At 40.6% G+C, this 72,089-nt stretch overlaps 1 protein-coding gene across 1 annotated transcript; it reads left to right on the forward strand.

The window, feature by feature from the left end:
* The first annotated feature begins 27,554 nt into the window (after positions 1–27,554).
* LOC128743710 (ichor) lies at positions 27,555–29,141 on the forward strand. The gene has a single exon (XM_053840336.1). It carries the CDS (start codon positions 27,555–27,557, stop codon positions 29,139–29,141), a length of 1,587 nt encoding a protein of 528 aa, XP_053696311.1.
* Positions 29,142–72,089: the final 42,948 nt, after the last annotated feature.

Raw genomic sequence — 72,089 nt, forward strand, 5'->3', positions numbered from 1 at the left:
TCTGTCTGTCTGTCTGTCTGTCTGTCTGTCTGTCTGTCTGTCTGTCTGTCTGTCTGTCTGTCTGTCTGTCTGTCTGTCTGTCTGTCTGTCTGTCTGTCTGTCTGTCTGTCTGTCTGTCTGTCTGTCTGTCTGTCTGTCTGTCTGTCTGTCTGTCTGTCTGTCTGTCTGTCTGTCTGTCTGTCTGTCTGTCTGTCTGTCTGTCTGTCTGTCTGTCTGTCTGTCTGTCTGTCTGTCTGTCTGTCTGTCTGTCTGTCTGTCTGTCTGTCTGTCTGTCTGTCTGTCTGTCTGTCTGTCTGTCTGTCTGTCTGTCTGTCTGTCTGTCTGTCTGTCTGTCTGTCTGTCTGTCTGTCTGTCTGTCTGTCTGTCTGTCTGTCTGTCTGTCTGTCTGTCTGTCTGTCTGTCTGTCTGTCTGTCTGTCTGTCTGTCTGTCTGTCTGTCTGTCTGTCTGTCTGTCTGTCTGTCTGTCTGTCTGTCTGTCTGTCTGTCTGTCTGTCTGTCTGTCTGTCTGTCTGTCTGTCTGTCTGTCTGTCTGTCTGTCTGTCTGTCTGTCTGTCTGTCTGTCTGTCTGTCTGTCTGTCTGTCTGTCTGTCTGTCTGTCTGTCTGTCTGTCTGTCTGTCTGTCTGTCTGTCTGTCTGTCTGTCTGTCTGTCTGTCTGTCTGTCTGTCTGTCTGTCTGTCTGTCTGTCTGTCTGTCTGTCTGTCTGTCTGTCTGTCTGTCTGTCTGTCTGTCTGTCTGTCTGTCTGTCTGTCTGTCTGTCCGTATGTTCCTTATAGAATCGAAAACTACTGAACCAATCGGCATGAAAATATGCATGTAGAGGTTTTTTGGGGCCAGGAAAGGTTTTAGTGATGGTTAGAAACTCCTGCCCCCACTATTAGGGGGGGCTCCCATACAAATGAAACACAAATTTCTGCATAACTCGACAACTAATCAAGCAAATAGAACAAAATTTGGCATGTGGGTGTTTTCGGTGACAAGAATTTATTCTATGGTAAATTGAGACCCCTCCCCTCTTTATAAGGGGAATTATAACTTCTCTCCTCTTTAAAAGGGGGGGCTTCCATACAAATTTCCTTATAACTCGAGAACTAATCAAGCAAATGGAACCAAATTTGGCATGTGAACGTTTTCGAGGGCAAGAATATTTTCTATATTAAATTAGGACCCCTCCCCACTTTAAGAGGGGGGGCTCCTGTACCAAAGAAACACAATTTTCCTCATAACTCGAGAAGTAATTAAGCAAATGGAACCAAATTTGGCATGGGGATGTTTTTGGAGACAAAAATTTTTTCTATGATGAATTGGGACCCCTCCCCGTTTTAGGAGGGGGGGATCCTATACATATGAAATACAAATTTCCTCATAACTGAAGAACTAATCAAGCAAATGGAACAAAATTTGGCATGTGAAAGTTTTCGAGGGCAAGAATATTTTCTATGGTAAAAAAGGACCCCTCCCCGGTTTAAGAGGGGGGGCTCCTATACAAATGAAATACAAATTTCCTCATAACTCGAGAATTAATCAAGCAAATGGAACCAAATTTGGCATGTGAAAGTTTTCGAGGGCAAGAATATTTTCTATGGTGAATTAGGACCCCTCCCAACTTTAAGAGGGGGGGCTCCTATACAAATGAAATACAAATTTCCTCATAACTCGAGAACTAATCAAGCAAATGGAACCAAATTTGGCACGTGGGTGTTTTTGGAGACAAAATTTTTTTCTATGATGAATTGGGACCCCTACCCACTTTAGGAGGGGGGCTACTATACAAATGAAATTCAAATTTCCTCATAACTCGAGAACTAATCAAACAAATAGAACTAAATTTGGCATGTGGAGGTTTCTGGAGGCAAAAATAATTTCTATGGTGAATTAGGACCCCTCCCAACTTTAAGAGGGGGTGCTTCTACACAAATGAAATACAAATTTCCTCATAATTCGAGAACTAATCAAGCAAATGGAACCATATTTGGCATGTGGGTGTTTTTGGAGGCAACCATTTTTTCTATGATGAATTAGGACCCTTTACCTTTTTAAGAGGGGGGGCTCCTATACAAATGAAAAACAAATTTCCTCATAACTCGAGAACTAATCAAGCAAATGGAACCAAATTTGACATGTAAGTGGTTTTGGACGCAAGATTTTTTTCTATGGTGAATTGAGACCCCTTTCTTCTTTAGAAAGCGAGTTATGGCCCATCTCCCCTTTAAGAGGGTGGGCTTCCATACAAATGAAATGCAAATCTCCTCTTATCTCGAGAACTAATCAATCAAATGGAACCAAATTGGGCATGTGGGAGTTTTAGATGGCAGAAATTTTTTCTATGGTGAATTACGACCCCATCCCCTTTTAAGAGGGGAGCTCCCATACAAATGAAATTCAAATTTCCTTATAACTTGAGAACTATTCAAGCAAATGGAACCAAATTTGGCATGTGGGAGATTTTGGAGTCTTGAATTTATTTTACGATAGTTAGAGACCTCTCACCCCTGTGGAAGGGGAAATGGACTCTCATACAAATAAAACAGAAATTTTTGCAAAACTCAAAAACTAATCGAACTCGAGAAATTCGAAACTCTTCCATAAAACATTAGTCAATACAAGACCACAGAAACTATCTATAGTAACACTAGATCATTCAGGACGAGACGGTCGCGAGTGTTGCCGGTGACCCGCCGTCGGAAGCGCCGCCCACTGGGGGGCTTGCAAAACTCGAGATTGTGACAAAGATCATCCGAGATTCGAGTTTGCCTGAATCTACATCTCTCGCATTAAGCATTTATTCTTCTCCAACAGAAAAGTAAAGCCGACTGCTATACGTCGTTGAAAAGAAAAGAAAAAAAAAATAATGTTTTGATTTTAGAAGAACAATAAGAAACATATTCAAAGAGTCATATTTGTTCAAAGAGCCAAATTTGTCCAACATTAAAGTTTGTCATTTGATAACCAGGTTCGCAAGGATTGAGTATTTGATTATACAATCTTCCAGCATCATTTTTTCAACGGTTATATTGCATCTCCTTTTTCCTATTTCACTTTGAGAATGGCTTTTTCTGAAATTAATCCACATGCACCTTAAGATGATCATTTTGACGTCCAGCATTCGGCTAGAACGTAACAGTTAATGGTGTCCGCCGCACGACTAAAATCGGTGTTTTTTTTGGCACGGTAATTGAGTGCCGTTAATGTGGAGCAACTAGCGTTGCCTGTTGACCTTTGCGGCGCCATTCTAAAGTGTGTATTGTTGTGGCAGGAATTACGTGAATGCAGTGGTGCCTAGAGGAACTCCAATTGGCTTTCCGCGGATTCTTGAATTGTCCTCACTTTAACGTTGTCGTTGTTGCTCGTGAACTGTCCGTTGCCAGCTTGGAACTGAGGAGTAAATTTACTACACAGGGTGTTCTAGTACCATCAACATTGGGAAATTCAATCAAACCCCCCAAATATAAACCAGTCTGCAGCCTCTTGATAGGGCAGATGTGGCGTCGTTAAAGAATAAATGAACAAAAATGGTCCTATTCTACTGCCTTGTGGCACCCCAGATTGGTTCGAGAACGGGGACGATTCAAACTGGTAATGCCACGGTAGTTTCTGACACCTTGACGATCTCCGGGAACATGAACGAATGCTTTCAAATGTCCAGAAGTTTTCCTTACGCGAAAGATTTGTTAAAAATGCAACAGAACATTTCGCTCAGAATGTAGCCTGCTGCAAAACTGCTTACTATATTTTAAGAGTAAAAAATTTTTTACAAGATCTGCCGCGGAAGAGACTTGATTTGCAGCTCCGGATGGCTCTACCACAAATTTGCCATCCAGAGCGGCACGCCGAAGGACAAATCTCAATACTCCTCCTTTAACGTGGCTTGTGATAGAGAGCTCGGGTCCCGGACCGACTTCTTTATCACTTGTTCACTCTTTTTTTATGGTGCCGGACGTATCGGTTCATCAATACAGTTCCGTCACTGGCGGAACTCAAATAAAAATTAAAATTAAAATGAAAATGGAACAAACGGAAATAAACAAGTAAGCTTTTTAATTGTAAAAACATATTTGCACAATAACATAAAAATCGGATTACCTATGCATGACCGAAACACAAACGGCTTAAAGACAAATGGTCGAAATAACAAATTACATAATAGATCTAATGGCCGCATCCGTATTAAATCAGGCAATATTTAGGCAAATATAGTAGCTTAGTAGGATGGTGTAGTAGGTCTCTCAAGGAAGTGGCCTAGGACCATTGCTGTTTCCCGCATTTTTTAATGATGTCTGGGTTTCTGAAATTAAATAAAAAGAACACTTTCGAAATAAATTCTGCTATGTATATTTCTTCACGACAAATACGATTGCGCCTACGACTCGCAGGCTTCATCAGTGTCTGTTTTCGGCACTTTTCAGACATTATCGACGTCGAAACCTATCCGGGCGCTAACATTGATTCAGATCACTACCTAGTGATAATAAGGATACGTCAAAAACTACCTGTTGTGAACAACATACGATACTCGCGGCGCCCGCCACGGTATAATCTAGCGCAACTGAAGCAACCAGATGGCGCCAAAAACTACGCGTTATCTCTCGAAACCACACTACCGGAAGAGGGTGAACTGGATAAAGCCCCTCTCGAGGACTGTTGGAATGCCGTGAAAAAAGCCATTAACAGCGTAGCGGAGAACGTCCTAGGCCGTGTGGCACCGAATCGACGTAATGAATGGTTTGATGAGAAATGCCAGCAGATATTGGCAGAGAAGAATGCAGCGCGAGTACAAATGCTGCACAGAGCCACACGTCAGAATGTGAGGCGATTTTTTTCTTTTTTTTATGTGGATATTATCACTACGACCAGCATTTTGATCTATTGTGATCTTAGCCAGGTGTTGTTCCGCACTTCGTTCTTATTGCAGTATCGCTATTGAGTGAGCGAACTGCTTATTATCCGTGCTTAAAGTGTCAGTGCGTTTTCACCCCTTTTACCCCTACGCTTCTGACTTTTTAAGCCAATCTAGCTCTAGAGCCAGGAAGTGTGGAGACTAGTTATAATTTGTCCTTGGACAAGAGGCTTTATTCGCACCTCGAGCAAGTATCATTCTTATAACCAGCCCCGGCTAAAGGTTTCATGGTCGGTAAAGCTTAGTTCAGCACAGAGTGAGGGTGTGTATGTGTGTATGTATGTGTTCCTTACAATCTCGTTCCAGTCCCAATCTAGAACCAGGAAGCGGAACAAGCTATAATTTGTCCTTGAACAAGAGGCTTCATTCGCACCTCAAGCAAGTACCACTCTTACAACTTACCCTGGCAAGAGGCTTTCATTGTTAGTAAATGCAGAATGCAGTAGAAGGAATGTGGAGGGGTCTGAGAATAAACCAATGCTAAAGTCACTTAACATCGAATGGCCTGATTCTACTAAGATTCGAACCCACGAACACTCGCTTGTCACGGCAAACTCGGTAACCTTGCGGCTACAGGGCCCCCAATGTGAGGCGATACAAACAGAAGCGGAGACAGCAAACCCGACTCTTCCAGGAGAAGAAGCGCCACCAGGAGGAGAAGGTATGCGAAGAATTCGAGCAACGGTACCGCTTTCACGATACACGGAAGTTCTATTAGAGACTCAACGAATCTCGCAAAGGTTTTGTGCCGCGGGCCGAAATGTGCAGAGATAAACATGGAGGTGTTTTGACCGACGACCGTGCGGTGTTCGAAAGCTGGAAGCAACACTACGATAAATACCATGATAGCGGAGGAAGTGGGTTTTATAACACTAGCCCGAATACCAAAAGTCCGAATACCACATGCCCGAATGTCACAAGCCCGAATGTAACACTAGAAAACGGGGGCCCCCGCACAAATCACATCTGTCTAGGGCTATTCTTTTTCCTAGATCTAGTAGACCTCTAGTTATTTTTCCCTAGTCCTCGCATCAAGTTACCTTTATAAAATAAAGCCGCCCAGTTAGTTTCGAGGTACGATGCTGGTCTAACAAGCCAGTTGTCGTATGTTCTAATCTCGCCTAGTCGGTGCTTGCTAGATAGAGTCAGTAGGATCGTTGCACTGGCCCCGTAATTTTCTTGTATTCTAATAGCAGGCTGCGAAGTCTGTCGATAAAGAAGGATAATGTCTAAAGACGGTATAAATCCAAGGCTTTGCTACGAATTATTTCTGCTTTGTCGTTATTACACTGTAAGATTTCAATCACTTGACTAGAGTTAGCTGATTTTCGAGCTCAGCAATTTTTAAATCTATGATTTTAGTTAAACGAGATATGCGTTAGGCTTATCATAAGATATGGGACCTTTTTACCAGATTAGTAGCAAGCGTTTCCTAGATGATTCAGGGCGAGCCGGCCGTAGGCAACGGCGAGTGTTCGCCGGTGACCCGCCGTCGGAAGCGCCGGCCACTGTGGGGGGGCAGCCCCCCCTCAGAAATCACATCTGTTTAAGTCTATTCGTTTTCCTAGGTCTACTGACCACTAGTTAGTTTTCCCTAGTCCTCGCATCGATTTAACTTTTGTAAAATATAAAGCGGCGAAGCCGCTTTTTGCGACTTTCAAACTGAATAAGCGGCGGTCTTTTGTTTCAGTATTTATAGGCTAGGTTAGAGCGAGGCTAGTTTTCAAATAAAGTTTACATAACAATTAATAACAGCAGTTAAATTACTATTGTTGTGTGTCTTATTCTTGAGTATTCTTGGGATTTAATAAAACCAAAAGCAATGTTGCGAATCGAACGAAAAGTCAACGATGCCTACTCACACGCGAGAGAGTATGAGAAGCATAGTAGTCAACGGTTACATCGCTCACGCAGTCGTAAAAGAAACAGCCGCCGTTGCTGTGTGCAGACATTCGGCTTCCTACACACTGGCAAATGCACAGTCTCACACCGTCTTTCTGCGTAGCTTATTCGCGAGTCGAAAACTCACGAGCAATCAGTTGCCTGTGAAGCTAATGAAGAACTGTGATACAAATTTTGCATTACTTTTTCTTTTCTTCGTCATCTTCGCCCTCAATTCTATTCATGGGCGGGAGTGCGAACCCTCGCGAGTAATTTGTATCAGCAGCTCGGGTTACAACGACGAACGAGAGCGACGACCATAGCTGTTAGCTAAACACACACTCGCAAAAATTCGTTGCAGTGCATGAATAAATAAGAGCGAGGGACCGAAAGAATGAGTACGCGTCTGTGAGGAAATTAGACCACACGAGTGTGGACTTCGCAACACCGATCCGAAAGCAAATCTTGGGTGTTACACTCCGTAAACCTTCTGTTTTTATACAACAGACTTCGCAGCCAGCCGATTATGCAACCTTGCGGTTATGGAGCTCCAAATGTTACATTCGGGCTTGTGTTACATTCGTACTGGTATTACCTTTGGGCTCGTGCTGCATTCGGGCTTGTGTTACTTTCGGGCTTATGTTGCATTCGGGCTACTGTTACATTCGGGCTTGTGTTACATTCGGGCTACTGTTACATTCGGGCTACTGTTACATTCGGGCTAGTGTTGCATTCGGGCATGTGTTACATTCGGGCTTGTGTTGTTCGGGCTAGTTGCTTTCGGGCTAGTGGTTTTCGGGCTAGTGGTATTCGGGCTAATGTTATAGAATCGAGGAAGTGACCACATTGGTGTAGCAAGCAACGAAGATGTGCCACCCCATCGATAAGGGAAGTTAACGCTATCTAGCGGGAAAGAATGGCATTGGAGCGGAACTTATAAAAATGGGCCCAGACAAGTTGGCCAGCTATCTGCATCAATTGATTGTCAAGATTTGGGATACGGAACTACAGTCGGAGGAGTGGAAATACGGGGCTATCTGCCCTATCTACAAGAAAGACGATAAGCTGAATTGTGAGAAGCACCGAGCGATCACTATCCTGAATGTCCCAAGTCATCTTCCATCGACTATAGCCAATAGTCAAAAGATTTGTGGGAAGTTACCAGGCCGGTTTCATGAAGGATCGGTCTGCAATGGACCAAATCTTCACCCTGCGGCAGATCCTCCAGAAGTGCCGCGAACTCCGAGTCCCCACGCATCACCTGTTCATCGATTTCAAAGCCGCATATGATAGTGCAAATCGACAAAAGCTATTGAAAATTATGGAAGAAAACGGCTTTCCGGGTAAGCTTACTAGCTTTATCATGGCTGCGATGGATGGGATCCAGTGCTGTTGGAGAATCTCGGGTGGATTGTCGGACCAATTCGAATCTCGCAGGGGACTTCGACAAGGGGATGGTCTTTCCTGCCTGCTATTCAACACTGCGCTTGAAGGTGTTATAAGACGACCGGCGATCGAAATGCGGGACACGATTTTCAATAAATCCAGTCAATTTATCTGCTTCGCTGCCGACGTGGATGCTGGCGGCAGAACATTTGAGACGGTGGAAGATCAGTGCACCAGACTAAAACGCGAAGCAGAGAAGATTGGGTTGAAGATAAATACGTCTAAAACGAAGTATATGTTAGCCGGCGGTGAGCGCGACAGGGCCCACCTGGGCAGTACCATGGTAATCGACGAGGATGAGTTTGAGGTAATCGACGAGTTCGTATACCTTGGCTCACTGGAAACAATGGACAACAATACCAGCCGTGAGATTATCAGCGGAAGTCGGGCCTACTACGGACTCCACAAACACTTGTAGCCGAACAACCTGAGCCGCCGTACAAAGTGCAACCTGTACAAAACGCTAATTAGACCGGTTGTCCTTTACGGGCACGAAACGTGGACACTACTAAAAGAGGAGCTACGAGCACTCGGAGTTTTCGAGCTGCGGGTGCTGAGAACCATCTTTGGCGGAGTGCAAGAGAACGGTGTATGCAGGCGAAGAATGCACCACAAGCTCGCGCGGCTCTACTGCGAATCAAGTATTCAGAAAGTGGTTAAAACTGGACGGATGCGTTGGGCAGGACATGTTGCTAGAATGCCGGACAACTGTCCTGCAAAAATGGTTTTCGCATCGAATCCGGTAGGAACAAGACGAAAAGGGGCACACCGAGCGAGGTGGCAAGCCGAAGTGGAGTAAGATCAATTCAAATCTTTCTCCGTTTGCTTTAATTACCAGTCGCAATCGTTGTTGAGAAGCGTTACGGCTGACACGCACGATATCCTGAAGCGTTACATCCCTAATCTTCTTCATACGCTGCTTGAAAGTATCGACAGTCAATCCTTTGGTACTCCCTAGTTTGCCTAGCATGTAACCCCATGCATAGAAGTCGAGAGGATTTAAATTAGGCAAGCGAAGGGGTTATCCATTCTTTCGTAGAAATCAAATCCGGAAAATTGTCTTCACACTCAGCTTGTGTAGCTTTTGCCTAGTGAGAAGGTGCAGAATGTTGTTGGAAGCAGTATGGTGCATTCTTGTAGTGTTTTTTGCCGATGGAAAACAAATGGTTTTTCAAAACATTATCGATGTAATATTTAGTGTTGATTTTAACATCTGGTTGAATGGACAGTAATGAAACCGTCAAATTTTTGGAGAAACATCTCCATACCATCACCCTGTAAACATTCTGGAGCCTTTGAATAGCCGAATTCGCTCTCTTACACGTTTAATGGCTTCCGGTGATGATAAATCTTTCGTTTATTTATTTAGCTTCTTTGAAATATCACACGGTCAAAAAAATTTCAAAAACATGTTTATTACAAGTTCCTTTTTTGTGTCCATGATTACCACGACTCTTAAACGAATGAAAATTCAAAACAAACTTGCAAACTGTGTTGACGTTTGACTACACTCTAAACGAAAAATATGCAAACACATCTGTGATTAACCCATGTTTAATCAAACACGTCCAAAAAACACTTATTACTCACACTTTTTGAATGTCCAGTGCTAGTAAATTTTATTGTATTCTCTGCAGATTTAAGTTAGTTAAATGATACATTCAATTCAATGAAATGTCGTGTTTAGCTGAGACCCTCATTGATTTATTTTATAATGAATTTATCATACTTTTAACGTTCTTTAAACAATAGACCGGATCAATTGGATATTCACTTAAAAACGCAATAAATGAACTTAAGAATTTCATTTGTGCAGCACCAGCATGTTTTAAATGGTCAAATCGTCGTGTCGTCCATAAACCTGAAATAACTATCTATCCCTTTGTAAGGCAAATATAAGGCAATGAAATTATATTAACTAACCAAAGCGGAAAGTAATTGTGATTCATCTGAAAGCAGCGAACAACCATTCGGAGGGAACTGTTAAACTTACCCAAGACAATAACAACAAGATGACCCAGTCAGAATGTGCTCGATTCTCAGCCCTGCTAGTTCAATTCAAAAGATTTACAAAGGAATAAAAAGAAAACACTACGCCCTATAGAAAGTGGATGAAAAACAGAAGTAAAAGAACTATAGCACAAAAAATGGTTTTTATACCGAAAATTTTTTTCAACCCTACGTCGACCGAACCGCGTAAATTCTTCACCATTTGGAGGAGTCTTGCTGACACCTTTGGTGAACGCTCCAGGTACACAACTAGGACGGTTTTAACGACTAAAAGCTGTCATTAATAGTGCAATAAAACTTAAATTGCTACGGGCAATGTAACTTGGAGACGTTGACAGACTGACGGCTTGAAGCAAAAGTTGCATTCAAAAACCAAATCTAATCAAAAAATTGATGAACTAAAATTGTATTTCTTTTCAATTTTATTTATTATTCTTACACTTAATACATTTTGACTAACATCATTTTTTTTTTATTTCATACGTTTTTGGGATATTTAGCATCAAAAACCAAGTTTCAAATCTTTCACTGTTATCAAGAATCGATTGTGCGATTTGGAGTTGCCCGAAACTTCGTTCGGGTCCACTAAGTAATGACCAATTGAGACAGCAATTCATAAACTAAATGACTCTTGTAAAAAAAACCCTGACAATTTCCCGCTTACGCCGCCGTTTAAATCTTTTGATTACAATCGCTCGCAGGCTGCACCGCAATCTGGCCATCCAATCAGTTTTCCTGCCTCCCCCCAAACTCGATCCTGCTCGACACGAAACGAACATTGCGACGCAATGGCGAAGAAGATAATTACTTGTCGGCACAAAAAAAACACTCTTACCGCAAACACACCTCCCCTTTCCACCCACTTCCACCGACGGGGATTTAAGAATTTCCTTTTGTTTCACTCACTCGTCCCGGCGGGCTTCGATTATCTCATGCTTTCCCCTTCATTCTAGCTCGATTCCCGACGACGACGCGATAGGCCTGCCGCTCGGTCGCTGCACCATACCCTTCCCCCCATTGGAGTCCCGTGTGTGCTCACGGGATCGGGTTGAAAGCGAATTTTTCCCTGTTTTGTTTTGCTTCTTCACTCAACGACTTCATACAATGAATCGCGGCGTCGGTAATTTTCGCAGCGTTGCCAGGGTCGGCGACCAATTTTCGATCCGTCATTACATACTTAGCGCTTAGTTGCTGTTGCACGAACCATTCGCCTCGAAATAGCACCCATTACCCTTGCATGGCTCTCGCGAAAGAAGAACGAAAAAGGGAGCGCCAAAGTGGGTCAATAGTTTTTTTATGACTCTGAGCTCTCGACCGCTGGGAAAAGCCATCACCGCTGCTGGTTGCCTGTGCGAGCGAAAATATGTGTGTTCGCGGTGAAAAGCGTAATGAGCACAGGGGAACTAGGAACGAGAAGCGGCGGAGTGCCCATTTCTAATCGGCTTTTTCCCTGCGGGCTCCACTGCGCTGGCGCTGGTTGGTTGGTCGTTTCGCTTGCCGCTGTTATTACGATGCCAACCGATAGGAAGAGTATGTCTGATTTGCGCGTAATGTTTTCGCCTCGCGCTGGCTGGTGCTGCGCTGGTGTTGAATGCTGAATGGTGGAGCACTGGGTGTGCCAAGGGGAAACCACCAGAGGAGGCTCGTCAGTCAGTGAATCTACCCCAGCGGAGCAGCAGCACTACGCAGGCAGGCAGCCACAGGTATGCCTGTTAGAATGAAAGCGCAGTCATGAATATGATGATTACATTTTACCGGCAGATTTTTCCTTCATTTCCGTCCCGCCCGTGAGCGCCCGCCCGACCGCCCGCCTCAGTGGGGCATTCACTTTCATGTCTGCAAGTATGACGATAATTGATTGGTGTTATGATTTCGGTTTCGGGACTGCTTTGCTGGTCCCGGTCCGGTGGAAAGGAAAAGTTGTTCTCGTGGAATACTTTGTTGAACAGTATAATTTATTCATTGTGTCATACGGGAAAATCATGAAGAAGTAATGAGAAATAGCCGGTTATAGAATCATAACTTTTGTACGAAATGAGTGAGTCAGCATGTTTAATAATAAGTTCCGCAAAACCAAGAAGCATGTGAGATTTCGTGATGATAGTCCCGTTCCTTTCCACGTTTGCACTTCGTATTGCACCTTCCAAGGCATTGCTGAATAGCAGTTTAGAGCGTGCATCCCCGTGCATTGCTTCAGTTCATCCAATGTCATGAAAGCGACTGAGGTCTTACCCGCTATTCTGACCCGCATGATTTTGACCCATCCAGCGTCGTACGAATCAGCGTAATTAATTTCGTCGGAAAACCATGTTCTAGCATTATCTGCCACAGCTCATTTCATTTGACTGAATCGTACGCCGCCTTGAAGCCCAAAAAACAGACGATGCGTATACAAGTTGTAGTCCCGGAACTTATCTAGTAATTGACGCAGGGTAATCATCCGATCCGTCGTGGAGCGACCCTCACGAAAACCAGCATGATACTCGCCGACAAAGTCTCTGTCTTCAGAACAGGATACGGAAAAGTATCTTATAGGCAGAAATGTGCAATATAATGCCTCGATAGTTTTTACATTCGAGTCGATGTCCTTTTTGGAAAATTTATTGTATTTCAATTCATCTAAAATGTCTTACATTGTGTGATCAACATCTTTGGTATCCTGGACTTTAGATGAATTAGTAGCGGAAAAATCACTATCTTTTATATTTGACCAGGCTGCCCGAGCAGAACTTATAAATGATTCTCTCTCTCTCTCTTCTCTCAGCATTAAAATTTTCAACAGTCGTTCCAAAACGGATTTTTTTAGCGTTGCCTCTTGGTGGATGACTTTTACCTTAGTCAATGCATCCATAATTTTCTAGATGTCAGCTTGATAACCATTGTTAACATTGTGAACAACACTCATGACGAATTCAATGAATATGTTCACCTTCACTAAATGAAAACAAATCTAAGCAGCTAGCAGGAGAAGTCGCATAATTCCTTAACGACACATACCTATGGTTTTACACTCAAGTTTTTTATACTCAAATTTTTTACGGTATTTCGGGTCCAAGGGACCCAACTCTTTTGCCAACTCTCGAGCGTACTCAGTAGTCTCAGTACCTCTTCAATTTCTTAGAACTGTATCGTTCAATGTTTTTCCCACTTTCTTCGATATGGCCTTCGAGTTGACTGTCAGTAAGTATTTTTTGAGCAATAATTCTACGGATGATTTAGTTCGCCAGTTTTGCAAAATTTTTATGTTAGTTTATCCGCAGTAATCCACCGTTATCATAGAACAAGTCAAAATGAAGTAAATCTGATTCGTCATTGTTTTGTTTACTTCGTGCTCCAGGTGTAGGTTAGCTCCAGGGGTAACGTTACCTTCATCATCACAAACAGCTAAATACAACGTGTCGTATTAGATGTTATCCTCGTCAATGGAATAGCTATCATCTTGAATCATTCCATTCCCAAAAAAATCCGAGAAAAAATCTATAAAATAATTAATGAGAACAGACGCAGCTTAAAACTTGCAAGCGGTGAAAATAACTTACCAATCTGTTTCAATTGACAAGAATTCCAAAGATTTCTACTTCATTCCTTACTTATCCCGGAATCCTGGTGCGACGTTCCCTAGGATTGGTCTGCATAACAATGTTCCGCCAACAAACTTCGTCTCTAATTTCTCGAGCGTCCCACACTGTCCAGGTCACGCTCCACCTGGTCAAACCATCGAGCACGCAGCGCACCTCTGCGTCTGGTAGCAACTGGATTCGACGCGAAAACTATTTTTGCAGGATTTTTTAAGGGTATTCTCAAAACATGTCCCGCCCATTGTACCCTTCTAGCTTTAGCAACCTTCTAGATACTGTGTTCGCCTGAAAGCTGCACCAGCTCGTGGTTCATCCTTCTTCTCCTTACACCGTTCGCACATACACCACCAAAGATGGTCCTAAGTTAAGCACACGACGTTTCGTGCCCATGGTACATGGTACATGTACATTTGCTACATTTGGTCTGGGTGAAGCTAACCAGATTTGAGGGTCTTGTGAAGTCCGCAATATGCACGACTTCCGACAAGAATAGGGGAATGTCGTCGTGGTTGGGCCAGCTTTTGGCGTTTGTCCATAACTTCTGTTTCAAACTGAATTTCGAAAATCTAAATACATCGTTGCACAGGTCTAAGACTAAAGTACATTTTTGGAAAATTCTGAACTGATTGCTTGAAAAATAATAAAGTTATAGGCATTATCGTCAAGTCAAGTCAAAGTCAAACGAGAAATCAGGCTGCTGAAGACCAATACAGCGGCTGGGAAGGACCGCCTACCGGCAGAGCTTTATAAACATGGCGGAGAAACGCTAGCAAAGGCTCTACACTGGGTTATTTCGAGGATTTGGGAGGAGGAAAAGCTACCGGAGGAATGGATGAAAGGAGTGGTTTGTCCCATCTACAAAAAGGGTGATCGGCTAGACTGCTGCAACTATCGTGGTATAACGCTGGTAAACGCCGCCTACAAGGTACTCTCCCAGATCCTGTTACGCCGGCTGTCACCGATAGCACAAGGTTTCGTAGGGAATTATCAGGCGGGTTTCATGGGGGCTCGCGCAACTACGGACCAAATTTTTACTATCCGACAGATCTTGCAGAAATGTCGGGAGTACAACGTGCCCACGCATCACATCTTTATTGATTCCAAAGCAGCATACGATACAGTCGATCGAGACAAGCTATGGCAGATAATGCACGAATACGGTTTTCCGGACAAACTGACGCGACTGATCAGAGCTACATTGGATCGAGTGATGTGTTTCGTACGCATCTCTGGGACACTCGAGTCCCTTCGAGACGCGACGAGGGTTGAGACAAGGTGACGGTCTATCCTGCATGCTGTTCAACATCGCTCTTGAGGGGGTGATCCGACGAGCGGGCATCGAAACGAGAGGCACGATTTTTACCAAGAGTAGCCAACTTCTAGGCTTTGCAGATGACTTCGATATCATTGCCAGGAACTTTGCGACGGCGGAGGCAATCTACGCCAGACTGAAAGTGGAGTCTAGGAGAATTGGGCTAAAAATAAATGCGTCGAAGACCAAATACATGAAAGGAAGAGGCTCAAAGGAAACAAATGCGTGCCTCCCATGGACGGTAACCGTTGACGGCGACGAACTAGAAGTGGTAGAGGAGTTCGTGTATTTGGGATCGCTGGTGACCGCGGACAACAACACTAGTAAGGAGATCCAGCGGCGCATCCAAGCGGGAAATCGGGCCTACTTTGCCCTTCGTAGAACGCTACGATCAGGAAGCATACGCCGCCGCACGAAGCTAACAATGTACAAAACCATTATTAGACCGGTAGTTCTTTATGGACTTGAAGCCGTGACGCTGCTTACGGAGGACATACGCGCCCTTGCCGTGTTTGAGCGGAAAGTGCTGCGGACGATATTTGGCGGAGTACAAACTGAAAGCGGAGAGTGGCGGAGGCGTATGAATCACGAGCTACAGGCACTGCTTGGGGAGACTCCCATCGTACATCTACAAAAGTTAGCAGGCTACGGTGGGCCGGACACGTCGTAAGGATGCCGGACGACAGTGCGACGAAAATAGTCCTCTTCAACAACCCCACCGGCACCAGGAACAGGGGGGCCCAACGTGCACGATGGCTCGACCAGGTCGAAAGCGATTTGCGACTTCTGAGACGACTAGGAAATTGGCGACGAGTGGCCCAAGACCGAGTTGAATGGAGACGAGTGCTTGAAACAGCACGAGCCACCCCGGCTCTATGCTGCTGAGGAGGAAGGAATAGACATTTTCGTGAAGGCAAAAAATGTTGTCATAGTCGGGCCATGTTGTACAGATTGAGCCACCGCTGAAAATCCAAGAAATACGTATTGAAATTCTATATAGAGACACGAAAAAAATGAATTCCGTGTAAAACAGCCCACATAAGTACAAACACCTTATTTCCCAAGTAGCACACTTTAAGTCCATTTAGTTGAAGCAACCGGATTACGACTGTAATTAGTCATAATTCGGTTACCACAACTACTTTGTAACAACCGTGCTAGTAGGGTTGTAATTGCATTTTTGCAAAATTCTGGCGATCTCATAAAATCAATATTACTACAATAGCCTTTCCCCAAGTGTGCTACTACAATGACAAAACAACAACAATCTAGGTTTTTATCATATTAATTTTGCTTTATTTCATCACATTTCACGTGACCGACGTTCTCTAGTGAATATTGTGCTTTTGCGTTTAAAATCATGGTGGCCCAACCTTGACTACACAACTGACCCGACCTTCACAATAAGCGCTTTTGGAGCATCTTGCGTTACCCTTACCCCAATAACCTTACTGGACGGGATTTTTGTATAGTCTTCGTATGGAACACAACATACTCGATACATTTTCGATGTATCCCGATAATTGTATTTCATGAATCATTTCTTGAAGTAAAGTTCACTGCGCCTGGAAAACTTTTTTTGTAAGATTCAATCACTAAATTCAATAGGCGTGTTTTGAATAGACGAATAAAACTTACAATATTATGAAAAGTTACTTATCACAGTAAGAAGTTTTACAATGCTTGATATAGATATTACGAGTTACTAAAAGTGAAAAAATCGTAGTGGCCCGACCATAACAGTAGCCCGACGCTAACGACATTACCCTACGTCTGCGTACCTATTTCTCTGCTGCAAATGTTATCCGACGTCATCAATGACCCGAAATATAGAAATTCGTCCACCACCGTTGTGGTATTCGGGCTTTTGGTATTCGGGCTAGTGTTACTGTACTGTTTAGTGCCCAACACCGACACGAGGACGAATACTTGTTCACATTGTTACCGAAATATCACCCGGCTGATTGGCCGGGCGGCGTTTAAAACAGTCTTTACATACATTCAAAATTCCTAGTAGGGGAACTGTGGGTAAGACGAACAGGTTAACAAGAACATCTAATATAATACAGAGAACTTTTGATTTATAAAACCTAAATACAGTTTACTTCAGTTCAATATATTGTTTTCAAACGCAGCTAGTGAAATATTTAACAAAGAATGTTTTTCAATGTGTATTTTGAGTATTAAAAATGGTTCGGAAAAGTGAACTTTTTTAGTGCTGCGGGTAAAACGGACAATGTGTGGGGGTAAGATGGACAGGTATTGTAAATCGCCCCAACTGAGAGCATATAACACTATTTTTGACCATTAACAGATCTAATACGTAAAATATGGTGGTGTAGCGTGCAGGAAGTGAAGGGGCAACCCCCCCATCCTCCGGGGGCTACCAATCGAAAATTGTTTAGCAGCGGTAGTATGAACAAGTATTCCAAAATCTATTTCATGGCTGACCGCTGCTAATTTAGTTGACGTTTGCCGGTTAAATTTCCGTTTATATGCATGAGATATTATTAAGAAGGTAAATCAACAATTTTATTGTAACATATTCACTGACCATCTTAACCGCACTAGCAATTGTCCATTTCACCCCATCATTATACATTTTTTTAAAGCGTTCACAATCTTTTAATGCAGAGAAAATTATCCATTATTTCAATGCAGACGTTACTTGAAAAGGTATTAAATCGAAATACTTGGTGTCATGGGTAACACTTTAGAATTAAGGTACTCAAAAAGCTCATTTTCGATGATATAAAAGTTACATCCGCACGCAGAATTACTTCCAATTTTCAGTACGTTATCAAAATTTGAAAGCCCTAAATAATGATGGGAACGTTCAGCAATCATAAGATAGCAAGAAGATAGGATGCTCGTCAAAACAATTACGAATTTTAGTGCCTAACTGCTAGAATCAACCACCTGTCCGTCTTACCCACCCTGTTCGTCTTACCCACAGTTCCCCTACCAGAGGCTCTGTGATTGGATTTGGATTTAGATGGATTTGTGCTGAATTGGATTTGGATTGGATTTGAATTGGATTTGGATGGGATTTGGTTTGGATTTGGATGAGATTTGGAATAGATTTGGATTGGATTTGGATTGGATTTGGATTGGATTTGGATTGGATTTGGATTGGATTTGGATTTGGATTGGATTGGATTGAATTGAATTGGATTGGATTGGATTTGGATTGGATTTGGATTGTATTTGGATTGGATTGGGATTGGATTTGGATTGGATTTAGATTGGATTTGGATTGCATTTGGATTGGATTTGGATTGGATTTGGATTTGGATTGGATTTGGATTGGATTTGGATTGGATTTGGATTGGATTTGGATTGGATTTGGATTGGATTTGGATTGGATTTGGATTGGATTTGGATTGGATTTGGATTGGATTTGGATTGGATTTGGATTTGGATTTGGATTTGGATTTGGATTGGATTTGGAATTGGATTTGGATTTGGATTTGGATTTGGATTTGGATTTGGATTTGGATTTGGATTTGGATTTGGATTTGGATTTGGATTTGGATTTGGATTTGGATTTGGATTTGGATTTGGATTTGAATTTGGATTGGATTTGGATTGGATTTGAATTGGATTTGGATTGGATTTGGATTGGATTTGGATTGGATTTGGATTGGATTTGGAATGGATTTGGATTGGATTTGGATTGGATTTGGATTGGATTTGGATTGGATTTGGATTGGATTTGGATTGGATTTGGATTGGATTTGGATTGGATTTGGATTGGATTTGGATTGGATTTGGATTGGATTTGGATTGGATTTGGATTGGATTTGGATTGGGTTTAGATTGGATTTGGATTGGATTTGGATTGGATTTGGATTGGATTTGGATTGGATTTGGATTGGATTTGGATTGGATTTGGATGGGATTTGAATTGGATTTGGATTGGATTTGGATTGGATTTGGATTGGATTTGGATTGGATTTGGATTGGATTTGGATTGGATTTGGATTGGATTTGGATTGGATTTGGATTGGATTTGGATTGAATTTGGATTGGATTTGGACTGGATTTGGATTTGGATTGGATTTGGATTGGATTTGGATTGGATTTGGATTGGATTTGGATTGGATTTGGATTGGATTTGGATTGGATTTGGATTGGATTTGGATTGGATTTGGACTGGATTTGGATTGGATTTGGATTGGATTTGGATTGGATTTGGATTGGATTTGGATTGGATTTGGATTGGATTTGGATTGGATTTGGACTGGATTTGGATTGGATTTGGATTGGATTTGGATTGGATTTGGATTGGATTTGGATTGGATTTGGATTGGATTTGGATTGGATTTGGATTGGATTTGGATTGGATTTGGATTGGATTTGGATTGGATTTGGACTGGATTTGGATTGGATTTGGATTGGATTTGGATTGGATTTGGATTGGATTTGGATTGGATTTGGACTGGATTTGGATTGGATTTGGATTGGATTTGGATTGGATTTGGATTGGATTTGGATTGGATTTGGATTGGATTTGGATTGGATTTGGATTGGATTTGGATTGGATTTGGATGGGATTTGAATTGGATTTGGATTGGATTTGGATTGGATTTGGATTGGATTTGGATTGGATTTGGATTGGATTTGGATTGGATTTGGATTGGATTTGGATTGGATTTGGATTGGATTTGGATTGGATTTGGATTGGATTTGGATTGGATTTGGATTGGATTTGGATTGGATTTGGATTGGATTTGGATTGGATTTGGATTGGATTTGGATTGGATTTGGATTGGATTTGGATTGGATTTGGATTGGATTTGGATTGGATTTGGATTGGATTTGGATTGGATTTGGATTGGATTTGGATTGGATTTGGATTGGATTTGGATTGGATTTGGATTGGATTTGGATTGGATTTGGATTGGATTTGGATTGGATTTGGATTGGATTTGGATTGGATTTGGATTGGATTTGGATTGGATTTGGATTGGATTTGGATTGGATTTGGATTGGATTTGGATTGGATTTGGATTGGATTTGGATTGGATTTGGATTGGATTTGGATTGGATTTGGATTGGATTTGAATTGGATTTGGATTGGATTTGGATTGGATTTGGATTGGATTTGGATTGGATTTGGATTGGATTTGGATTGGATTTGGATTGGATTTGGATTGGATTTGAATTGGATTTGGATTGGATTTGGATTGGATTTGGATTGGATTTGGATTGGATTTGGATTGGATTTGGATTGGATTTGGATTGGATTTGGATTGGATTTGGATTGGATTTGGATTGGATTTGGATTGGATTTGGATTGGATTTGGATTGGATTTGGATTGGATTTGGATTGGATTTGGATTGGATTTGGATTGGATTTGGATTGGGTTTAGATTGGATTTGGATTGGATTTGGATTGGATTTGGATTGGATTTGGATTGGATTTGGATTGGATTTGGATTGGATTTGGATGGGATTTGAATTGGATTTGGATTGGATTTGGATTGGATTTGGATTGGATTTGGATTGGATTTGGATTGGATTTGGATTGGATTTGGATTGGATTTGGATTGGATTTGGATTGGATTTGGATTGGATTTGGATTGGATTTGGATTGGATTTGGATTGGATTTGGATTGGATTTGGATTGGATTTGGATTGGATTTGGATTGGATTTGGATTGGATTTGGATTGGATTTGGATTGGATTTGGATTGGATTTGGATTGGATTTGGATTGGATTTGGATTGGATTTGGATTGGATTTGGATTGGATTTGGCTGGATTTGGATTGGATTTGGATTGGATTTGGATTGGATTTGGATTGGATTTGGATTGGATTTGGATTGGATTTGGATTGGATTTGGATTGGATTTGGATTGGATTTGGATTGGATTTGGATTGGATTTGGATTGGATTTGGATTGGGTTTAGATTGGATTTGGATTGGATTTGGATTGGATTTGGATTGGATTTGGATTGGATTTGGATTGGATTTGGATTGGATTTGGATTGGATTTGGATTGGATTTGGATTGGGTTTAGATTGGATTTGGATTGGATTTGGATTGGATTTGGATTGGATTTGGATTTGGATTTGGATTTGGATTTGGATTTGGATTTGGATTTGGATTTGGATTTGGATTTGGATTTGGATTTGGATTTGGATTTGAATTTGGATTGGATTTGGATTGGATTTGAATTGGATTTGGATTGGATTTGGATTGGATTTGGATTGGATTTGGATTGGATTTGGAATGGATTTGGATTGGATTTGGATTGGATTTGGATTGGATTTGGATTGGATTTGGATTGGATTTGGATTGGATTTGGATTGGATTTGGATTGGATTTGGATTGGATTTGGATTGGATTTGGATTGGATTTGGATTGGATTTGGATTGGATTTGGATTGGATTTGGATTGGATTTGGATTGGATTTGGATTGGATTTGGATTGGATTTGGATTGGATTTGGATTGGATTTGGATTGGATTTGGATTGGATTTGGATTGGATTTGGATTGGATTTGGATTGGATTTGGATTGGATTTGGATTGGATTTGGATTGGATTTGGATTGGATTTGGATTGGATTTGGATTGGATTTGGATTGGATTTGGATTGGATTTGGATTGGATTTGGATTGGATTTGGATTGGATTTGGATTGGATTTGGATTGGATTTGGATTGGATTTGGATTGGATTTGGATTGGGTTTAGATTGGATTTGGATTGGATTTGGATTGGATTTGGATTGGATTTGGATTGGATTTGGATTGGATTTGGATTGGATTTGGATTGGATTTGGATTGGATTTGGATTGGATTTGGATTGGATTTGGATTGGATTTGGACTGGATTTGGATTGGATTTGGATTGGATTTGGATTGGATTTGGATTGGATTTGGATTGGATTTGGATTGGATTTGGATTGGATTTGATTTGGATTGGATTTGGATTGGATTTGGATTGAATTTGGATTGGATTTGGACTGGATTTGGATTGGATTTGGATTGGATTTGGATTGGATTTGGATTGGATTTGGACTGGAATTGGATTGGATTTGGATTGAATTTGAATTGGATTTGAATTGGGTTTGTATTGTATTAGATCAGATTAGATTCAACTGGATTGGATTCTTTAGATTAGTTGGATTTCGATTTGAATTTTAACTTGGGAGAGATTTGTTTTTCATCAAATTTTTTGGGAAGCATTTAGATTTAAAAATTTTACATAGAAGTTGAAATTACCTTAGCTCTATTCAAATAAGAAGGGACACAGTCAAATTTCACAAATTGTGGAATATCTTCCTCAATGCGAGACACATAGCATGCGAGTTAAATAAATTTTTTCACCATATCTGCGAAGGAGAAAAACATAAAAGAAAAATATGATATGTAGTATGCAAATCTGAATCGCATTTACCCAATTTACTTAAATTACAGTATTGACGGCAATGAACTGAGCAAAGGTTGGTGATCTTGGTGTCTTATTGGACGCAAAATTAACACGTAATTTTCATCGTAAGTTAGCGGGACATAAACGACTAAAATTTTTGAAAAAAACGCAATTTTTTATTACAAATTTCGAATCAACCGACTATTTTGTGTATTTTGATATTAATTTTGTTATGATTCGACCACCGGAAGTGGTTGAAAATCGATCATACACATAAGTATTTCAGTGCTGAGAGGAACAAACTCGTCATAATAAAATGCCGGTCCAGTAAAAACGCGATTTTCAAACTTTATGTACCTTTTTCTCGGAACAAACTTTTTTGTGTTGTTGGTAGAAGTTTAAAGAAGACTTTTATAACTTTCGAGATGTAGGGATAAAGGACCGTAAACAAAAAATAAAACAATTTTTAAAGCCGTAGTTTGATCTGTGAAACGGAATTGCAAATAACGGGGAGGATTATGAAGCCATCGAGGAGGTACATTCCATCGCGTTTGAATCAGGAGCTCAGAGCACGTTGCAAGCTTCTTGTTATGAAGCCAAATATAAATAACCGCTGCTGTTTGACTTGCCTCGCTGAGAGTGTCTCCAGGTTAATGGTCTGGATAACTTGGAAATGGAAGATTAACTGGATCATTCCAAGGCACCTGGCGCAAGGCGAATCACAAGAATTTCTACTGGATTCGTTCAATCGCAAAAGTTTGTGTAATAGAGCTGAGACGTTCCAAAAAATCCGATCCCATTTTATACGGAAAGAGAGGAACAGTATTGCAGCGTCTGTAGGAAATGACCTTGCATTTATTGCTGTTAACACGCATACCGTTGTACCGCGCCAAATAAGAATTAGATTGATAACTGATTGTAATGCGACGTAGTCGAAAAATGTGGCAATCACACGAAACATTTTTGGATCGTCGACAAAAGAAAGTTTAGATGTTGAAAGTAGCTCCAAAAAGTGATTATTATAGATAATCAACATGAAAGGACCAAGCACACTGCCTCGGGGTACGCCAGACAATATGCAGAATATTTAGAGAACCATGATGATGTGAGAAACATGTGATTCAATTTGCCGTTGACAAAATTGTGTAGATTGAGTGGGATTTGAAGCTAAGCTTTATATTTAGTTGCGTGTTCATAATACTTGGACGGCATTTTTGACATTTGTATTTACATCTAGTATGTATTTTTCTTTCCGCACGTTCTCATTGCAAAACTAAAGGAACGCATAGAAATGTAATGATTGATGTACAAAGAAATGTCAAAAATGCTGTTCAAATATCACGAACAAGGATTATTCCACCGTTGAGCAAAACAATGCCTAGGTCCCAAGCAGCAATGTGAGTTTTATTGTACTCTTATGGTAGTCTTCAAGACCAATTTTGGTCTTAAATTCCATGATAAGAGTGTAATAAAACTCAAATTGTTACTTAGGGTGCTACATTCCGTTTTCAAAACTTGGCCTTCTGGTTTTGTTCAACAGACTTGGCAGCCACCTGTTAGAGTACAGGACAATTGCGGGGCTACGGGAAAATGCTACCATCGTATTGACTCTAGCAGCCCCTCCCAACCGAGATTCGAACATACGATGACTGGCTTCTTGAAATAATAAATCAATTGTTTGATAATCAGAACATATGACTGTTCTGATAAAAGATTTATTTTAAAACGAATAATAATTTATTTTGAGGTACGACAATTCGTCAAGTGACAACTGGCCAATCAGTACACAATTATGGGTTTTACACTATTATGGATCATTTAGACATGGAATGCATCAAGAGACATTTATAGCTAAACTTCTCCGGAGAACTCCTATCTTATGCCAAATGAATACCCATGTCGCATAGCAAATGGATCAACTCATCTTCATTACTTTTTTTGAACCATTAACACCATTCAACTTGTAAAAGAGAACTTGCTATTTGTGAGCAAAAACAAAACTATATTTTTTTAAGTAATGAATAAATAGCGATATCGTCAGTAAAGAGACTCGTGAAGTGTGCTGCCGGATGAAAATATTTATTAGTTTTTATTACACAAAATTGCTATGAATAGTTATACCTACATATTCCGTTCTGACAATGAATAAAAACAAACTGTGGCAGTAGGTACTTCCGGAAGGTTACGCTCTAAAAGCTGATGGTCTCTGATTTAAATAACAGACCTTTTAATGGATGGGCAGCGCTTCTCGACCCAAAACTACAGCACCCCACCGTCGTCGCTTGGAAATGGGTAATAAGTTCGACTAATGAGCCGAAATTTTAACATTTTAATCTTAACCAGTAGGCATTCCCTTATTACACCGCAAGAAGGGTAATAACAACGCAAAAGCGATAAATATTTATGGTTTGCGGGGTAATTACCGGACCGGACTCTCGGGAAAACGGGAATTATCGCTCGTAATCGCTGCCGCTGTTTAAGCTGCACCGAACCTAGCTGGAATGCGAAAGCCCATTTATAAAGCAAACAAACGGATCACCATCGTCGGGCCGATCGTCACTTAACGGCTATCGGTGTCACACAGTTGACCTGGCCTAAACCGCTAAACGAACGACAGGTATATGTCGGTTGCTGTCGTTCTAACTGAATCAATATATTCATATATTTATTTAGGTTTTACGGACATTTGACCGATTGAGTGCGGTGCGATGCGCGTTCGCCGGTTTGTCTGGCCCCGTTCTTTCGAGCCGAGCCGTTAGACTCCGTCGTCTGTCGTGCGTCCATCCAGTTGCTACCGTTCAGACGACTGTTTGCACTTATCATTAGAATTCCCTAAATATTTCGTGTGTGCCATTTTTATTTCTTGCTTCCACCCCAAAATATTTAAGCTTCGTTGTCATCTCACGCAATCGGTGTCAGCCAGGAACGGTAACGGCTTTTGCGTGCCGTTGAGCGTCAGGAATGCGAAGAAAGAAGTGACAGACTGCTGCCTTGCGTCATCGTTATTCGCCCCAGAAATGCTTGCTTATTAGCTGTGTTATTAAGGTTTTGCTGGTGTTGCAGGAGATGCGGTTTTTTCGGAAACTTTTTCTCGTCTACCATCACGTATTTTAACCGGTTCTCTGTAGTTATGTTCACATTATTTCCATCTCATGGTTATTTGGTTTGAATGCTTAGAAAAATATATTCCCTACAACTCTAAGTTAGTACAGTATTAACAAAAATCAATTGACTTTTTAGTCTTGTAGGTTTGTCTATGCCGAATATTTAAAGTCAAATTTCCGTGATTATTCGTAGTAAAAATGGGTTTAGGTGGTTGCCTTACTAGGTACCACGCTATCAAGTCTCGTGATAGGGCTGCCATTTTGGCTGTAGTGCCCAGACAACACATTTCCTAATTCAGCCGCCCGCTCCGGATCAGACGCTGTCGTGAGCCGTTCTTAACTTGGAGCACAAACGTGCACTTAAAAAAAAGCAAAGCCATGGGTTTATACCGTCTTTAGACATTACCCTTCTTTATCGACAGACTTCGCAGCCGGCTGTTAGAGTACAGGAAAATTACGGGGCCAGTGCAACAATCCTACTGACTCTAACTAGCAAGCACCGCCTAGCCGAGATTCGAACATACGACGACTGGCTTTGTTAGACCAGCATCGTACCTCGAAGCTAGTGCACTTGGTTGAGGAATTATCAAGCCATCAAGGGCCGCGCCTGACATGGGAACAAATGCTCAAGGCTGCCAAGACTATTCCTCATTGTTACACTCAGCATTCACTCGAGTGCCTCCTTCCTTGGTACCACGAGGAGGTAGGAAAACGGAAATAAAATCCTAAACTTCAAAATATGTCAGAAAATCAAAACTTAAAAACCCGAGAATACTTCAGAAGACGAGAGGTCATCTGATGCTACCTTTTCGAAAACATATCAATTTTGGAAGCGGGCAATTTTTTTCATGTTATTAAAAGAAATGGTGTTTGTATACTTTTATGATAAGGTTAAATACCTGTGACTTACTAAGTATACGAATATACAAACAAAATATAATTGATGAATGTTTATAGACTCTAATGAACCAAAATTTATATTTGTTTTTTAAAGAACTGTTGCAAGTAAACTTGGTATCAATCTAGTTAACTAGAAATGTCTTCAAAATATTTTTAATTTTGTTTCGTATCTGTTTTCAAAATTTTATAGTTTTCCTTAGGCCCCGTTGCAATAAATTAACCTTCCTGATGATAATACCATCTATTTTTTATTGCGTGCTGCCAAATCGGAAAGTTTATAAAGTTATTTCGTCGTTGGACAAAAAAAATTAACGAAACTAGGTTAACCTATAATCTCTTTCTCTACCTTTCACTTCTAACATAAAATCTATTCCGTATGTATGTTAATTGAAAATTTATTTGGTTTGCATTTTCCGAAACGCTTCTCCACTTATCAATATTAATGGTGCATGTATGCAAAAAATTTACAAAAAGAGGCCCCGGAGCATAGCTAAAATGCGCCTATTAAAAGCATACTAATAGGGGCTCTTTTATTATTAGTTGCTATCAATATTCGATAAAAAAAATAATTCGATTCAAAATACTCCGCGACACCTGTCGTCTAACCTAAACCTAACCAATGAAATGCATGTTTATTAACAGTTATATTCTACATTTTGCAGCCAAAAATTTGCATTCTTTTCAGCTTAAATACCCCACACGTTAGTGACCGGTTTATGAATAAAATCTAAAATAGAAACGTAAATCCCCCTGGTAGAGCTAGCTAAACCACTTATTTATCGATGCATGAAACATTAGTGATTCAGCTGCACCAGCACACACACACACACATGTCTAACCCAATTTAGTTTTGCTCTTCTCCCTGTTTGTCTAATGGCTTTATTGCTAATCTATGCTTTTTTACGTTCCCTGTCCCCTTACAGGTTCAACCATGCATCGTCAGACACCTCGCCGGACATCGGACGTCTTCATTAGTGCTCCTTAGTTCACTGAATCGAAGGTGAATCGAAGCTGCGAACTGCGGGGATCGGTTTTCTTCCCTCCCGAACACACCGATGGTGAACTGCACCATGAGTGCTCAGAACGATTCCGAGGTGGAGAGCCTGCTTATGAGCCCATGCTGGAACCAATCGACGAACGTGCAAGAACAATACATACTAGATGGTCACAAGCTGCTGCTGGATGCCGATCTGGAATCCCTACCGAGTGATTCCGAAACGCAGAAAAGCTCGATGGATGTGCTGGAGAACCTGCTGCTGAATTCGACCTCCATCAACAGTAGCAACTCGAGCAATGATGGCGATGTTAAGCCACTACCCTCATTTACGTCCTTCAATACAGGACATTTATCTATTAACGGAATATCCGGGTATCATTATACGGCGATTGCACAGCGGTTGCCAGAGGAAAACAACAATTACCCGCAGAATTCGTTCCAGAACGGAACGAGCAACGGTAGCAATGGGGATAACAATATCGTTTCCTCATCGACTTGCCTGCCGGATTCGGTACTCAATCCGGACGGGAATGGAGCCGATGGTTGCCTACAGGATGTGAAACTATTTTCCGACAGTTCGATCGATGGCAAGATCTATTCAGCTAGTGCCGACAGTTGCGTGATAGGTGGGCCAGACTCCGTCTCCGGAGCAAGAATCTTCGTTGACTCCAAAGAACTGTCCGAGTATGATATGAGCTCGATCGAAGATATTGCCGCAATAATAGGGTCCGCTATTGCGGACACGACCGTTCCGAACAACAAAGTGGAAAAAGAAGACGGAAATGACACGAGAGATTCGTGGATGGACTTGGACGCGTGGATCGAAGGGACCTGCACGACACCGGAGAGCAAACTTATCGTATCACAGCAGGACTCACTTAGTGAGCTAATCCTACCTCATTCCCCGGTGCATACGGCCGGTTCTACGCTACAGAGTCTACTAACGCACGGGTATATGCCACTGCTCCAGAATCGGTTACAAAATGGGCCGCCTATCAAAATTGAGACCCCCACCTCTACGTCCTACTGCGGCGAACTGATATCGACTTCAACTAGTCCACCAGGCTCGGTCGTATCGACAACCGACAATCTAATACTAAACGGAAGGTACCTGCAGAATCATCAAAACTTTGCCCTCAGCATGGGCATCAAACCGGACGGACTGTGCAGTCCGGAACTCATGGGCAACTACCCGCATACCACTAGCACAACTCCAACGACACCAAAAAATAAACGACGGCCTCACAAGCAGTCCAAAACCAACGGCCACGGGCATCCTCAGGTGCAGCAGGCTCAATCCCAGCAGTCTCAGCAGCAGCAGCAATGTTCCGTGCAACAATCCGCAGCCCAGCAATCCCACCAGCAGCAACTATCCGCAGCGGCAGCGGCGGCGGCAGCACAGACGCAAGCAGCGCTTAGCTTTCAAGCGGCCAGTGAACTCAGTGGACTTCTCGGTAAAGATAAACCCGTACACCGGTGTAACATCTGCAACCGGGGGTTCCTCAACAAGAGCAACATCAAGGTCCACCTGCGAACCCACACAGGCGAAAAGCCGTTCCGCTGTGAAGTCTGCGCCAAAGCCTTCCGCCAAAAGGCCCATCTCATCAAGCACCAGCAGATACACAAACGAATCGGGAGGGATTGACCATTAGCAGCAGTAGTGGTGTCGACGACCTCCTCCTCCGCCGCCGGAACCGGCCCTGGACGGAAGCGGTCGTCCGCCAGCTACTGCGCCCAAAATAGCAACTCCCTAAATGGACATCTCAGCCACCAGCATTCCTCCCAGCACCATCATCACCAGCAGCAGCAACAGCAACAACAACAACAGCAACATAACCTCCACCAGTCGCACCACCACCAACAACTATCCGCGCTGGTGGCTTCCGGTGCTGCTGCGGTCAACAATGGTGTTGGTCTGTCGCCGGAGGATGACTCCGTTAGTAAAAAGTTCCGCTTCGCATCGTTTACGTGACAAACTGACGACGACTAATCGAAGACGAGAACTAAGAGAGGAAGGCAACCTCCCTCCCCCGGCTACCGTCGGTTGGTCCACGGTCCAAGCGACGAAAAGAAAAAACCAGTACCTCACATCTGGCGTTCGCACTGTTCGCACTCCTTGCTCCTTGTCCTTTCGCGTTGGCTTTCGGATTGGGTTGGATTTTGGTTTTTGCCAATTGTCCATATTTTGTATGTACACTAACGCCATCTGTGATCGATATTCCCAAACATTTATTGACAACCGGAGTATCGTACAATGTTCGCAGTAGGTTTGAGATTTAAACAGTTTTCTTACCATGGAATATCAGGGTAGCAAGAACGGCGGAGAGTGTCAGCGTGTGGTCAGCCAATTTTCAGCTGCGTAAAATGTCGAAATCGACTGACAGCATACTGCCATTCTCGCTCCTGGAAAACTCTATAATCCTAAGGATCGTAGCTTGCAAAATCAAAGTGAAAACCCTCTACCTCAAGCTTATTAAAATTCAGCATGAGATTCTTCGTCAAGTTTAATATGTCGTAGAAAGTGAATATTGATAGAGAATTATAAATCCATTAATGTCTGCTTTTTTGTATTGGTATGAGTTACATGTATTTTGCAACCTGTTTGAATCACTAAAACAACATCAACTATTTTAAATTACTGACCAACTAAAATTATCTTGCAGAAAAATGGCATTTTGAATTAATATTGTGGTGCTAAACAATATTGACGATTTTATCTTCAAGCTTCAACTCAAAATTAAAACAACCATATCGGGTTTTCCATGAACGATGATAGTGGACAGTACCAGTATGCTGACAGCAGATCCCTGTCGCGATAGCTGTCAGCTGAAGCCGCCTCCGATAGTGGTGGTAATAGAGGTTGACAACAAGTTTTGAAGCAAACTTTTTATGGGACACCGCTTGTATTTGATGCTGTGCAGTATGACGAATGCAGCGCGTTGTTTCCCCTCTTTTGTTTATCGTAAAAAATAAGAGTAGGGTTTATTTCTAATTCCCGTCGTAGTAAGTAAAGTAATTCTAATTTTCATCATTTGTTGGATGGATTTAATGAATACCCCAAAAGTTCTTGTGCTGATTTGACTAAAACTCACTTACCTTCAGATCCGTGAACTTTGAAATCACTGAAAAGCGATTATTAAAGCATTTTATTGAAATTACGCAACTGACTTGTTCTTAAATTCGACGTACCGTTTTAAAATTCGTCCATCAAAATTTTTCATCGTCCGAACTAAAAATCATAACGCTGTTTACGAAGCTAACGCGCATGTATTTGTCTAGGACGGCATGACAAGTGTTATTCTGTAAAGTTTCTGCAGGTCAGGCAAGATTTCCTGGCTGTAGAATAACGATAATGCCTTGCGCGAGCTATTTTCATTTATGAATGACGGAAATTAAAACGATTAGTCGACAAATAATTTGTGTTGGATAGAACGGGAATAGGCAATTACGACGAAGAAGCAACATACTCTATCAAAAGTCAATTTTTTTCCTATCTTCCGTTGCCAATAACAGAAAAAACGAACGTCTTTCACTATGTACATCCCACATGCAACAAATTTAGTCGAGTATGCAACCGTATGATTACGTAATTCTTACAGCTGTTGTCAAATTTGATATAAAATTGAGCCCGAAAGCCTGGCTCAAACGGCTTCAAGAAAAATATGAGAATGACATGCGTGCCAGGGATGTGACTGACAGCCCACCTTCATGAAATGTCAAACTTGAATGAATTCCACCTGCATAAATATTAAAATCGACTTACAGCATACTGACATTGTCCGCCATGTCTGATCATAAAAAGCTCGATTGCTCGGTTGACAAGCAGCAACATTAATGTAAATATTGCTGGAATGCTGGAAGTGATCATTATAAACTTATTCGGTTTTAATGAAAAAATGATAAATTTATAATCACCGCTTCGCTCTTTCCCAGTAAGAATTTGTCTCACGACGTCGAAAAAACACCCGCAAAAAGTTGGCAAGTATCGGACGTTGTCCTTCCAGTAATCGCCAGGTAACTAATAAGCATTTATATAAGCTGTAAATCAGTCATTTATTAGCATTTTATACAGCCCGTTGCTGTATATCAGCCTTTTGACTGCATAGCTGCTGCAAAAAGGGATCCACAATTCTATTCAAATTCTCTTCTTGTCGGTAACCAGCTGCGAATAAGCATTGTCAGCACTACAAGAGTGTTAGTATTAGCACTAAAGTAGCCGCATATTTTGTCAAAATAGCTTTTAAGTAGCACGCGAGGTGACTTGAAGGCTTATTGGCTTGCATTTAAATTGCATTGGTAATGTTTATTGGTTACCTGGCTCCTTACCAGGTGGCCAGTGATTATATTGCAAATTGCGTCAAAAACGCGAAATGCAGGTAAAATCCCAGCAGCGTGGTGTCATTGATTCATGTTAAATTACGGCGAACTGTGAAATTTCTGATTGACATACAGTAGATGCAGAAGAAAAGTGAGATATAAAGTACGATTCGAGGTCGTTTTTATGGATGTTTTGAAGTAATCAACTACAAATAAATCAGCATATAATGCACTGTGCACTGTGTTTGTTTAGCAAAAATTATTAGAACTGCTGTGCTTATATGCAGTGATGCCAAAGTTTCGAAAAAATTTGAAATAAAAAATTGCATCAATGTTACAAACAGATTACCTCCGTAATAATTCATGTTTTATGGATTTCATCACACAATGTCTATTAAAAATATTCTGATAAAATATTTGACATTTGACAATGTGCTTGAGTAGCACTGCAAATAAACTAAAAGGCAGCCAAAACGTATTTGCATGTAGTTTCATGAAGCTAACCCAGATTTGTTTCAATTTTCCATCAATTATTTCACTCCAGACCAGTTTTTACTTGCATTTATGGAAGATCTTTGACTGATTGCATCACGCATCCCGAGTATTAAGGTCAGACAGGCTTGGTAGTGACTTTTCTTGTACACTGTTGCCAAATCATTGGCTTTCCGTGTATTTCTGGTACTTGAAGTATTTCTAATCTGGACTACTCCAATAATAATCACCCATTCTGCAAAAATCAAATGACATGACAAATGAGCAAAACGCCAACCCAATCCAAGAAATGATTGCCTCTTAATCATAACCTAATTCCATTCTTCCTTTGGCCGCACTCCCAACTAACTTTCCTATCCAAACTAAATGTAAATAGCAGTAATTTATTTGTAAAATCCCCGATGAACCTGACACTTCCCACACTCCCCCGTTCACCCTTTCCAGTGAGTGCGCAGTGGAAACGACACCGAAACATAAAGAAAAAATACAGTGCTTAGTTTGTAGTTAATTTATTAAAAAACGAAAACGAAACAACACTTCTTACTTCTAATCACCGGATCAGTCCGTCCCAAAAGTTAGCGAAATCTGTGTTTACCCCGTGCGTGTGTTTCTGTGTGTACTTTCCTCCTTTCCGATGATAGTAAGATTTAAAAAAAACCAACGCTAAAACTAAAACAACAAAAAAACATTCCGCTCAGTCAGTCAGACCGGTCTCGGCTCCACGCGTTCATCCTGCCGCTGGAGTAGAGAAGAAAGGAAACAAAAGGAATCAATTACCTTGTGCGCCATAAAAATTCTCACGTAGGAAGCAAAATGAATCGTGTATAATGTACAGAAGAAGTAAACTAAAAGCAAAAATCAATTTACTAAATAAAATCAAATGGAAACAAGTAAAACACAAGTGCAATTTTTAACATTAATGTCGTTTATTCATAGGATCGATTTGCTTTAGGCTTTAGCTTGTACGTTTATCTAGTTTTTCGCACACACAATAACGAGACGAGTGTTGGTATAGTTTATTTTGACTAAATGAGTATTTTGTAAATAGTGAAATTTTTAGTTCCGTAAGCATTGAAAAAAAAACTCTATACATTCTATATGTGTCTGCATATTTTTTTAATTATCTGAAAAATTACTCACTTAGCTTATTTTGTAAGTAAAAAAATTAATTATCAACTTGGCTCATCTTGCTGCCGAACTTAAATTTTTTTTCTCGAACCGATCAGATTGCGCTCTGATCGTCGTCCTGTTTCGCTGATAGTGTTTAATTTTCGCAACTCGCGTGTGTGTAACATTCGAACAAAACCAACCGCAAACTAAGTTAACAGTACCTATAGGTAAAATGTAAATGTACTACTCTCCATTGACTGGTCTCAGCAAATATTGATTTTAATTTATTTACAACGCGGTCTTTTGTGAACGTAAAACAAAAAAGCAGTTTAACGAAAACGAAAACAGTCTATCGATGTTAGCAAATAAAGTTTACCCTAAAATGTTGAAAAATAATCAAGCCTATTTGAACCGATAGTGTAAGCCTATTTTTTGAAGAATCACTGTCCGTTCGATCTGTTGCTGCATTTCCACCTAGTATGGGTCTGTTCGAAAGTTAGGTAAGTACCAATGCACATGTTTTCGCATATTCCAGGTTGAAGAAGAATCAAGAACAAGGATATATTAGCCTTTTAGTACCCGCGCCAATATTAATTTAGTCGTTAACTAAAACAAGAATTTGTTCGCATCCCAATGCCATTTTACTTATGAAATTATACACCTTGGTACTGTTGTCAGGAGATACTTTATACAATTACTCGTATTGCACTATCTTTACTATCACTATCACTATCGGCCAATTCCAAAATCTTGCAGGTACTTCATAGGCAGACTGGTATCGCTGACTAAAGTATCAATTTCTCCTAGTTGTGCAGGAATGATGATAGTTTTATCGGAAAACCATGTTTTGGCATTATCTGCCATAACTAATTTTGTTTGACCCAATCGTAGGTCGCCTTAAGGTCCACAAACAGTTGATGAGTCTGCAAGTTGTACTCCCGAAAGTTAGGGTTAATTAACCAATTTATGTTGCAAATGTATTTTACATATTTTTCAAAACAGTTTGGAATGTACGTTTTCCTTTTATGGACCCTAGTAGTTTACAACAGGATAACGAACGGGTCCATCATAGGAATTCTAGTGTATTTTGCATAGAGAGCGTCCACTAATGACAACACTTTTTGCATTAAGAACCGTATAATGGACTGAAGAGGATTCTCAATACTCATGTAAAATCTTCGCCGGATAATTCAGTGCTTTTGGTTTCCCAACAATACGAAACCAACCAACCAAAAATAAAAACTATTACGAAACCAACTTCACGTTCCACCTTTTACTAGACCACCACTGTAGTAGATATGGTACTTGAATGAAGTGTCTGCAATGAGTTTGTCACGGAACACCCTTTCTTCGGAATTTGGACAAGTATTCTAAATTTACTTTGACTTAAAAATTAATTTTAAAATATGAAATTTTACTTAAAATTGCTCTTTGCACACACAATATTTTTCTTAATATTGGACGTGAAATAGGACTTGACATCCTAAGCAACAATTTAAATTTTATTATGTTCCTCTAGTAGTTGCCACGACCAATTTCCTAAAACCGCAAATAAAACTGTAAGCTCCACTAGAACCTTCTGATGACCATTCAGACCACTCTTAAAAAAGCTTTTACCACTCTTAAAAAAGCTTTTATAGCATCTTGGAGAATCAAGCCATGAATTTAAGATAGGTTTATAACGCTCTGCAGAAAGCAGTCAGTAATAAAACCGATTGTGCTTTCCAATGCTTGACGGCCGCCGCCATAATTTAATGAAGCTTTCGACTAAGCATTGAAACGTAAAGCTTGATGGGTAAAAAACTAAATCACCAGACAGTTTCATTAACTTGAAAAGCAAAAAAAGTGAAACTTTTACTGTCAGATCGTCCTGATAGATTGGATTTAGAGCGCTCATAATAAAATATCCGAAAAAATAAATAATAAATTTTCAGCAGTTTCCGCAGTTGTGCAGCACATGCGCATCAAATTTTATCGTGCATATTGAAATGATAAGTAGGTAAAATTAAAATTCATCCCCCATCAAAATTCTGTAATTTCTGTAATATTCTTCACTCTAATATTCTTCATAATGTCAGCAACAAATCTGTTTGGTCAAAGTGTCACAAACAGACAGATTTATTGTGCTTGGACAAGCAACCGCAATAAGGTCAACTTATACTAAGTTTATAAGACATGTTTAGCAGCCAACTAGTTTTATCGTGGTAATATAAGAAACTATAATAAATTTGCTTTATAAATAGTTTTACTATGGTTTTATAGCCAGCTATAAGTAGTTATTGACTTATATCACTTGATACTGCGCAACACCATGATAAACCCAGAGGAAATGATTATTACCGGAATAAAACCTTTATAAAATTCAAATAAAACTAAGCGACTTTAGAATTGTTACTTTGGATTGGATTCACATTGGACGTGATGCGGGAATTGAAATTGGGCTTAGAATTAAAATCAAAATTATACCTCAAATCATTACACAGCTAGCATTTTTATATTATAAATATAAATGTTATTAATCAGCATTAGAGTAATTATCGTTGAAACGGGGCCACTACTGACACGAGGTCTACAAATATTAAAACTTTTGCACTTAATTGGTTGAAAATGGTTAAAAAATGAGAATTACATGTTTAATACTTCGAAATAATGGACCCCCGTTCGCCAAGGGGCGACAGTTTCAAAAAAAGTCGAATTTTCTGCAAACGTTTAGATCTATATCATGTGATATTTTATAAATTTGCAATTAAATAACTAACAAATTGCCCAGTTATGTAGAGAAGAAGATAATAAAAACAACCTTCATGGCGTATGCATACGTTCTGTCCTGAGGAATACCCTTCGAAACGTCGACATTTAACGAAATATAAATATTTTCGCACGAAACCCGTGACCAAAAGCCAGTATCATATCTGTAGAGAAGAAGAATAGGGCTTTCAATTCGAGTAAAAAAATTTTGGCGGCCATCTTGGATTCGGTCGCCATATTAGATTTTATCAATAAATCTCCGTATTCGCCGTGAGTCCCCCAACCGATTTTCGTTTTAAGACCACCACTGGAAAGCTAAGAAAAAATTCTGATAAACTTTCATACAATTAGGTGTGCAATATCATTAACTGAATAAAACAACCAGTTATCTGTGGCAAGGTTCACAATTGTCATATAATTATTAATATTTTTTTAAGTCCAGTGCCTCTATGGTTCAAAGGTACAGGTACCTGCGAGCCACATGCCCAAGTGTGGATGTTGTGGGTTCAAATCCGGTAAATAAAATCAGATTGTAGCTTGGTTCGACCCAAGCACCTTCCAGCATTGGAAAAAAGGTAGAAGTCACAACGATTGCTTGTTAAGCGTAGCTACCAATAACCCCCCCCCCCCCCTCACCTCACGAAACATTCATCAAATCAGATGTGTAGTGGCACTAACTAAACGAAACAATTAATTATCTGTATCAAGGTTTACAATTCTCATATAGTGGTATATCTTGCTTCAACGAGAATTACTCATTACGTACATATATGAAGGCTTGATGCGCAAAATTGGCTTATCCGTACTATTTTGGAGGCGATATACGTGGTGAGGAATAAATATACGCATTTCATCTAATTAAGTAATTATATACGATTTAGTTACGATTACGAATTTGTTACGAGTTATTTACGATAATTTTCGTACATCGATGCACGATTTGATGCTAGCTGGGTAGCGTGATGCGTAAAAAATCTCTGAAATTCCGAAACTATCCGTAAAAATAGATTCGTAATAGATTCGTGCGTAATTTCCGAAAATAACATAAGAACTATGGAAATTCAGAAATGCGTACAAAAATTGTCACGTAAAAATCCGCTTAAGCGACAAGATCAACCAGATTGCCAATTTTAAATGCAATTTAGTGTAATATTTTATGTCCAATTTTCTGTTTAAATTCATTCTGATTTCTACTCCGGTTTCAAGCCCAATTCAAGCCTTTTAAAGTCCAATATCTAAGTTTCAAAATAAATTTCAAACTTTACCTCCGATCTCAAGTTCAGTTGAGATGTGTGTTATAAATGTAATAGCAAAACTTGCGACACAGCAAATGTTTTACAAAAAATCTATGTCGTTTTGCTACTTAAAATATGGTTTGTTACATTTTGGTTAAAAAGCAGGGCCGAATAATACCGATTTTTGTAACTCATCTTGAAATAAACTTGATGAAATTATATCATAATTTGATTTAATTGTGATATGCCTAGAGCGGATTTGGTTACAATTTTTGTTATTTTAACTACTAACGAGACCAAGTTTATTACAAAACGCAAAGGAAAATTTTTTATAAAAAACTTGTTATTTAGAACTCATCCTGTTACAAATTTGTTATTTCCATTTGATTGGGTTATTTGCAATTTTAACGCCTATGCGAAGTCCAATTTAATGTTCGAATCCCAATCTAATACAGTCATTGGCGGAACTAGCGCTCATTTCTAGGGGGGGCTATAGCCCCGGAATTTTTTTCGACCGTTTTATTGGTCGGCCAAGTCAATTTTTCTAGGGGGGGGCTAAGTTTCCCCTAGGGGGGGCTTAGCCCCCCCTGGCCCCCCCTAGTTCCGCTAATGAATACAGTTTCAATTTAATTTGACTTTCAACTCTGATTTGAAATTCAATTTCATAACCGATTTGAAGTGCACTTTCAAACCTAATTTCAAGTCCAATTTACTGTCTTATGTCAATGTCAATTTCAAGTCCTATTTAATTCCATCTCCGATCTTATGCCCAGTCTGAAGTCAAATTTAATGCCCAACTTTAAATAGTACTTTAAATTTAATTTTAAGTCTAATTCAAAGTCCAATTCCATGTCTGATTTCAAATCCAATTTCAAGTTAAATTTCCTTTTTTTATTGTCAAGTTTAATTTCTAGTCCAATTTCAAGCACAATATCAACTCTAATTTCGAGTGTAATTTCAATCCCAATTCAAATTCAATGTCAAGTTAAATTCCATGTCTCATTGTTGGCCAATTTCTAGTTTAATTTATTTCCAATCGAAGTCCGATTTAAAGTTTAATTTCAAATCCAATTTAATGTCCCATTTTAAATTCGGTTTGCAGCCCATTTTTTCTCAATTTCGAGTTCAATTTTAAAGAAAACGTCAAGTTCAAGTTCAAGTTCGAATCCAATCCAATTCGAAGTCCACGAGTGGACTCAGGCTGGAGCGCATTTTTCGCCTTCTCAATAAAAAGTTATTGTAAAAAAGTGTTCATGGAGGAACTCAGAGGTGCACAGTTTTGACCCTAATTGGTCAGAATTTTCGCGATGAATAATTAAATTGCGTAACAAAGATCTGCAATCTTACAGTTATTTAATAAACATTGAATAAGACTTGAAATGTGACAAAAAATTGAACGTGAAATTAAAAATACATTCGACATGAAATTGAACTTTTGCTTGGAGTTGAAGCTGAAATTGGACATGGAATTGAACTTTAAATTGGCATAATTTTTGACATGAAATTGAACTACAGTGTTGGAAATAAACAAGTAAACAGAACAACCTGAAAGAATGTTTCATAAAACTCACGAATTTATATGCTAGTTTATTTTTAGTGTAAACTTTGAAAAGTGAAGAATTAATAAAAGTCTCGTTTCACAGTCATTGCTTGTTTATTTCATACTAAATCGATTTTGTGTGAGTCAACAATGATTTACTCAGGAAATAAAAAAGTAAACAATATTAAAAATGAACCATTGCAAGCGGACCGGTGCTCGTGGATAATGTATTCCAGTATTTCATATGCCCTCCATGATTCTCCATAACTGCCATGGGCTGTTTAGGTATACTTTCGACGGATATTTGCAGTATTTGTTGATGAATCGCATTCCATGCTGCTTGGATACCTTGCTAGAAATCGTTCAGATTTCCCCGCGAATCCACAGGAATCTTGTTATGCAGTATAGTCCACAGAGGCTCAATGGAGTTAAAATCTGGCGACTGGGGAGGCCAATCGAGCAGATTCTCATTTTTCGATAAGAAATAACGCTTGCAACCCTCTACGTGTGTTTACGGTCGCTATTCTGTTAGAAAGAATGCTTACACAAATTCATTTTTCTGAGTGATGACTTCAAGTTTTCCTCCAAGATCTTCACGTATGATTCGCCAGTCATCTTTACATCAATCCTGACAATATTACCAAGCCCGCTTCAGGAGAAGCAAGTAGTGATCCTCCTCCGTGCTTAACTGTTGTTTGAGTAAATTTGGATTGCAGACGTTCTGACTTCAGATAACATGTTCGTTAACGCCTCTTGATGTTTTTCAGCTCAAACTTGCTCTCGTCAGTCCAAACGATTGTCGTCCAAAAGTTAGTAGGAAGGGAAGCGTACTTTTTAGCGAAATCCTGGCGTTTTCTTATATTGACGTTTCTTAGCAGATGTTCCTTCATTCGAAGCAGCTTTGTTGCCCCACTTCTTGAAGTCGGTTGCTTACAGTAATGGTGGTGTTGTTGAGATTTAAGTGTTCCTGGATTTCTCTGCAAGATTTGTCGGGATCTGACCGAGCTGCACGTCGAATAACGGGATCTGTATGAACTGAGGTCTTACGAAGCCTTCCACTTCCGGATTTTTGCCAAGTGTATTATACTTTTCCATTATTTTCAAAATCCCTCCAACGGAAACATTATATTTTTCTACTGTTTTACGCTAGCTGACGTTTTGTTTCTCGTAGCACACAATCGCCCTCGGAATTTCTACAGGTTTTCCGCCCATTGCTTAGATATCATAGAAATATTCCAATATTGTTATCCAATGTTGACGTAACTCAGGGGGCTATAATGTATTTAGCTCTTTCACGCTGCTACTACTGGAAGACAATCGAATTCCGCAAAATACTACGCCGGAATTGACCAAAACGTTTTTGTTTACTTTTTATTTTCCGATAGTTAATCAACATAGCTACAGATAAATTTTTCTATTGCTAAGATGTGCGTGAATGAGAAGTGTAACTGTATGTATATCATCAGGACAAGGATATTGGAATATGGCGGAGTAATCAAATAATATTTGTTACCACCTAGTTGAGCCCAAATCTTAATAGGAAAATATAAATGTCTGTTAAGAATTCAGAAAACTGCGGATACTTTTCATTGGCCAGTGTTTGCGAAGATGTTTAATCTTTGTATTATTTCTTTGAGTTCTTATATTGCATAATATAGCTCTAAGATGTTGTACATAAAAGAGTCAGTCGGAAACTGAAACAAATAGTTTTTATGGCCATATTGGATTTTATTTAACTGAATTAAAACATTATCTCCATTGTGCTGATTCTATAGGCGGGCAATATGGCTCTTTTGTGTGAGTGGCTCTGAACCGTCTATTGTCTGCCGCAAACCGGCTCATATGGTCGGTGATAAGTCAGACAGAACCGAGTTGCAAATTTCTGACTTCGAGAAAAACGCATTCAAAGTTTGCTGCATTCGAAATCATCTTCTAACTCTGGCTGTTTGCAACATTTATGTAGTTTGATTAGAGTAAAATGTTGTTTAGAAAATTCTTGATCGTTTATCATTAACTCATATGACCATATATCACGACAAGCAATTGAGCTGAGTAGGCAAATCGAGCAGTCGAATCAAGCAATCGAGTCAAACATTTGGGTCGAGCAGTCGAGTCGAACAGTCAAATCGAGCAGTCAAATCGAGCAGTCTAGTCGAGCAGTCTAGCCGAGCAGTTAAATCAAGCTGTCCAATCAAGCAGTCCGGTCGAGCAGTCGAGTCGAGCAGTTGAATCGAGTAGCCGAGTCGAGCAGTCAAGCAGAGCAGTTAAATCAATCAGTCTAGTCGAGCAGTTAAGTCGAGTAGTCTAGTCGAGCACTTAAGTCGAGCAGTCGGGTCATGCGGTTAAGTTGAACAGTTGAGTCGAGCAGTTCATTCGAGCAGTTGAGTCGAGTTGTTTATTTGAGTTTATTTGAGCAGTTGAAACGAGTAGTCCAGTTGCTCGAGCTCCAGCTAAGTCGAGCAGTCGAGTCGAGTAGTCAAGTCGAGCAGTCGAGTCGAGTAGTCCAGTCGAGCGGTTGAATCGAGCAGTACAGTCGAGTAGTATAGTGGAGCAGTTAAATCAAGCTGTTCAGTCAAGCAGTTCAGTTTAGCAGTTGAGTCGAGCAGTCGAGTTAGGCAGTTGAACCGAGCTGTCGAGTCGAGCAGTTGAATCGAGCAGTCCAGTCGAACAGTTGAATCGAGTAGTCTAGTCGAGCAGTTGAATCGAGCACTCGAATCTAACAGTTTAGTCAAGCAGTCTAGTCGAGCAATCGGGACAAACGATTCATGCGAGCAGCTAAGTCGAACAGTTGAGTCGAGCAGTTGGGTCGAGTAGTCCAGTCGAGCATAAGTCGAGCTGTCGAATCGAACAGTTAAATCAAGCAGTTGAGTCGAGCAGTCGGGTTAAGTGGCTAAGTCGAGCAGTTTAGTCGAGCTGTTGAATCAAGCTGACAGTTGAGTCGAACAATCAAATCGAGTAGTCTAGTCGAGCAGTTGAATCGAGCAATCGGGTTGAGCAGTTGTGTCGAGCAGCCGATTCGAATAGTCCAATCGAGTAGTTGAGTCAAGCAGTTCATTCGAGCAGTCAAGTCGAGCAATTGAGTCGAGTAGTCCAGTCAAGCAGTGGAATCAAGCAGTTGAATCGAGCAGTTGAGTCGAGCATCGAATCGAACAGTTGAGTCGAGCAGTCTAGTCGAGCAGTAGAATCGAACAGTCCAGTCGAGCAGTTCAATCATGCTGTCCAGTCAAGCAGTCCAGTCGAGCAGTAGAATCGAACAGTCCAGTCGAGCAGTTCAATCGTGCAGTTAAGTCGAGCAGTCGGGTCGGGTAGTAAGTCAAGCAAATGTGTCAAGCAGTCCAATCAAGCAGTTGAGTGGAGCAGTTGAATCGAACAGTTCATTCGAGTAGTTCAGTTAAGCAGTACAGTCGAGCAATCAAATCGAGCAGTCTAATCGACCAGTCTAGTCAACCAGTTGACCAGTTGAGGCAATCGAGCAGTCCAGCAGTCGATCAGGGACCTGTTTTTAGTTACCAATAAGCCTCTTATGACGTACTGTCAGAGACCTGGTTTTCGGTACAGACATAAGCCTCTTATATAAATAGATTGGTTTAATTCGAGTAGTCGTCATTGGTATCTAAAGGTAACAGTTTTTACCTTTTTTATTTCCAACACCAACACTGTATATTTTGGATATTTTAGGCTTGAATTTTTGAACTGGAAGTTGAACTTAAACTTTAATTAAACTTAAAATTGAACTTAAAGTTGGATTTGATAATCAATATGGCTTGAAATTGCTTGAAATTTTACTTAAAATTAGACTGGAAAATGAACGCTAAATTGGACTTATGGATATTGGACATAAAATTAAACTTGAAATTTTTCTTGAAATTGGATTTGGAATTGTACTTAAGTTTGTATCAATTTAACATGGTAACTTGACTTTAAACTGAACCGGAAGTTAAACTTAAAAAAAAACTTAAAATTGCACATGGAATTCAATTCCATGAAACAGGATTTAAAATCAAATTTGAATTTTTATTTAAAAGTGCTCAGCAAATTCTTGAAATTTGAAACTTGAAACTTTAAAATTTTTCACACAGTTAGTTTATTTGTCGCAAAAATTGGCTATTGGAAGTTTTACTTCCTGGTAAAAACTTTACAAATTATTTTTTTACACTAAATTTTGTAGAGAAGGTAAGGTACACGCCCCAGTCTCTGCACGCAAGTGTAAAGTGTATTTAGTTCCAACATTTTTTGGTTAATTTTCTAACCGCTTATGCAATCGGAGTACCTAATACGATTTTAAAAAAAATTAATTGTTCGTTATGGAATTTTAACTATTACCTAATAAGTTATATAATTTTGATTTGCTGTACGTATAACATCGCCATAAAAAGAAGCTTTATCAGTTATACCAAATGTTTAAATTGTAATGCAACTATGCAACATAAAAAAGCTGTTCGACCCCTCTGTGCAAATCGAAAAAATGGATTCCTATAGCACATCGGATAAAAATTAATTTCACACAACAAACGCGAGCTTACTAATTTAATTTAATGTGTTACACCAAGTTTCGAATGATTGCACATCCAGCGACAGCAATATGCTCAACAGACCGACGACGTCAGTCCAATAAAATCTTCAAAATGGTTTTGACAGCAACCTATACTGGCAGTTCTGGCCTTATGAGCAACGATCGGAAAGGCAAAATCAAACGCGAAACCAAAGCCACGATTGAAACACCACACGACTAATTTCTCCTGCCCCTAGGAGCCTTCGCGTATCCACTGAAGCTGAATACAAATTTAGAAATTGACCCAGTTTCGGCGCTGTTTGACTTTCTTCCCCTTTTGTGAGCCTCTCAGCACATTTTTTTTTCTTCTGTCGATCAGTAGTGGCAGGCTTGCAACTTTGGTCTAGTTGTTACCGCTATCATTGTCAGCCAGATCGATCTTGTCTCGGCTTCTACCCCGCCGCCGTCGCCGTCGCCGCCGCCTCTGCCGCAACTCGATAGGAACATGTCGTTAATTTGTCAATCACTTTCGACATCGACGATCGTCCATCCGCATAATAGATATTGATTAGCGAGTGCACACATACACACATACATGCATCAAACGGAACGGCTGATCAAGCACGGAATCCACGAACGGAGATACCAAAGCGCCAGAATAAATAACGGGTTGAATAATTAGGGTCGGGGACCAGTTATGGACACAAGATCAAGATATATTTGATTGGTAATCCAACTAACACTAAAAAAGACCATATGATGGAAAAAGACAAAAGATAATAAAAAAAGCACACAATAATAAGACAAAAATCATTCCGGAAACACATAATTCAAAGCATTACCCTATGAGTTCATTAAATTTTGCTCTTTACTATCTATGCATGGAAGTTTCATATCTGTCGACTAAAGAAGCAGAAAAAGTGAAATTTTCTTTTGAAATGCTAATGCTAATAATTTGTCTCGCAAAGACTCTAATGAGTGGCGAAGTTTTGCTCTTTGCTGTGCCAGGCAGTCCGTGCCAGTGCCAGTGCCAGTGCAGAGTGGAACGCGGCCGCTTGTCGCCTGCTTTGCGGTCGAATGCTTATGAAATTGAATCTGATTTCCAGCAAGAATGACACACTTTGCAGGACAGAAACAGAACTGGCTTGCAACAGGTGCAATATGGTGGCCATTGGGTCATAGCCTCATAGCTTTGGCTTACTTTACGATTCAGGCGTCACAATTTTCAGCCGAGGAAAATTCCTGGTAACAATAGGACATCCATGCCACAATCAATCGATACAATAGGTATCGATTCGATACCACACAAATGGAGGAAGCAAAATAATGACATTCCAATAATCGTAAAACTTTTCGGTTCAAATTGTGGAAAAGCATTAGCATTTGAGGGAGAACATTAGAAGTCATGCTTTGTGATGTACATATATTTACAAATCTCATTGTTTATCAATTAGTTTTCAATAAATACTTTTTGCTAAATTTGTCAACTACGATACAAAAGCACTTGATGAACAGTTGAAATCACGGCAAAGTAGCTGGAAAGGACGGCATCTTCGCCGAACTTTTGAAAGTTTATTAGATTATAGGGGAATTGTGTATAACGTGTCCCCCCTGACCAATGTGCCCCCCTTCGTTTTTCGCTAAACAAGCGAAATCAAAATGCAAAACCACCCAGAAACCATAGTATTTGATGGAACTAGCGTACTATGCAAGTATGACAGTTGTCACATGCTGTAAAAACAAAACAAAAATAAATTGGTTTTTGAGCAGCTTCCGGCGTCATTTCCATAAGCTATTTTCTTGTCAAAATCTGTAAATAACCGGTTGTTGCGATTCGATTGCGTAAAGTGAACTTCAATAAGACATCCCTGCCAAAAATAACGGTATGAAACGCTTGATTTGCTTTAGCATTTAATATTTTTTCAAATAAGTAAAAGCAGGCCAATGTGCCCCACTTGCGGTGGTGCAATTTGTCCCCCTTGCAAATGTGGCTATAAACATAGCTAAACAGATCTAAGTTGAAGCCAATTGCCATTATTCAATTCAATTAGTATTTTAGAGCAACCGTGGTGGGAATAATTTATTACCAACGTCCAAATTCTAGGTATTTCAACTACCTGGTACAAAACGCCACAGCTGCAGTATAATGTGCCCCATGCAGAAAAGAAAAAGTGCATCAGAAGGCCGAAACTAGGTTTATTTTACATAAAATAACGATATTTTGCAAAACAAAGGAAATAGTTTTACTTTCTACAAAATAGAGTTGGTCTGTCACTGGTAGAAATACTCAAATTACCGCATTGGGCATATTATACCGCAGGTGGGGCATTTTACCCCGCGCAGACGAGAAACACAACATTTAGGTGCTTTTATTAAATAATTCCTAGCATGTTTATTCCACAATACTAAATGAAATAAACAATTGCAATTGGTTGTCAGCTTAAATACCAACATATACACGTAGCTGTAACGTTAATTTGGGGAAGTATAACGGAGATATATCCATTTATTCTTAGGGGGGCACATTATACACAGTTCCCCTACTAAAGGTATGGCCTGAGGAGGAACTAGCTATGGACTGATTGGAATCTCATACGTGATATTTACAGAAATAGCCATCGACTCGAATGGAGCAATTATCAAGGCATTACTCTACTACTCAATTCTGCACACAAAATTCTCTCCCGCATCCTGTTTCATCAGACTGAGTCCGTTGTAAGAAATTCTGGTTGGCGAATAGCAATGCGGTTATCGAGAAGGACACTCGACAATGAACCTTGCAACAAATCCGTGGAATTCAATTTTCAGGTTAACCATTTGTTTATAGACTACAAGGCGGCGTACGATTCAGTTAAACGAAATGAGCTGTGGCGGATTATGCTTGAACATGCTATCACCAGGGTTTTTGCTGTATAACATGCACTGCGTTTTTTGTTTTTGCTATAATAGCTATTGAATGAGCGATATACTTATTAAATTTAATGCGTGCTTGTGTGTAGTGGGGTTTACCTTTCCTTTAATGCTAGCTCTACTTTACCCACCTTGCTCCGCAGTGCCAGTACTGTACCCAATTACAGCCATCCTTGGCGAGTGACCAGTACATTTAACTATAAGAGTGACTTTTTTCACTGTCAAGAGTGCTTTTATGGGGGTCATATGGAATTAAGCATGAAGGAAGGGTAATGAGGAGCCTATGAGAATAAAGCCTTGCTAAAGTGACTTCACATCGAATGGCCTGATCCTATTAAGATTCAAACACACGACCACTCGCTTATCAAAGCAGACTCGGTAACCTTGCAGCTACAGAGCCCCCCTAACAAAATTGATTATGCTGATATGTACTATACCCTTAATGATTCAAAATCAAGCGTCAGGATAGCGGGTCACTCGGATATCAGACTCGTTTAGGACGTTAACGCAAGCTTATCGAATTTGCTGTTTAACAATCCATTGGAAGGTGCTATCACCGAACCTCACACGCGCCTAGGTTTTGCGGTCAACAGTGTTAACCGTAGAACTGTGGGAGAAGAGGGCTTATCATTAATTCTGGCAAAACAAAGTATATGGTGGCTGGTAGAGAGCGTGGTAGCTCTTCGAGTAAAAAGGCGGATAGCGGTTGCCAACAAGGCCTCCTATGGACTACGCAGCCAGCAGAAGCCCGTACCCTGCCACTCCGTACAAAACTCGCGCTCAGTAAGATGCTAAAGGGTGTCCCACATCAAATCGCATCACGGAAAAAACGCCGTAGAAAATTACCTTGTTGACCGATCTTTTTCAAACTTTCAGACAATAAAATATAACCCATTATTAATCTTTTTGCATATTTATTTCATTCAACTCCAACACTATAACCGTATGTTCACACCTTACGCTTAATTCCATTCATAAGGTTCTGTACAACATCTGGACGCAGCTTCCTCTGTACGGAAACCTACTTTTTCTTCATGTATTTCTCCGATTTGACCTCTTTGTAATGCTTCCGTAGTGCCTGCTTCATAACAGTTTAGTATTTTTCAATGGACCTTAGTTCCGATGCGTTGGAGGGGGGTTTATGTCCTTGAGTACGAAAGTAACCCTGTTGGCTTCGTACTACCCCGGGACATCCTTTGAATAGTACGAAGCTAATCCGACCAGAAGATCGTAGGGCCCTCGGGTTGCTTCAACAGAGGAAGCAGACGTTTCTGTAGACATCCCTTGAGGTAGATCTGCCCGTTTACAGACCCAGTAGTCACGAACGGTGCACTCCATTTACCCCATGAGCAGATCACTTGCCAAATCATGTATTTCTTGGCAAATTTTGAAAGTTTGTGCATCCTTATTTCTTCCAGAACATCAAACTTGTGCTGGAAGCTGACGACTCACAGTTGAGTGCACTATTTCGAGTTTTTTTCCGATGTCCCGATAAGATAGTTGAGAATTTTCCAGGTGCTTGCGCAAAATCAATTCCCGACGTTGCTTTTCGGGTGACGCTATTTTTTCCGATTTTCGAAAAACTGACAGCGATAAAAATACAGTGTATACAATACACTCTAAACTACTTCTACTCAAAATTTCAAGAGAAAATACCTATTGGGTAATTTTCTACAGCGTTTTTTTTTTCGTGATGCAATTTGATGTGGGACACCCTTTAATTCACCCGACTCTACGCCCACGAAGTGTGGACGTTGAAAGAGAGCAACCGACGAGCTCTTGACATTTTTGAGCGTAGGATCAAGCGATCAATTCTTAGCGGCATATTAGGAGGACACAATATAAAAAGAAATGTGACACAGGCGTATGAATCATGGAATATACCAAGTATACAAAGATGCGGATATTGAGAGGCGACTTAAACACGGCAGGATACAATGAGCTAACCACGTAGCAAGGATGCCGGATTACATCCCAGTGAAAATAATATTCAGCAGAGAACCCGACAAAAACCAACAGCTTCGAGGCAGATCCCGTAGGGGAAGACGGGGTAAGACGGGCCCCCTAAGCGAATAAATTGCTAGCATAAAATGTGTACGAAAATTCACCTTTTCTTGTTCCATACATGGAAAAGCATTCATTTATCTACCATTAAAAATTATATAAAGAATTAATTAGTCTATTTTTCCGTGATTTTTCATCAATTTTCGAAACGTCTAAAAATTACTCGTTCACAACTAGGCGGAGTAAGAAGGACCACCAAAGGGGTAAGACGGACCATGGCGGAGTAAGGCGGATTGTGGCAGATTTGAAGGTTTCTTTGAATTGTAAACACAATTTCAATATTATTAACTAAGTAAGAACAAGTTCTTAGAGGGTTTTTAAGTACATGCTAAAAGAAGGTATAGTTTAATTTAGAGACCTGCTAGAAGAAGGAATTTTACCACTAGTACAATTTTGAAAATAAGATTAGACGTTATTTTACTCCACTGGTTTTTATTTAATCTTTTCTTGGCGTTATTTTGTTGATTTGTCAGCAGGACTTTTACTCTTTGAATACGCTTCACTTTAGGTGAAGGCAAAGAAGGCAACACATGAGCCGTTAAGTGACTTGGGATCATCGAATTTTGATTCCGTTACATCCAAATTTACATTGATTTTGTTATTCCAATGGCACTTGTTGGTTTTTTTTTGACGTGGGAGGCTCTGTGTTAGACAGGATGATCTCAGATTCAGGAATAATTTTAGTTACAAGTGTACTCTATCTCGAAAAATACACTGATGAAGCCTGCAAGTCGTAAACGAAATGCGTAGCTGTCAGAATAATAAAAAAATTAGTCAAATTCAACAGGAAAAAAGTTGGTTTTTTCATTCAATATTTTTAAAATCTATTAAGACACTAAACAGAAGAACTTTAGGTAATTATGAGCACTATGACGCATGGCCCTTTTACCCCGTGAAAACTGGCCCGTCTTACCCCTAGTTAACAATTTACATTATTTTGCTTTTATCTCTCAATCCGTACTATTTTATATACATTTTCCGCCACACACAGAACAAGAATTGCCCAATTAAAGTCAGTGGTAAGAGAAACGTCAAAATACTTAGCTTTTTTTTTTGCTGAATAACCTTAAATTTGTTGCTGCTGAAATTATATCGCATGAAGACACTGCGAACGAAAAGTTTGTTTTGATTCTAGTTTTGACGTTGGATACGGCCGAGTGCCACAGGTTGTCTCGAAAGTGTTTAGATAGGCTAATAAACAAAACATACTGGGGCATTTGTAGAAAATTTAAGGATTTCTTGACGAAATCGATGTGGTCCCTCTTACCCCGCCGGGCCTTCTTACCCCTTGTTACCTTACCCGTTGGACGAGCGCTATTCGCGAGAATGCTATAGCAGCGGGTGTTAGGGAAGAGTTGAGAGCGACAACCCAAGACCGACAAACGTGGAGACGGCTCCCGAATTCGGCAAAGAGTCGATAAGCGGATTGCCGTCGAAAAAGTAAGTAAAGTAGATAACGAGAAGGTAAACCAAACTCGTAGGAGCTACACAGTTGCAGAAGAAGGCTGAACAGAAATTCCTAGGAATGCCCATACAAGACAGTAATGCCCCAGCATCTAATCTCAAAGAAGTCAAACCAGAAATCGGGTTGTTGAAGACCATGGACCCCTAGGATTTCACCTACATAACCGTGTTCCGCCAACATACTCGGTCCATGGCTGTCCGTCTCCAGCTTCTCGAGAATCACACACTTTCTAGCTCTTTTTCCACTCGGTCTAACCATTTAGTACTATAGGTCAAAATAATGGTCACAGTGGTCTAACCTTCCGACAAAAAAAAACCTTGCGTCGAAAACCAAATATATGGTAGGAAGAGGCTCCCGAAAAAGTAACGTTTGCCTCCCACGGACAGTGACTATTGACGGCGATGAACTGGAAGTGGTTGATGAGTTCGTATATTTGGGAAATCTGGTCACCGCCGACAATAATACGAGTAAGGAGATCCAACGACGCATTCCAGCTGGAAATCGATCCTACTTTTCCCTCCACAAGACGTTTCGATCTAGGAGCATACGCCGCCGCACAAAGCTGATGATGTACAAAACGCTAATAAGACCGGTAGTCCTCTACGGACTTGAGACATTAACTTTGCTTACGGAAGACATACGTGCACTTGCCGTTTTTGAACGAAAGGTGTTGCGGACTATTTTTGGTGGAGTGCAAACGGAAAACGGAAGTGGCGGAGACGTATGAATCACGGGCTACAGGTAGGGGAATTGTGTATAACGTGCCCCCCCTTCGTTTTTCGCTAAACAAGCGTAATCAAAATGCAAAACCACCCAGAAACCATAGTATTTGATGGAACTAGCCTACTATGCAAGTATGACAGTTGTCACATGCTGTAAAAACAAAACAAAAATAAATTTGTTTTTGAGCACCTTCCGATGTAACATTTGGCATCATTTCCATAAGCTATTTTCTTGTCAAAATCTGTAAATAACCGGTTGTTGCGATTTGATTGCGTAAAGTGAACTTCAATAAGACATCCCTGCCAAAAATAACGGTATGAAACGCATGATTTGCTTTAGCATTTAATATTTTTTCAAATAAGTAAAAGCAGGCCAATATGCCCCACTTGCGGTGGTGCAATTTGCCCCCCCTTGCAAATGTGGCCATAAACATAGTTAAACAGATCTAAGTTGAAGCCAATTGCCATTTAATTTAATTTAATTAGTATTGTAGAGCAACCGTGGTGGGAATAATTTATTACCAACGTCCAAATTCTAGGTAATTCAACTACCCGGTACAAAACGCCACAGCCGCAGTATAATGTGCCCCATGCAGAAAAGAAAAAGTGCACCAGAAGGCCGAAACTAGGTTTATTTTACATAAAATAACGATATTTTGCAAAACAAAGGAAATAGCTTTACTTTCTACAAAATAAAGTTGGTCTGTCACTGGTAGAAATACCCAAATTACCGCATTGGGCATATTATACTGCAGGTGGGGCATTTTACCCCGCGCAAACGAGAAACACCATATTTAGGTGCTTATATTAAATAATTCCTAGCATGTTTATTCCACAATAATAAATGAAATAAACAATTGCAATTGGTTGTCAGCTTAAATACCAACATATACACGTAGTTGTAACGTTAATTTGGGGAAGTATAACGGAGATATATCCATTTATTCTTAGGGGGGGCACATTATACACATTTCCCCTACTGCTTGGAGAGATTTCCATCGTACACCTGGCAAAAGTTGGGAGACTACGGTGGGCCGGCCACGTCGCAAGGATGCCGGACGACTGTGTCGTGAAATCCGTTCTCTTCAAGAACCCCACCGGCACTAGGAATAGAGGGGCTCAACGTGCCAGATGGCTCGACCAGGTTGAAACCGATTTGCGTGTGTCGAGTTGCGCAACGAATTGGCGACGAGTAGCCCAGAACCAAGTACAATGGAGAGGAATTCTTGATACGGCAAGAGCCACCCCGGCTCTCGGCTGAATAAGTAAGTAAGTATAGCTTAGCTCGATCCGCAGGTCCCCCAGCTTAGGTAAAGAAGAATGTTTTACAAGTTTACTAAGCGTTGCTTCAATGACTCTCCCTTTCCTAATTGTCCACTTTTTCCCCTTCACTTCTTGAGAAAATTTAATCTAAAATTTTCTAAAAAGTAAACTACACAAAATTTGAACTTTACTTTTCCATAGAATTTCCTCATTATTTAGTAGCAAAATTTAACAATATATCAATCTAGCACAAATCGTAGTGCATGGAATTTCAGGTGACTTACACTTCCGGGTCAAATAATGTGCTAGTTTCACACTTCGGTGCGAAATTTACAGACCAACAACAATCTCCGACCAAGAGAAATGGCACACATACAGCGCGAATTGTGTCAACCGAACTGACTGGCGCGTATTACAATGCTAATTACGGAATCGTGCCTAGAATTACTGCAATAAAACCGTAAAATGCTTTGTTGTGATAGTGTGGTTAGGGGTGACATAACAAAATTAATTTTCTTTTTCGAAGTATTACACTACAACAACAAATTAATGAATTTGAATATTAGCTGTTTTGATAATCTTTATTACTGTTAATTTCTCTCAAAGACGAATGAATGCCATCATCAACAGCAAACTTATCGCTAATGGATTTGTGTACTTTTGCGCCGCAGAGCTGTTTGCTTTTTCAGATAAACATGAACATTAGGAGAAAAGCACGCAAATATATGATGGAAGATGTTTTCAAAGGGATACAAAAGATGGGCTGTAAAACAATTCCAAATACAATGAAACTGAATTGGCCCTGATTCGTGTGTGCAACTCATCGAGTTTCTATGCGTACAAATGATGCTGTACTTAACTAGTTTAGCCCTTCTGCTAATGGTGCGTCGGGTCTGCCAATCGACTGGAGGACCTACCGTGAGTATCGCTAAATGAAGGTCTTTTAGTGTGATTTAACCTAAAAGCTTGTTTGAAAGTCTTTGAATATTTCGAAGGAAATTTGGAAATGGTCGAACTTTTATTTACAACTTTTTATTTTGATTTCACATGTTTTTGTAATCTTTTTGTTTTAAAGAAATTTAATTAATTAAGTAAAATAACTACTAAATTTGTACACAACCTAGTACTAATCGAGATATTTTGCCGCACCCTAAACAAGAATTGAACTCGGTTTTATTGCCATGTAAGCTGGCCAACCAGCACCGCTAACCATAGAATCAGGGAGACCACCGTGTTTAAACTACTTTGCATTGACGTTAATATTCGTTAACGTTATACCCGCGTCAACCTTATTGTTTGACGCAGTATTGTATTCCGAAACGGAAGCCTCACTAATGGACCAGCAGGAAACGGTAATTATTTGAGACCTGCTGAAAATTTGATTCCCAATCATTAGTTTTTTTTTTATTAAATCTAGAAATAGGAAATTTTATTGCCTCAATTCTTTCGGATTTCTATTCATTCGGCTATTGAGTATTGGCAAAACGGCAGAGCGGAAAAGGGAAGGCTCAGATACAATAAAAATCATAAAAACTGAGCAACAATCATAATAATCGCAATCTGGCAGCGCTCCAGTGGCTGGCTGGCTGACTGGCTGGCTGGCGCAAAGTGGCGCGCTCGCAACACAGCCTCAAACGTACCAAATCGAAACCAAGCTAATCGAAATGGAAACATTTTTTCCGCCTGATCTTTTCCATCCTATCGCACAATGGACACGAAGCAGCGCAATCGAGCACTATCCTTGCCGGTTGGTTATGGGAAATTACGAAAAATCGTTCCATTTTGACCGCGGCACTTGCCTACTGTCCATCGACCGGCTTCGGCGTCGGCATCGACTTTGGCCTGGTAAAGCCAAAATCTATTTCTTCGAGACGGAGGCCCAAATCGCGCGTGCCATAAAGGTATTTACGAGAGAAACGGGAAATTATTGGGTTTTACTAAATAGTACAAACACATACACATTCACATACACCTGTCGTCAAATGACGCCACAGCTTGGAACCGCGGCCGCCGCGGTGCGGTTGAATTGGACGTGGTGCAATGCTTAAAGCACCAGTTGGAAGCCTAAGGGGGTTGTTTCAAGCTAGCACATACTTGGGAAATTGAATTCCATTTGGGTGGAAAATAAGGGGTGGTTAATCTGTTTATTATTGTGGTGAATGGTGAAGGCTGATCCGAAGGCGAAGCTTGAGTAAGATTTGTCGCTTACCGGACGATGAAGTCTTTTCGCGTTAATGGTTGTGTAAGGAAGTTTGTGGTTTCTGTGTTTTTCCTGCGCGCATTCAAGTCCGCGCTTCGCTGCTGGCCACAAACGATGCTAATCTGTTTATGGTTAACGAGCGCACGTTTCGTGGTTTGTCGAAGTTAGGATAACGAAAACAAACATTTAAAACGCGAACAGAAAGATCATACCTAGCTGCTTCTGGTTAGGTTTAAACAATCATTCGCGTGTTGCGGTTAGCAAATCGCCATTTTGTACGGTCCAGTGCGACAATTAATGTGGTTCTTGTATCAAACTAATATTTCAATGAAGTATCTTTACCTTACATTAGGTTATTTATAATGTTAAAACACTTAATTAGAGATTATTGTTTATAAAATAAAAACCTTTTGATGTATGCCTTGCGAATTCTACCTTGGAATGATGAGACAAAATTACCAGCTTACGAAATACGTTATTGTAATATTCGTTAGCTGCAAAAAGACAACTTTTTCAATGACTTTGTGAAAGGAAATGCTGAAGCACCTTCAGATGCTGACACGTGCTACTCAAGCACCAATTTTTAGATTTGTCCACTAGGCGGTGCAGTTAAATGCAGTCGGAGTCCATTTTAATTACCTTACAGATTTTTACATCATCGGCATAAAAACCGACCACCAGGTGGCAGGAGAGCTGGTAGTTCATTTACAACAAAGGAAAATAGCAGTGGTTCAAGGTTGTTCTCCTGTGGTAAGCCAGAGATGATGCAGAACGTGTAGTGAAACTTACGAGTGTAGCCATATGCAGAACAGTGTGGAAACTCCCAGCTTCTCAAGCCTTACAAGAAGAACACCGTGATCCACCCGATCAAACGCTGCTTGCAAGTTCGTGTCACTGCATCAATTTGCACTCCTTCATTCAGGTTACGCAGATAGAACGGGACGAATTCAACGAGATTCGTAGAGGCTGAAGGTTTTGGAAGAAATATAATTCTGGTCTAATGAAATGTGGTGTTGAAAACTAGCGAATAAAGCGTCGTTCACGGTTATCTCGAGCACTTTAGAGCTGGAGCACAACAACGACGTAAACCCCCGATAGTTTTGAACGTTGCGCTTGTCACCTTTCTTGTTTACAGGGAATATAACTGAATTTTTCCATATGTTAGGGAACTTACACTATTGGATCGAAGCATTGAACAATAGTGAAATAGGTCCAGCGAGAACACTTTTTCAGGATGCAAGATGTAACTCCATGCATAGAAGCCGAGAGAATTTAAATCAGGCGAAGAGTTAGGTTAATCTTTCGAAGAAATAAAATCCGGAAAAATGTTCTCACACCATACCTGTGTAGCTTTCGCCTGGTGAGAGGGTGCATAATCTTCTTGAAAGCAGTATGGTGCATTCTTGTAGCATTTTTTACCGATGGGCAAATGGTTTTTCAAAACATTACCAACATAATATTTATTGTTGATTTTAACACCAGGTTCAATGAACAGCAATGGAACCTTCAAGTTTTAGGATGGACATACCCATACCATCACCCTGGAAACATTCTGAACAGCCAGTTTGTCCCGAGGAATATCAAAAAGATCTGCTGCATATATCCGATCACTTTGTTGGTTGTGGTAATCCTATAGCAGGAACATTTTTTTGTCCGAAAACAGAATTTCATAATCACCGTGCTTGAGCAGCTGCCGTGCACCCGTTCTCTTTTGTATGGAATCAATCGAAGATCATTTTTCAAAATATACCTCATGGTTGACTACGAAATTCTCAATTACTAAACCATCTTACGTTTCCGATGAATTCGCTCTCTTACTATCTTACTTACTGGCTTCCTATGTCCTTACAGCTCGTTTATGGCCAGGTTTCGGGAGTATTCTCCAAGAACGGAAATCTTTCCGAGTAGATTCAGCCACTAACGATCGTGTGGTATGGTCGAAAATTCGAAAATTCGAGCTCTTTGCATAACTCTTCTCGCGCGAAAGCACGCTCTGCGGAGTTCCGCAATTTCATCTGTCCACCAGTAAGCCAGTGACCTCCGATACCTAGGTCGACCTTTCCTAGGCATGGTAGCGTCACACGCTCGCGACAGCACCTCTACCAAATGATCAGCGTTCGGATCGGGGATACCGCGATCACCACACTCTCTTCGGATCGCTTCCACAAATACTTCGGGATCGAAGTATGATGTCGTCCATCCACGGGTGGTTGGAGTGTCGGCTCTACTCGGCGCCTGCCGCCCGTTATCTGACTGACACCATAGCGGACCGACTGATGGTCACTGTAGCCATTGTCTACCCTCCAGTCTCCTATCAGACCAGGACTGCCGACTGTCTCGTCGATTATAGACTCCGCACCGTTCCTGCTGAAGGTACTCGTGGTACCGACGTTGGCCAGATCTACGTTGAGCTTTGTCAGAGCTTCAAGCAGAATCCGACCGCTATGGTTCGTGCGACGAGTTCCCCACTCTACCGCCCAAGCGTTAAAGTCGCCCGCCACAACCAACGGCCTTAGACCAGTCAGCACAACTGATACTCGGTTTACCATCCGCGTTAACTGCTCGATAGACCAATTTGGCGGAGCATAACAGCTGCAGTAGAACACTCCACTAGAAGTAGAACCAAAGTAGAACACTTTGGCAACCGCAAATCCCTCGTCTGTAGTTGACACAACCTCTTGAACCGGGAACCTGCTTGTCGTACATATAGCCGCTGTCCCTGACCTATCCGAGACGCAGTTACCGTTTCCGGCAGGTATACGGTATGGGTCCGAGATTATAGCAATATCCGTCAACGACTCAGTAACTGCTCGGTACAACAGCTGCTGGGCCGTGTAACAGTGATTCAAGTTGCGTTACCAGCACTACACCCGTTACCTGCACTTTGGGCCTCTTATTGTGTGCTTAGCGTTCCGTTGGCCGGTACATATCAGGCACTTGGGCGACGCAGTACAGTCCCTCGCTATATGGCCCGTACCACCACATCTCCTACACAGGTGGCTTTGGTCTGGCCCCTTACATCTCCAGGACTTGTGCCCTCTCTCAAAGCACCGGAAGCAGGCCTCCGGCTGCTGGAACACTCATAGAGGGCATACGGACCATCCCACCTTCAGCCTAGCCACTTTCAGGGCTGCATTTCCGTCTACCAGTGGAAGTCTTATAGTTGCTACCTGGGTTCCCGCCGGTCCCTTGCGCAGACTAACTGCCTCGGTAGTCACCACCACGTTACATTGCTCCTTGAGGGCTCGTTCTAGTTCCGGGCGAACTTGAGTGATCTCGTCCAGGTTTTAAGCCGGAGAGTCATCTCGTGCGTTAGTGCGCGGATCTGTACGCTGTCGCCAAGGGCCTTCTCTGCTAGCACTTTGTAAGCAGAACCCTTTTCAGTGGCATTCTTTTTGAACTCAAGTATCATGTCGCCTGTGCGAGAGTGGTGGATGCTCCGCGCATCCGCGCCCAGACCCTTCAACTGATCATCCCCTCTCATGGCCTTTAAAACTTCCTAATATTTCGGCCCCTCAGTGTTGAGAATAAGGGTATCGCCTTTGCTCCTCTTTTTTCTTGCCACTTTCGGTGGAGCTCGATCCTCCTCTTTCTTCCTGGCCTTCTTCTTTTTGACCAACTCCCACTGGTTGTCGGATGCTAACAGCATCTTGTTACCCTCAGTGGGTTCTTCGATTGGCTTACGACCCTCTGCTATCAGGCGCGTCTTCGGGCCCGTGGGGGTTTCTTCCCCTGAGGACTGCCTTGCGCGTTTGGTGGATGCCTTGTCGTTGGACTGCTCCGCAGTCACGAGGGCCACGGTGTGGTCAATCATTGACATCCGGCAGGCAACCGTTTGTGCAGACCTCGATTCAAACGCCTTCTCGGTCTCTTTCTCTGCCACTTTTACTCGCGCTTCGAGTTCGCTGTGCTTCTTCGTCGCAGGACGCATGGTGCCCCGAAGCATGAGCAGACTTTGTTTCAGGCCCTTCGCTAGGGTGCTGCGACCTGCCACGAACTCGATAATGGCATCGAGCTGATGAGATACCGCTACCACTCTTGGTAGCATGTCTCTCTTTCCTGCCACTGCTTTTATTGGCGACGGGCCGTTCATTGCTGCGTCCGGCGTAGATACAGTTGGAGCGACAGGTGTGCCGTTTCCCTTTCCGCTTACGCTGGCGTTTCTACTAGTATCCATCGGCGGAGATCTCTGAATACCACCTCTTGTGAACGGATTATCTAATCCGTCCGCGCTCACTGAAGTTAATGTTTTATTTTGATTATTCATATAGAATCCCACGAGTTGAGGGGAAAGAAGAGTCCGCCGCATCAGAGCCCCTCATGATGCGGTAAGGACTGATTACCGTGTAGGCCACTCTGGTACTCCACAGGAAGCAATTCTGCACTTTTTTCCATCCCTTCTTGAAGGTTTCAGTCATATGAATGACCTTCTTGAAGACCGTAGCTTGCTATATAGTCAGCAGCGCGATATACAGCCTGCTTATGAAGATTACATATATGCCAGCGCCACGTAGTGAGGCAATTCTGCAATATTTTCCATCCCTTCTTGAAGGTCGCAGTCATATGAATAACCTTCTCGAAGACCGCAACTTGCTAGATAGTCAGCAGCGTGAGATACAGCCTGCATAAGAGGATTACATATACACTAGCGCCACGTAGTGAGTCAGTTCTGCGCTTTTTTCCATGCCATCTTGAAGGTGGCAGTCATTTGAGCAACCTTCCGGAAGGCCGCAACTTTCTAGATAGCCTGCAGCGCGAGAAACAGCCTATACAAAAATATTACATATACGCTAGCGCCACGTTGTGAGACAATTCCGCAATACTATAATCCAATGAAAACCCGTTGATGTACTGAACAACTTTGTCGAAGACACCAACCGTCTATTAAGTCAGGATCACGAGTTATTCCATGTTGGAACCAATTAGGTCAATTCCCATATGCTACATAGACTCCAATAAGGACGTTCGACCGCGTTAATGGAATCACTCGAGACCGTCCTTAATGGAAACGTCCTTATTCAAAACCGCGTTATTCGGGGGACTGCTGTATATCAGCCCATAATTCACGGAGGGGCTGATATGATGGGAACAATACTGTACTAGCATTGCAGCACCGTAACCACAAAAGATACAGCAAAACTTCATTCAGGAAAATAATGTAGATAATAACTTGTTCTACAAATGTCCCATACTGAACATTGTCAAATTTTGCTCGGCTGAGACGGTACTGTCAAATGAATCAAAATTGAGTCAAAGGGATCGGACCATCCCTGGTGTGATGACCTTTTTCCATGAGAACCATTCAACAGTTACACAAAATGTGCAATTTAATTCGTTGAATATAGAAGGTCCTAAAGGTAACGCTCAGTTACGTATCTTCACTAAAATTTATAGGTAGGTAGTTATGAATAATGATGTCTACATTAGAACAATTTAACTTATGGCCTGAGCAAATTACGGAATAGCGAAACCAAATGGTTTTCATTGGGTACGGTTCTCCCACCCTACCACTTATCAAGAGGCTCCAAAAACTGCGAAAGTATAAAAATAAACCAAACATTCGAACGGTAGCGAATATCTAGTTCGGAATTTAAATTATGTATTTCGCTGTTAAGCTGCCTGAGTATTTCTAGTCTCCATTTTCCATTTCATTCGTATAAAGTATGTTAAAAACAACCGAACACGGTTTAGATGTGCGCAAATGTATACAAAAATAAACTTCACCTTATCCGTGCACGGTCCACTAATCCTGCATCCGAAGCCTATTAATTGCTCATTCCGTGTGAAGTGGATATGACTCGGAGCGGAATGAGGGAACGCGTTCGGCTACACGATGCGGCTGCTGCTGCTAGGCTCGATGTAGGTTCATACATATTTTAGTTGCGTTGTAGTCCCTGGAGCCGGCTGGGCTGGTATAGGTGCCCAACAACACACGGCAACCATGCCGATCAGGTTCAGGTTCAACCGACCACAGAGTTGCTTTTTTTTTTAACATTGGAGAAATGGACCCCATCACGGATAGTGGAAGTGTCGACGTTGGTCAGCCGAGGAGGCGCATGTTTTTATTGCTCTCTTATGGGCTGCTCTTTGCTATGCCGTTCGTGTTGTGCGCTGGTTTTCTATGCGGTTGATTCGTTTTGTTTTTTTTTGGCTCTATATATATAGTCGGGTTACTCGCTTCAGTAGACTTGATCCGATTGTTTTGGAATTTTAGCTGATTCAAGCTCATGCAGGAAAAAATGCGTTTGAGCTGGAAACTAACTTGGAGCTGTCGAGTTCCTTCTAACTTCGAACTTCGAACTACAAAGCATTTGATTTATGCGTTATTTTGCATTATTATTATTTTAGTAATTACGCCAGAAAACATGCCTGTAAGTGTACGAAACAAGTGATTGATCATCAATCCAATAAATACCTTTCATCGTCTAATAAACGCCAAACTAATCTCCCAGTTGGTGCTAATTTGCTAGATGCTAGATCCATGATCCCACGTTCAACACGTTAGACATGCCACATCAATCATCGGCTAACATTAGGAGCGGTAGCATGTAATGAAAGTAACCTGCCACATTGAAAGACGATTGTCCCACGAAGCTAATCGCGCCAGGCCCCTCATCGCCTTGGAGTTAGTGTAAGCACCATCATCCCATCGCCGGGCCGGGGCACCATTCGACCTCTTTCTCAGCTGAAGCATCTTCAGTGCAATCGACTTCATTTTTTTTTTCTTTCTTTCGATGTGCGGCGCTTATTGATGCAGTGCACTAACAACTAGGCTTTCATTTTTTTCCAGAACGAAGACCTGTCGGTAAGTGTAAGTGTAAGCAATGTGATAAACTTTCTATAGGTGTAGCATGTTTTTGTTTGCAAAGAGTGAACGTCGTGAGCAGGGCTGATTAGAGATTAATTACAATCTTCTATTTCGCAAAAAAATATATTTGAAAATGACAATTTTAAAAAATAAGCCTCGAGTCCCGTCCCCAATAAAAATACTTTTTATGGTATCCAATGACAAAGTATAGTTTTCCATATTCAGCAAAGACATAATGGATGGGACAGAACGTCGCATGAGAAGGATAAAAACCTAACCATCTAATGCTCTAAAAGTCTACAGATGGCTTCTAGAACCTCAAAGGTACACATAAAATTTGTTTTAAATAAAGAATTTGAGAAAATTGCACGGAAAATATTTCTTGACACTTTGATACCAACATTACCACCCACTTACTTCTTTACTGATCCATCGGTCGGGCAGAACAAAGGGATGAAATCAATCTCCACTGCCGACGGTTATACGCCCTGGCTTTGATCAGTCGCCAGGACAGGTTCTCATCAACAGCCTGGATGTCGTTGGTTAAGCTGCGTCGCCTTGAGCTTCAGGCTCTGCCTGTAACCAATCCAATTGTCCAATTCAATCAGTCTAACGTCTTTCTGACTTAAATCCCTTGAGCGGATTGTTGACCACGTAGAAGTTCCTCTTCATTCAGCACAACATGCCCTTCAAAGTGGTAAGTCTACAACCACTTTATCATATGATGTGGTGAATAAAATTAATATCACTTTTTTACGAACTTTTTTGGATATTGAAGAAGCGTTTGATAACTTATCTTTCGGGGGTCCCGTAGCCGCAAGGTTACCGAGACTACCTTGAGAATCGAGTGGTCGTGGTTTCGAATCTTAGAATTAGGCTTTTCGATATTAAGTGACTTTAGCATGGATTTATTCTCAGCCCCATCCACATTCTTCTTACTGAACTCTGCATTTACTAACAATGAAGCCTCTTGTCATGGCAAGTTATAAGAGTGGTACTTGCTTGAGGTGCGAAATTATAACTTGTTCCACTACCTGGTTCCAGGAACGAGATTGGTAATGCAAAAGATTTAAGGAACACTCTCACTTTGTGTTGAACTCTGTTTTACTGACCATGAAGCCTCTAGCAGCGGGGTGGTGTGGCTGTCAAACTACATACATTGTCCATGTCCCACTCATTGGTTTTGGTACTTTTGGTTCTGGTGCCTACTTAAAGGTTTATTCATTTTAAGACTACTGGAACTAATTAGAAAGCAGTTAAACACAGTCTTTTAACTATAATTCAACTAATATTAGCTGTTATTTTCGGTATACTGGCTGGTTCCAAGTTGTCGTCGTCCATGGATGTTTAGTTCGCAAAATTTTGACAATTTCACACCCCTGGCCTCTAGCCGGGGCTAATAATAAGAGTGATACTTGCTCTCGAGAACCGCTTAGTTGGTTTCGAGGTACGATGCTGGTCTTGACAAGCCAGTCGTCGTATGTTCGAATCTCGACTAGGCAGTGCTGCTAGATAGAGTTAGTAGGATTGTTGTACTAGCCTAGCCCCGTAACTTTCCTGTACTCTAAATAATAACCGGCTGTGAAGTCTGTCGATAAAGAAGGGTCAAGTCTTAGAAAAGACGTTTAAACCCAAGGCTTTGCCTTACTTGCTCACAATGTGCGAATGACGCTCTTGTATACGGGCAAATTATAACTAGACTTCCTGGCTCTAGAACTAGATTGGTTGAAAAGTAATAAGAAGCGTAGAAGGAAAAAAAGAGTGGAAACACCGACACTTAAGCACGGATAATAAGCAGTTCGCTCACTCTATAGCGATACCTACTTCAAAAATAACGAAGTGCAGAGCAACACCTGGATGATATCACAATAGATCAAAAATCATGTAAACTTCTGTACAGCAACATACATGAACTTCAGGTACTAGTTGATGGGAAAGTTGATAAAATTTACCGGGATCGCGCGTAAACCGATTAGTATGAATGTAAGATCCCAATAATTCACGTGAATGTTACATGAAAAGTATGATGGATAAGAGTTACCCATGTCTTCACGTAAACTTGACGTGCCGATTTTTTAGACTGTAATCTCCGATTTATGAGAACAACGAGTGACATTAGGCAGAATGTACGTTAGGCATAACGAACGATAGACATGATGGATGATAGGTATTATGGACGGTAGGTATAATGGACAATAGGCACGATGGACGGTAGGCATAATAGACGATAGACATAATGGACGTTAGGCATACTTTACAAAATTTCGCTTTCCTACGAATGCGCACTTGAGTCAGTCATCACTACGTCACAATTCAATGAGAACCGGGGCTGCCCATGTAACATAAATTCATATGGCATGATGCTGATTGGCATAATGTCGATTAACTTAAAAACTTCGGCATAAACATTAGGGACCATTTGGCAGAAATACATATGGCATAACAACTTTTTGGTATACTTAGCAGAAAATTTTTTTATGACTTCACAAACAATTTAGGACGAGACACGCGCAAGCCGCGAAGGTTGCCGGCGATCCGCTATCGGAAGTGCCGGTCACTGCGGGTGCAGACCTAACCCCCGCCCAAACGAAATCACATCCGTCAAGGTTTATTCAATTTCCTAGATCTACCGACGTTGGTTATTTTTCCCTAGTCCTCGCATCGACTCACTGAGTTGGTACCGACTGAATAATAAATAACCGAAATCCAAATGGCTGAATTTCAACAACTGTCACCGAAAGCCGAAATTGTATCTGACCGTATTCTGAAAGGCCGAACCCCTATTTGGCCGAATCACGACAGGCCGAAATCTCGCCGAAAACTATTTTTTTGAAATAATACTAGCTGACCCGACAAACTTCGTATTGCCACAAATTAACCTGTGTTGTACATAAATCATGAATCTCGGATGATCTTTGTCACAATCTCGAGTTTTGCAAGCCCCCCAGTGGGCTGCGCTTCCGACGGCGGGTCACCGGCAACACTCACGACCGTCTCGTCCTGAATGATCTAGTGTTACTATAGATAGTTTTTGTGGTCTTGTATTGACTAATGTTTTATGGAAGAGTCTCGAATTTTTCGAGTTCGATTAGTTTTTGAGTTTCGCAAAAATTTCTGTTTTATTTGTATGAGAGTCCATATCCCCCTACCACAGGGGTGACTGGTCTCTAACTATCGTAAAATGAATTCAAGACTCCAAAATCTCCCACATGCCAAATTTGGTTCCATTTGCTTGATTAGTTCTCAAGTTATAAGGAAATTTGAATTTCATTTGAATGGGAGCTCCCCTCTTAAAAGGGGAAGGGGTCGTAATTCACCATAGAAAAAATTTCTGCCATCTAAAACTCCCACATGCCAAATTTGGTTCCATTTGATTGATTAGTTCTCGAGATAAGAGGAAATTTGCATTTCATTTGTATGGAAGCCCACCCTCTTAAAGGGGAGATGGGCCATAACTCGCTTTCTAAAGAAGAGAGGGGTCTCAATTCACCATAGAAAAAAATCTTGCGTCCAAAACCACTTACATGTCAAATTTGGTTCCATTTGCTTGATTAGTTCTAGAGTTATGAGGAAATTTGTATTTGGTTTGCATGAGAGCCCCCCCCCCCTCTTAAAAAGGTAAGGGGTCCTAATTCATCATAGAAAAAATGGTTGTCTCCAAAAACACCCACATGCCAAATATGGTTCCATTTGCTTGATTAGTTCTCGAATTATGAGGAAATTTGTATTTTATTTGTGTAGAAGCACCCCCTCGTAAAGTTGGGAGGGGTCCTAATTCACCATAGAAAATATTTTTGCCTCCAGAAACCTCCACATGCCAAATTTGGTTCTATTTGCTTGGTTAGTTCTCGAGTTATGAGGAAATTTGAATTTCATTTGTATAGGAGCCCCCCCTCTTAGTGTGGGGAGGGGTTTCTAACCATCACTAAAACCTTTCCTGGCCCCAAAAAACCTCTACATGCATATTTTCATGCCGATTGGTTCAGTAGTTTTCGATTCTATAAGGAACATACGGACAGACAGACAGACAGACAGACAGAAATCCTTCTTTATAGGTATAGATTGATCAAAATAATGTTTTAAGGTCAATGTTAAGCTATTATCAAACTAAGTAAAAGATATTTTTATGCTTTTTAGAAAAATATGATATGAAGGAAAAACAGCATTTCGTAAAACACTGGCACCTTTGTCTAGGAACAACAAGACAAACGCACTATACACCCTAATAGCTATTTTAGTAATTATTTGTGGTAGGGTCCCAATTTATCATAGAAAAAATTTTTGTCTCCATAAACACCCACGTGCCAAATTTGGTTCCATTTGCTTGATTAGTTCTCGAGTTATGAGGAAATTTGTATTTCGTTTGTATAGGAGCCCCCCCTCTTAAAGTTGGGAGTGGTTCTAATTTACCATAGGAAATATTCTTGCCCTCGAAAACTTTCACATGCCAAATTTGGTTTCATTTGCTTGATTAGCTCTCGAGTTATGAGGAAATTTGTGTTTCATTTGTATAGGAGCCCCCCCTCCTAAAGTGAGGAGGGGTCCCAGTTCATCATAGAAAAAAAATTTGTCTCCAAAAACACCCACGTGTCAAATTTGGTTCCATTTGCTTGATTAGTTCTCGAGTTATGAGGAAATTTGTATTTCGTTTGTATAGGAGCCCCCCCTCTTAAAGTGGGGAGGGGTCCTTATTCACCATAGAAAATATTCTTGCCCTCGAAAACTTTCACATGCCAAATTTTGTTCCATTTGTTTGATTAGTTCTTCAGTTATGAGGAAATTTGTATTTCATGTGTATAGGATCCCCCCCTCCTAAAACGGGAAGGGGTCCCAATTCATCATTGAAAAAATGTTTGTCTCCAAAAACACCCACTTGCCAAATTTGGTTCCATTTGCTTAATTACTTCTCGAGTTATGAAGAAAATTGTGTTTCTTTGGTACAGGAGCCCCCCTTCTTAAAGTGGGGAGGGGTCCTAATTTACTATAGAAAATATTCTTGCCCTCGAAAACCTTCACATGCCAAATTTGGTTCCATTTGCTTGATTAGTTCTCGAGTTATGAGGAAATTTGTATGGATGCCCCCCCTTTTAAAGAGGAGAGGAGTTATAATTCCCCTTATAAAGAGGGGAGGGGTCTCAATTTACCATAGAATAAATTCTTATCACCGAAAACACCCACACGCCAAATTTTGTTCTATTTGCTTGATTAGTTGTCGAGTTATGCAGAAATTTGTGTTTCATTTGTATGGGAGCCCCCCCTCTTAGTGTGGGGAGGGGTTTCTAACCATCACTAAAACCTTTCCTGGCCCCAAAAAACCTCTACATGCGTATTTTCATGCCGATTGGTTCAGTAGTTTTCGATTCTATAAGGAACATACGGACAGACAGACAGACAGAAATCCTTCTTTATAGGTATAGATTGATCAAAATAATGTTTTAAGGTCAATGTTAAGCTATTATCAAACTAAGTAAAAGATATTTTTATGCTTTTTAGAAAAATATGATATGAAGGAAAAACAGCATTTCGTAAAACACTGGCACCTTTGTCTAGGAACAACAAGACAAACGCACTATACACCCTAATTGCTATTTTAGTAATTATTTGTGGTACAAATAGTTACGCTCATTATAAGGTGCGATACCAAAACCATGTCAGTAGTAAAGGTTTCCTCAATGATGCAGGCTGATACGGCCGTAGACCGCTAATGTTCGTCGGTGACCCGCCGTCGGAAGCGCCGGTCACTACGGGGGGCAACTCCCCGCGGAAATCATCACTATTTAGGTACATGAATTTTCCTAAGTTTAAGGACTAGTAGGGGTTATCCCTTAGTTGAGTCCGAACGAACGGTAGCGAATAAGGACAAATATATCCAACATTTGAGCAGGTCAAAGGCAGCGAATATTTTCGACGACATTCGCGTTCTTCTCGAAATAAGAATTTTGTCACTTGGCTCGGTCTGACAAACTATTTGATTTTTTTGTCTGATGAAGAACACTCAATGTTAACCAAAATAGTTTTTAACCGAAAATAATTCCCTATTTCCTGAATAAACTCCTTACGGTTAGACTATGTCAAAGGAATGCCAAGGAACATTTCTGGCTACGCCCGTGATGTCAAATAATGGTCAACATAATAATTTCTTTCTTTAAGGACAACAATACAAGTTGTGGTGAGAACGTATGCATTACAAAAATGAACAAAATACGGATGGCGATGAAAAAAACTACAAAAAATGATTCAATGGAGTACATTTTCCTTAAATGCTACTTCTATTACGGTTCTACAACAAATACTTCGACACCCTGCCGGTCGTCCTTACGGCAATTAGCCGGAACCTTAGTCATGGCCGATAAACGATGAAAATGTTCTATTGTTTGCAGCTGGGGGATGTTGAGAGGGTTAGCGGTATTCAGTACAACGAGTATCTTTAGCCACTCCATCTCTTCCAGAGATCTTTTTGGCATAATGGGGCGAAGCCAGGCCGGCCAAAAGACCACGCACAGTTCCAAAAGGGCGAAAAGTGGAACTTTTTCCTAGTGTCTCTTGTTTTCATTTTATCATTTATGGTCTTCAGCACTTTTGTTCGTATGAATATCCCCCTTAATCTAAAACTACTGTCAAAGGTTCGTCATCGCTTACCATAATGAAAATAAAAAAATAACTTTTTTGTGTTAGGAAATATAGACATAGTTTCTTCGGCGAAGTTGTAAATATTGTAAAATCAAGCAACTTTGCTGAAGAAATAAAATTTCTATCTTTATCGAGTGCTGAACTATATGCCATATTCTTTAAAACTTTTTTAAAAACTGGTTTTTCATACTTAGGTTTTGTTAGTTGTATTTTACAAGAATACAATGTTCTAGGCAATTATCGAAGCTCTCAAAATACACGTTTTTGCAGAAGATTGCAAATCTCTTGGACCTTTACTTGCTGAGTTATCGCATATTCAAGCTTTAAATTTCCATAGCTTTACAAGCCCCTGGGGTAAAATGGGGCAAGCGAATTTATGAAATCAGCACTTCATCTTAAAGCTCAAGTCGAATACTATAAACTTGTATGGGTTCCGCTTGTCCCCAACCGCCCAAATGAGAGTACGGCAAGCATACGTTTTATGTGTTTCGCGTTCGCGAACGGCTCGATACACGTCCACTTTTTTTGTGTTCGTAGATAGACACATGATTTCTTCGGCAAAGTTATAGAAAATATAAAGATAACCAATTTTGCTAAATAAATGACATTTCTATCTCTATCGAGTGCACAGTTGAAGAGCATTTTCTTTGGAAATTCTTTAAAAATAAGTTGTTCATATTTAACGTATGTTGGTTGCATTTTACAAGAGTATATGGTTCTAGGCGATTATTTAAAGACTCAAAACACATATTTTTGCAGAATGTTGCAAATCTTTAGGACCTTTCCTTGCAAAGTTTTCGCTTATTTAAGCTTTATTTTTCCTTAACTTCACGTGCCAAAAGCGATAACTTTGTAAGAAAAGGTCCTAGAGATTTGCAATCTTCCGCAAAAACGTGTATTTTGAGTCCTTCAATAATCACCTAGAACCATATATTCCTGTAAAATGAAACCAACATAAGCTAAATATGAAAAACTAATTTTTAAAGAATTTCCAAAGAAAATGCTCTATAGTTCTGCACTCGATAGGAATAAAAATGTCATTTCTTTAGCAAAGTTGTTTACCTTTATATTTTCCATAACTTTGCCGAAGAAATCATGAGTCTATCTAACACAAAACTAACACACTAACTAACTAACACAAAAAAACGGACGTGTATCGAGCCATTCGCGAACGCGAAACACATAAAACGTATGCTTGCCGTACTCTCATTTGGGTGGTTGGGGACAAGCGGAACCCATACAAGTTTATAGTACTCGACTTAAGCTTTAAGATGAAGCGCTGATTTCATAAATCCGCTTGCCCCATTTTACTCCATGGGCTCGTGAAACCATGGAAATTTAAAGCTTGAATATGCGATAACTCAGCAAGTAAAGGTCCAAGAGATTTGTGGTCTTTTGTGAAAACGTGTATTTTGAGAGCTTCGATAATTTCCTAGAACATTGTATTCTTGTAAAATGCAACTAACAAAAGCTAAGGATGAAAAACCAATTTTTAAAGAAGTTTTAAAGAATATGCCTTGTAGTTCAGCACTCGATAAAGATAGAAATTTTATTTCTTCAGCAAAGTTGCTTGTTTTTACAATATTTACAACTTTGCCAAAGAAACTATGTCTATATTTCCTAACACAAAAAAGTTATTTTTTTATTTTCATTATAATAAGCGATGACGAACATTTGACAGTTGTAGATTAAGGGGGATATTCAAACGAATAAAAGGGCTGAAGACCATAAATGATCAAATGAAAGCAAACGACACTAGGAAAAAAGTTCCGCTTTTCGCCCTTTTGGACCACTGTGCCACGTCCTCCAGACAGTAACTTCCAGCAAGCCCTTCGTACTGCATATCTTCCCGTTCACCGCAAGCCCCGAAGGAAAGAGCAGCAGCTTGTAACATTTGCTTACCGCTCTCAAATCGTCAGTTATAGAAGGACCTTCGTTGAGAACTTTGGATGGGGGATATATTTGACGCCATCGCTTACCTTCTTGGTGGAGCGTAATGCACCCAGTGCTTTGCCAGTCGTTGCCTTCTAACATCTCGTCATCCTTCTCCGGAAAGATGTTTTTCATCAGCGCCTTCAGCCTTGATTCCTTGCTGCTAAGGTATGACCGACCTTGATTGACGCATCCACATAAAAATGTCCATTTTGCTGTACTTTTTCACCGTTTAGTTCCGACCTCCCCAAGGCATGGACGGCTGAGGGTGCCTTGCTCTCGGTGTTCCTTTTCAGCTTCCGTTGCACTTAACCTTTCTCTAGAAGGGAGCGGTTCTTGTATGTGTCGGATCGGCTGAATCCGGCGGACACGAAGTGCCTCACGATGTCCAACTTCTTTACTCCGGGATGCAGCTGCAGTACGAACAAAGCATCGAGTGTAGTTGCTTAACTGTTTTTGTCACAATCAATTGATAACGTTGTCAAATTATTTCTGTACACAATCTGGTTGCTACGATTGGCGGTACATAAGTGGATTCATCATCAGTTGGCTGGGTACTCGCTTGAAAAATTTGCTAAAATCAGTAAATTTTTTTTGCATATATGATGTCAAAAAATTAACAATTGTCGACAGTTATTTGCTCTACACAGTAAATGCTTAAACAAAAATGCGGTCATTTTTGGGTACCGCCATCCGGGGTGACATTGTGCCACGGGGGTGAGATTGTGACGAAAACCAAAAATGTTTATTTGTGAAAATTTATTATATCTACACAAACTGGTGACCTAAATTCAAAATGATGATGACCATAACATATTTATTTATAACTTAGAATGGAACACAGATAATATTAGCAAACTAGGATTAGCCTAAACAGGGTTCAAAGTTCGCGATCAAAAATACTCGGAAATAACGCTTGTAAAAAATGTCCCGCATAAAAATGTCCCAAACAAGAAATCGCATCAACTTGCCATTTTGAAGGTATATAAACTAATCATTTACAATGTAAGAACCTTTCAATCTTATGCGTTGGATAAGTTTTGATTACGAAAATAGCATTTTTCGAAACTTGGTACTTTTCGAGCTTCACGGGGTGAGATTGTGCCAAGCCATTATAATCGATCCAATTTGTGGATTTCACATACACCATAAAAATACATCAGCATACACCAGTACACTCACATTATTTACTATTGAGCACAATATTTTGACAGATTAGATTGCATCATCCATTTTGGAGCAAACAGCATCATAGGTCTGCTAAATAATTTAAACTAATTTTTACTTTTTCTCTGGAAATTTCAGATGCTTTGAATAAACACTCAAATATAAGACGAATATATTATACCCAGTATAAACTGCCAGTTTTAAGGCGGGGGGAAGTGGGGTGGTATGGGCCCTCCATATATCTCCCCCTTGTTAACCCTAGAAACGCTACTGGCTATAAAAATGCTGACTACGAGCTCATTTTTAGTTATTTCTGACCTCTCCGGGTTATTTTCGTTCATACTTTTTGTATGATGCGTTGTTTTTGGCCGACCCCCTGCCCCTAATAGTCCACTTAGCTCATGGATGGCCCCATATGAACTACTTTATACTGATATTTATGTGTATTGTTTATAAACATGCTAATGTTCACTGTTTAGGTATTTATCTAAACTTTATGTTTTTGGAACAAAGTCACCCCCTAGAAGGGATGAGATTGTGCCAAAGTTCATGCACTTCCAGTAAATTAGGTTTCATTGTAACTAAACCATCTCTACGGTAGTTTTTAATTGAACAATTTAGTATATATTGACAAGTTTGAAATCAACTTAGTTCCTAAATTGTGTATATACTGAGCTAAAGAACAAAAACATATGCTTTTTTGGCACAATCTCGCCCCGGATGACGGTAATTTAGATTGAGCGATTAGCGGTTAACGAAATTTTCGTTAATTTGAGTTTATCGATTAGCGTTTAGAGATTAGCGAGCTAACTTTTTCGATTAGCAGATTAGCGGTTAGCGACGCTAAATTTTCGTTTAGCGGTGCCCACCACTGCTTATTGGTAGTAGTAGTAGTAGTAGTAGTAGTAGTGACTATGACCAAACTCGTGTTTTAGTCTTTGACCTTGAAATGCGGTCAGGCATTAATATTAATATTTTTTTGAAACGATGGTTCTACAATTGAGTGAGGGACGGTAGGGGAAACTAATGAAAATTTTGGGAATGGAGGGGAAAGAATGGAAAGGAAGGGGGGTAATTGGTAGCTGCGCTTAACCCCCCCCCCTTCCCCTTCCTTTCCACTGTTTCCCCTCCATTCCCAAAATTTTCATTACTTTCCCCTACCGTCCCTCCATCAATTGTAGAACCATCGCATCGTTTCAAAAAAATATTACTAGTTGTGACGTTGGGTTTAATTCATCAGATCTCATATGGGCAGGAAATTTTCTCTATTTGTCCTATGATAACTCATTGTGGAATGTTGTTGCAGGTTAAATGTGCCAAATTATCGAAGCCGAAATAAAAAAAATGCAATATTGATGATGATACAAAACAAGAAAACTCCGTTGAATATCCAAAATGCTTCCCGTTCTGCTTCTGGTTCATTTTCATAAAACAAAAATTATGGCCTTGCGCATTTCGGCAAAACTCTCCAACTCGTCACCACACGGTGCAGGGGAAC

This window comes from Sabethes cyaneus, chromosome 3 (genome assembly GCF_943734655.1).
Source record: "Sabethes cyaneus chromosome 3, idSabCyanKW18_F2, whole genome shotgun sequence".
Taxonomy (NCBI): domain Eukaryota; kingdom Metazoa; phylum Arthropoda; class Insecta; order Diptera; family Culicidae; genus Sabethes; species Sabethes cyaneus.

Coding starts and splice junctions, on each gene's coding strand:
- LOC128743710 (XM_053840336.1), top strand. CDS start 27,555: ATGGTGAACTGCACCATGAGTGCTCAGAACGATTCCGAGGTGGAGAGC.